Below are 72089 nucleotides of genomic sequence, written 5' to 3'. Positions count from 1 at the left end.
CATGTAGTCGACGTTCCCCTTAGTAGTTACCCACAGAATCATCTGAATCAGAACCTTCATAAGTAGGGCTGTGAAAGGAAGAAAGGAAATGTTAGGCAGAACTTTAACTTGGATGATGTATATGTTAGTAGTTCATATTCCATTATTTTGTAATTAAAACTTGATAGAATGTAACTCCGTTCAAGTAAATTCCCATTTATGAACTGCAGTAGTTTAAGCTCGTTGAAGTTCAATTCATTCCATTTAGCTATTTGGCATGTATAAATAGGGGAAAAAAGTATAAACTAATGATTTAACTTAATTATCCAAACGAACAAAAAAGCATAAACAAATTCACTACAAATTTCATCATAATTGACATAAAGAAAGGTAACCTTACGGAATGTGGGAATCTAGTGGTAATGCCCGCGCGTTGCCGACTTATTGCGGGTAAGTTGCATTACAATTCATTTCAACACTAAAGCGATGGGGTCGTATGCGTTCTCAAATCGAAAAAGCACATAACAAAACCAATGGTGTAAGTGTACTTGTTTATAGTTAGTCATAAAGAAATAAACATGATGTTTGTATCATATAATATTCACTTTAACATTATTAAGAAATGATGCTTTGGTTAAAGCTTAAAAACACAGCTACTATCAAGTATGCAAATTTTACATGTTCCATTTTGTATCCGGGCTCAAGAAAATTCATGTTCTGTATTAAAAAGATCAAATTAAGCAAGTAAAAATTCACATAAATAGATCAAAACATGTCTAATGAGAAGATAAAGAAGCCATAAACATCATACCTTGATAGGAGCATGTAAAAAGAAGATGAAAAAACATCTTCTGAATTCTCAATTTACTCTGATTGATAATATTTACATATCTAAACTTAAATACACACCCTAGTATTTGGTAAGATTCAATTTAAGTACAGAAAATTTGAAAGGCACACACATGGCTCCTACAAATATAAAAAAAACTAATCTATGTTACACTTTATAAAGTTAATCATATACGGTATGAATATATGTGCATCCTCTAAAGTTGTCTAGCAAACCATTGAACAATCCCTACTCCCATGCCCTACAACTCTTTGCATATGTAAAAACTTACCTATCTTAAATTGATCTAATACGTTAACACGTAGCGCACAACAGACACACAGAGGTGGTTCATGGAATTTGGTAAGTCAAAAGTATATATAGAAACTTACATGTACTTTCTGATTGTTTCTTTGAGCTTAACCGGTGTTGGTATTGTCATCACCCCTTTACCCTTCCTAGTCATGGGAGTAGGAGTGGTAGATCCAACGGATTCACAATTGGTTTCGTCCGGGAGCACACGCTTGCAGTTGAAGCTCTCAAAGGCCACATGATGGTAGTATGTGGATGTATCAACTTGGATGGTTCGGGTGGTGCCCACAAGTGAGTGTAAGCAGTTTGGGAGCGTTGAGATGCTACCGTCAGAGTTATGTATCATGACTGGAGTGAAGCTATCCTGGATGCTTTCGGAATAAACGGTGTAGATATGCAAGAGACCCGATTCCGCATTGAGTATAGACTGAGCAGTGGTGTTTGTTAGAATTTGTGCAGTGTCATCGAAGCACATGATGACCACATTTGCCGTGGAATCGAGCACATCAAGTTCAAGATGGAACCTGTTGAAAGTTTTTTTTTCAGGTGTGTAAGTGTATAAAGGCGTTTGCCAATGCACATAACTATAGAATACCAAAACCAAACCTTGCTTGTGGAAACATAACTGGGTTTTCACAGCCAGCACACCACAGTTCCCCGTGTTCACGCGATACACCTTTCATGCATTTTCCTCCTCCACACATAAGTCTGAACCACTCTTCGCTATTACGTACGCCTTTAATGACCACACGACAATTGAACTCAGCGTTCTGCATGGATTAGAAGAAACACATTTAATGTATGGATAATAATAATGTCGGGGGAAACAATCGAAATTATAGAAAGTTTTGATACCGTGTGTTTCTTATTTTCTCGACCATGGTGTAATATTTCTTCAAGAGTCGTCAAACTTTCTGAACAGTTAGCAACAACAGTGGTTTTCTTCATGTTGGCAGGCGTCTTCCGATCTTCAGCCACAGGTTGCATAATGAAAGGGAGGATGCTTGACTGTGGCTGTGTAATTATAGAGACATGATAAGTAGCCTCTTGGGATGACTTGTGGCAGTTTTCATTTTAACGAAAGTTTAAATGCAAAAATGTTATAGGATCTGAATATGAGCAGTCATCAGGTGTAAAGTTGCTCACACATCTAATTGCATTAATGATAACAAATAATAATAAGAATAAATGCTGATAACATATATTTTGATGTTATGGAATGTGAATATGAGAAGTCTATATATATATATATATATAAATCTATATTATTAAATAAATGGATGAGTCAATTGGTTAAAATATATTTGAAAATCGTTTGGTAATTCCTGGGAAAATGGGGAAAAAACCAATTTTAGCAAAATAAACAAAAACCATTTCATAATTTTTTTTTAAAATGTATGATAATATGAACTATGAAGGCTGAATAAGTACCAGGTACGCTCCGTCTTCTCTGGTATTGATGGTTGCGTGAAATACGACAGAACTTCGGTCAGCATATCTTCGGAGCTAATATTGGATGTCCATGTCGATTCCGAAACCGAAGAATGATTACCTGACCACAATAATTCCTAGAATTAACATCAGCTCCATTATCAAGTAGCAATGCAACAATCTAAAACCACAAAACACCCCAAAAAACAACATAACGACAATAATTCCTAGAATTAACATCAGCTCCATTATCAAGCAATAATGTCCAAGTAATACCAGGTTTCCAATCGCGTCCGTTACATAGAAAATGTTTACAGCCATACCCATTGTTGTAGATATCTCGGCCTGTGTTACGTTCATCGCGTTTTCTCTAAATGTTCGTGTCACTTGGGCCAACAGTCCGGGTTTGTCGGGTTTGAATAGCTCGAGACGCACACCCTCGGGTGCTCTTCTCTCAACCGCGGCTTTTAAACACATGATCACTCGTTGCTTTTCGGCTTCTGACCTAATCGGGCTTCCATCTATATGTTTGATATAAAATTCCTGAAAAAATGAAAAAAAAACCAATTTTAGCAAAATAAACAAAAACCATTTCATAATTTTTTTTAAAATGTATGATAATATGAACTATGAAGGCTGAATAAGTACCGGATACGCTCCGTCGTCTCCGGTATTGATGGTTGCGTGAAATACGACAGAACTTCGGTCAGCATATCTTCGGAGCTAATATTGGATGTCCATGTCGATTTCGAAACCGAAGAATGATTAGCTGACCACAATAATTCCTAGAATTAACATCAGCTCCATTATCAAGCAGCAATGCAACAATCTAAAACCACAAAACACCCAAAAAAACAACATAACCACAATAATTCCTAGAATTAACATCAGCTCCATTATCAAGCAATAATGTCCAAGTAATACCGGGTTTCCAATCGCGTCCGTTACATAGAAAATGTTTAGAGCCATACCCATTGTTGTAGATAACTCGGCCTGTGTTATGTTCATCGCGTTTTCTCTAAACGTTCGTGTCACTTGGGCCAACAGCCCGGGTTTGTCGGGTTTGCATAGCTCGAGACGCACACCCTCGGGTGCCCTTTTTTCAACCGCGGCTTTTAAACTCTGAAAAGAGGAACCATACACCGTTGGAATTCAGTAGCCTGTGTCGCCTCCAATACTTCTTCGAGTTCTCCAAGAAAAAACGTCTCCTTTTGACAGTTAGTAATCGGCCAATACTTAAGCAAACCCGTAATAACCGTATCTGCCAACTTGCTATCCTTTTCTACAAACTGAATGATACAGTACGAAAGCTGCTGATGATACATAGCAATTGATTTCGGTTTGTGAAGCGGTATAAGCACCCGCATAAGAAACAACTTATGTTCTTCTTTCAATGGTAACGCAAAACCGTTAATTATACTTCCAAGTATTTCCAACAACTCACCAATACCATTATGCCTTTGTGTTTCGTATATGAACCTGTAAAAGATGTTATTGATTGCTTTCCTAATAAATGGGCGATGCACCGTAAACTTCCTGTAAATTCGGTGTAAAATAGTTTTCAAATACTCACGTTCACGCGGGTCCTCAGAGTCAAACATATCCATCGGGCTTCTATCTATATGTCTGATATAAAATTCCTGAAAAAATGAAAAAAAAACAATTTTAGCAAAATAAACAAAAACCATTTCATAATTTTTTTTAAATGTATGCTAATATGAACTATGAAGGCTGAATAAGGACCAGATACGCTCCGTCTTATCCGGTGTTGATGGTTGCGTGAAATACGACAGAACTTTGGTCAACATATCTTCGGAGCTAATATTGGATGTCCATGTCGATTTCGAAACCGAAGAATGATTACCTGACCACAATAATTCCTAGAATTAACATCAACTTCGGCCTGCACATGATTCAAAACTAATCGTTTGATATTACACCAAAGTCCACTAAAACCAAGCACAATTTGAAGAGTTGAAGCAACAATAAGAGCTCCTTGAGTCCCTCTCACAATCCTCTCAAATTTCTATATAATCATCAACATGTGGGAGTGAATTGGATGTAATATTAAACGAAACACTATAAGTTTCATAAAAGGTTGATGTGTAAGTGTGTAACCACCTCTTGAGGATCCACGATGTCGCTATATTGACCAGCCAAAATGATTGAAATAGTAGTAGGCACGAAAGTGTATGACCCCCCCCCCCCCCCCAAACGACAGCTGGCAACCGTGTCCCAAAATGTGTTTGTGTCAATGTGTTCAAACCAGCAACAAACAGTAGTCTTTGAATCATCGTTGCTTTTTCTTCCTAAAATAGACAACTATACCAACCAACCCATGTATCTGAATTAAATAAACAAACAAAAAACTAAGAAATAAAAAGAATATGAGTTTTCAAAATTTAGCGAAAACTGGAAAGACTTACATTCCCAGCACCCGTGGTACATATATAGCTGCTGCGCTGTCGTTATTGGCAGACTACGTGGATAGTTGGTTGTCGGAGGGTAAACGCATAATACTCAACGTGGCACGTATATAGCTGTTGTGTTTGGGACGGAGCAAACAAAAATTGTGTTTAGGGCATGCATCAGTTATTATGTTGGATTAACGGCGATAAAGGCGATAAAAGTTTCTTTGTAGTCCAAAAATATACGGTAGGGCAAGTATTGTTTATTGCGTCCGATCTGATGTGGCCAAATTGTTAAACGTTTCTTTGTAAACGATGTTTCTGGTATGGTTCTTCATGCCACCGTTTCCATCCCCGACGATGACAATCTTTAAACCTTCAGGTGTCGTAACCCTTGAAAGAACGACATAAAGCTGGCCATGGCTAAACACAGGTTGGGGAAAATAGAGACCAACAACTTTTAATGATTGGCCTTGACTTTTATTAATGGTCATTGCATAGCATGGTTTCACTGGGAACTGGCGTCTTTTCATAATGAATGGCCATTTTGATTTCGTGGATGAAAGGGTTATCCTCGGTATTAATGCAGTATCTCCACGATTTGACCCAGTAAGTATCCTAGCCTTGATAACAAATTTCCCAAGGTCTGTGATAATAAGACGGGTGCCATTACATAAGCCTTGCGAGGGGTTCACATTTCTTAAAAGCATGATAGGGAGGCCTTCTTTTAAATGCAAAGCGTGCGGTGGCATACCTAACAATGTCAAATAATTAAAGAATTTAACTGGTCACAAATTTATTGTTTGTAACTAATATTTTAGTGCCGGGGGGAGGGGGTACCTGGGAATGTCAAAGAGTTCAGGAATTCAGACGGATAGAGTTGTTCCTATTCTAATACATCCGTGGATGCGTGACATATCTCGTCAGAGCTCTTGTAGGTCTTTGTGGTCCGTCTCAATTGTGCAAACATGTAATCATTGATTTCGTCCGCGTCTATATTGCGTGGGGTTAGTATTGCTCTTTCACACAAAAAATCGTCATCGTCCTGCCTTTCTGTAAACGACGGGAAGACAGCGTTAACAATCGAGGCCACAGGAAGACCACAACTATCAACGATGAACCTGGTGGGTATCTCGATCCAGGTTGACTCATCTTCACCTTCTTTGGCTTTTGAGGGAACGATTCCATCGCCGATTTCTAACAACCATTTGTTGAAACGTTGCCTATCCATGTCTATCACACCTGTTGAGGTGTATTCGTTGACACGCATACTACGGTGGAGAGTGAAGAGTTCACAACTTTTCCACATGTACGATTTATTTATGCATGCCTGAACAACATCTTCTCTTTTTCCCTTTGGGATGACGGGAAGGATTTGCCTGAAATCACCACCAAGCAAGATAGGCATGCCACCAAACACACGTTCCCTGTTTGCGTAGGTACAAAACCCCAAGATATCTCTAAGTGTTTTATCAAGTGCTTCAAAGGCATAATTTTGCATCATTGGTGCTTCGTCCCAGATGATTAACCTTACCTCTTGTAAAAGGTGTGCCAATTGGGTATTTTGTTTGATGGCACACGTGCTATTGTGAAGTAATTCTAAAGGGATAGCGAAGCGGCTATGAGCTGTCCAACCACCGGGTAATAGAAGGGACGCGATACCTGACGTGCGGGGATAGGTAAAGTGAGTAAAAATGGAGTTGCGTACGCAACCACATACATTATGTAGCACGAGAATAATTATACAACATTACAAAAAAAAAATTTTACCTGAAGATGCAACCGCAAGGGCAGTCAGGCCCATCGATCTTAAGCGTGACAGGATGGCTCTGTACAGGAAAGTCTTGCCTGTCCCACCCGGACCATACACGAAATAAAACCCTCCTTTTCGGGTGGTAACAGAATCAATGATTGTGTCGTATATGACTGTTTGTTCTGTGTTGAGTGATGCATATAATTGATCGTGTTCGTTCGTCAACTTTTTTTTATTGTAACTCAACTCTTCCCTGAATAGACGATTATCCATCTTATCGAGGAGCGACGTATCTGGTTGTGGCATATCTGTGAAATCCACCAACGATTTTCCATTTTTCTCCAATAGTTCATTTAGTTCAATCAGGCAGTAGTTCTTAAGCTGGTCGTCCGATAAATGTAATCCCGGAAACATGAAGAGCCTACGTTTCATGTACAAAATATCATCAGATAGTATCTCCCAATTCTGTGCCCACAGTTGTGCCGGGCGGTTCACTTCGCAAAACAACAATATGGTAACAAAAAATTCCCATAGCTGGGAACCGGACGCCCATAATTTAGCCTCTGAAAGAGCGTCATTCCACTCCTTGTCATCATTAAGCAAGCCGTACGCATAGCAGGCTTCTTTGAACGTTTCATACACGACTCCGTCGACCGTTTTTATTTCTTCGAAACTTCGGGGCCCTCTCACAATTCCCAACAACATCCTTAAATAATACTTTGGCCCAGCTGCTGGATTACAATACACAATCCGCCCAATGTCTGTCCGCTCCAACCGCGTTTTCCATACCTTGTTATCCTCTTGCCACACATACTTTGTTGGTATCTCGGCGTACGTAAACTTTCTTGCCGCTGCATCTCTGCTGTTCAGCGCAAACCATTGGGTGAACATTGTGTCTCGTATCCCGTCCCGGTTTAACAGGGCTGGCAAGCTGTCCGAATCACGTAACGTGAGTAGATGTTGGTTAGGTGTATGGAACGTTAGCTTCATGACGGATGGGAATGAGTAATGTATAGGAAATGCAAGCATTCTCCACACAGCTTCACACGGCGATAAGTACCGGCAATCCAAATAGTTTTTAATCTCATCGACCTTAACAATCTGTTGTGTACGCCTTTCACCATCATTGCCAATGTTTTCCTGAACAACCATTGTAGCCCTGTCTGGCCCCTTGTTTAAGTATTTAAACAGGTATTTTATTGCTCGGGACTGGTTGCACCATTCAACATTGATGTGCGATTCGTACTTTAAGAAGAGATAACGGTTGTATGGGATGACAAACCGGTTGTCAAGCTTCGTTTTACCCATCATAAAGAAAATCTTGGTATCTCGTCGTCGATAAACCGGGTAACCGTCTTCGTCAATTGTCGTTTCTCGATAAAATGGTTTCGGAAAGTGTTTCATGCATTTACCATCTGTTGTACATGGAGCACTGCGCGCATCATTCTCACATGGACCATGCAACATGTAATCTGTTACAGCCTTATAGCCGGATGGATCGTCAATTTTCGATGGGATCTCGGCTGAAATCAAATCATCTATACCAGCCGGCGTGCGAGACGCGGCAGAATGTTCGAGCCACAATAAAAGGTGCGCGTGTAGTAGGCCTCGTTTTTGAAACTTAATTGTGTAAACAACTGTATATAACCAGGGGGACAAAGATTCAAGACAGAGAGGGAAAAAAGGGGAAATTATAAAGATAAAAAAGGTTAGTATTTGTGGTAGAATTGATAGCAAAAGAAAGAGGCGGAGCATTACAAACTTTACCTGCTTTGCAGTTGCCAAAGATTTGTTTCTTCATAATATCTTCAATCAAGAAGGTTAGCTTTAGCTTAAAAACGCGTGATACAACATCTGCACGGTCGTGCGACTTCTGTCCTGATATGAGAGATACCATATCTTCGATTTCAGGCCATTTTGGGTTAGCTGTAAATGTTACAAACAGGTCGGGGTTCCCAAAAGCACGGCACAAAGCCATGGCATCTTGGTAATTTTGGATCATATATCTTGGACTGCCCGTAAAGGTTGCCGGCAAAACTATACGTTGTCCGATAGCCTCAGCATTTGTATTTCCACGCGTCACAGCGTCACAAACATTATGATAGAGTTCAACGCGCAGCTCATTTTGGTTATTCCTCATCCAGCGCAACCTTTGTTCTTCGATGGCCGCGTATGAGTCAACCAAATATTGTTGGAATAAACGACCGCCTCTTAATAGGGTGGTGCCTTCAGTGTTGCGATAATGGATTCTGTAGCAGTAGTATTCCCGCATCGTAACACATTGTCGTTTAGTCGCCCGACGTCCGGTGTTGTCATGGTAGCGTATTCGCTCGTGGAACCCGGTCTCTCCATACGGAAACAATAAAGGATACTGCAAAGGCATGTAAAGCTGATGTAATTCTGATATCCGTTGAAGCGCGCCGTTCTTTGTACTGACGATAACATCACGTGGCTCGGTGTTTTCCCCAAAGTCGTTTGTGATAAGAACAACAACTTCAGACACATTAGGGCGATTGTACTGTGGATTGTTTATTATTTGGCCTAGTAAGCGTAGCTGACAATTGTTGCTTTCATTCTGAGTGCACCAGTCGCGCGCCATTCGGAAGGCGTTAGCCAAAGAACTGTGGTTGTCTAACATTCTGATGAGGGACGCAACGTTTGCTTCATCACATGTGTTGTGACAATGGGTCTGGCCAAACAAAGCAGCTATACGGTTTTTGACTTCGTTTTGCGTGTCGTAGAAATATAGTTGAGCATATCTGGGTTGTTCACCTTCAACTGGCAACATGGTTCGTATTCGGTGGTAGTTCTGACCGCTTATTCGGAAGGTGTATAGGCTTCGACCACTGTTTATAGCATGATCAATCTTTCCCCCAAATGATGTGAAACAGAACATGCTATTGTACACTCTAATATGTTCTCTGAATCTAACTGTCTCCGGGTCGTTACAATCAAGTAATGATCTTAATGGTTCAGGAGCATCAAGAAGGCGAGGAAGCAAAACCTTTCCATCCTGGCAGCACGAAGAGAAAGTTGTCCCATCAGACGACTTTGTATTTTTATTCCTCTCTTCATACCACATGATCGCTGCACAATTATGGCATGTGAAGGTTGGACGGCCAAGGCTTTGGTACTTAACATGCGTACCTATAATATTTGTAGCAGGTAAACTTAGTACAACGTACGGATTGAGAGCAGCGTATCAAACAGCAGAGTAAAGTCAGATGCAAAAGGGAACAAAACGTGCATGGTAAGGAAATAGGGTTGGACAATACCTGTTGATGCAAACGCTGCCCTACGTGGGGTGCGAATACGAACACCTGGTAACATAATAAAATATGGCAATGTTATTCCTATGCTGGATGATAGACGGGTAAAAGCATAGTCGGGTACAGGGTAGGGATGTAGCTTTACCTTCTGTTTTTTTAGGGCGAGAAGGACGCAGACGCGATGGGCCCGCTACATTCTGATGAGAATTCTGTGGTGTGCAGGAAATATTGTCTGGGAAAAACGTAATAGTTACGGAAATGATAAAAGGATAGTAGTAAACATTGTAGATAATGGTGTAGACCTTGGGCAGATACGGAGGGAGAATATGTTGTTGGTGGACATAAAACAGGCCGCATCTGCACTGCATCGCTCCGCATGATGTTTTTACCTGTAACATATGTTAAGAGAACATCTATTATGTAGGGCTCGTAGTGGGATGAGGGATAATGTAAGTGTGCAACCCAAAAAGTATGAATAGGCGTACTGCATCCCAGAGGGACGTTGATGAGGAAATATGGGGACGACCTTTTATTGATTCTCCTGTGCCCACTCTAGCGGTAGGACCAGTGGCCACTGTAACAGCTGGCGGTTGTATTTGAGTGTCACCTGTAACAGACACAGAATATGCAGATAGAGTAAACACAACATAGTAGGTAGAGAACGTATAAATAACTAACTATGAAAGTAAATTCCAATCCATTGAGCGCGGCTTGATAACAGTGGCATCAAAATTGGAGGGCTTAAACTGTTTGCAGCCTAATTAGAGTTGTAATTTGTGCGTGAACGCATGTCGGTAAGCGAACATGATGGCTAAATGATTCCGTTTTCACGAACAGTATAGCTAACCTGCGTTGGGGACAGCAGAGGAAGCAGATGCATTTATGTTAGATAGGGTAGGCCCACAGTATGTCACGGCCTTCCCACCAAGGCCCACATAATTTCGACTTTGTATATGGATAGAATGTTTGCTACCCACGATGGTAGCATCGTTGCAGCTGTTAATCAATGTAAGACCGAAATATGTTTGTATCTTTCCGTCAGACAACGTATGGGAACAAAGGCGGGCTTGTATCGAATTACTAACCACACCAGGAGCAGCAGGCCATAACCTGCAAACCTCGTCTTTTATGAGGGAACAGGAAGGGGTAGAATTCAGTATTTAAAACTCCATATATTGGGTCGGGGGTAACACTGTAATTAAAAGTTTCATACCTTTGTTTGTTCCAGCCTGGTCAAGCAGTTTTAGCGCACAAACGTATTGGATCAACCCGTTAGGCATAACACGTGAATGTGTATGAAAGGCGAAAGAGGCTTTGAGCATCATGAAGGGGCGCACAGGCAGCTGCATGTTGCATACAATGTTACATAATACATCGTCCAAAATGAAGCATTCATACATGTCCCCGCGGGGGGGGGGGGGTGTATGTATTTAATGAATGCAAGTTAAAGCTGGTTTAAATAGTATATTTATTGTTGGGCACGCGCCTGTTTTTTTACCCAAATAACAGATACAGGTACAGTCAGATGGAAAAGGTCATATGTCGTAAGGTATTTGTTTAGCACAAGTTATAATTTGCTTATTTCATTGTTGTTTGTAATGCAGACTTCCAGGTAGGTGTTCACGAAGATTGTAGAATGACACGGTTATCGCTTGTACATTTGCATTCATCTATATGCTTTATTCAACACTTTAGATAAAAATTCATGTAGGTCTTATATGATTCCAAAACTTATTTTACATTGTTCATTGGTATTATTCTATTGGAGGATGCATCATTCTGAACAAACATTTATAGAACCCTTTTACGGTGATTGAAAGTTATATGTGAATTGAAAGATGTAACAAAAGGGTTGGTTAAACGTATTTGGAAACGTATGTTCGTAGGTGGCATATTATCATCCTATTTGGACTCTACCATTGTTTTGTTAGGCGGAGTATTTTCGTTCGTCGTAAATACGTGGCTGAATTGTTTTCATAAATCCAGAGAGACTGGCAAGGCGGAAAAATAACATATATCGCGCAATAGAAAAACATCACAGTTTTGGTGTGGGCACAAGTCATAGGTGTCGCCACATTATTTGAATCCATAAAAGAGAAAGTCACAAGAGCACAAACACTTAAAGAAGATAAAAAATGACCATCGCCATATCAGCGGGAACCCTTCTTAGCATCCCCACTATCGTCTACCACATCGGTAACATCCACACGGTCAACGGACACCCCATCATCATCGTCATCCGATTCTTCAACGTATCTGCAAAGAAATATGGGAATGCATGTATTGGCGCAAAGTTCCAATATGTAAACATTTAAAACAGGGGACAATTGGTAGGTGTAACTTACAACTTTCTAAATTTGCGTCCAGTTCCGGGGGTCGGGGGCGGGAGGTTCGAACCACGCTTTAGGGAGTCAGATGGTATTGTACCCAAATCCGATGCAACAACACTAACGCTCCCATCTGTATCATCCATTCCAGGGCGAACAATCTTCGCGCAATTGAAGCTCTCATATTCTCCATAACGGTAGTATGTATGGCTCTTAATCTCAAAAGTGTGTTTTGTTCCAATAAGGGCTTCGAGGGCGGAGGGTAGTATGGGAGCATCAATAGAAGTATCCTGCATACCAAATACAAACCAGAAAAGTTATCGTAGCAAATTCACATATGCTTCAAAACCACCTTGCAATGATTAGTGCGCATACCTTCAACTGTTCCTCTACCAAGGATTTTGCGGTCCTCTTAACCAACTGCTCAGCAACTTCATCAAAGAGGGTGACAACGGTCCTCATCGTTCCATCAGTTACATCCGCTTGAATCCGAAACCTAGCAGGGTATAGTAGATCAATAACAATGGTACAGCGGTGCCAAAATTCTTTGGCGGTGAAGGTAGAAGGGCACCAAATCACCCCGGACAACAAAGAATTATGGCATCATATGGGAAGGGGAACAAAGTAATGAATTTGTGCATGAGATGTTGAAGTCTATACCTCGTCCTTGGATAGTCAACCTTGGATTTGCACGCCTTGCAAATGAAGTAACCATCCTCTCTCGTTAGTCCCTTACGACACTGGCTACCGGAACACGCGGAAAGATACTAGCTATTCTTGGTTCTAATAGACGTAATCTCTACAACGTTCCGGAAAAGGATGGCCTACAACGAACAAAATACAAGGGCTAGTTCAGCGAGGCAAACAGGGTGTGGGAGGGGGGTGTATGTACGGTGTTTCCACACATAGTAGGCCCATAGGCAGGTTATGTCGGGGAGGGTAATCCTTATTTCCACATACTTGGTAGGTTAGACAGTTCTGTTTAGTAGGGGATCAATAAAAAATGAAGAACCTTAGATGTTTCTTGGGAAATATTTTTTTTTTTGATTAAAAGTTGAAGAAATGAGATTGGTGTGAGCCCAACAGTGGTGGTTCACAGTGGTGATGCGGTGGCGTCGGCGCCGACGGTGGTGGTGGTGGTGAATCTTGAAATTTAAAGTATATGCTAATTATGATCTTGTTTGTTTTGTACAGAATAATGGTTGTATTCACATACTCTGGTCATCTTCTGATACTTTAATTTAAGGCTGGTGAAGATGGAATGAGGTGTTAATTAACTTGAACAAACTAAAAAAAATAAAAAAGTTTTAAAAAAATAAAAGAGGCTATGATAGTTTATTAAATTATATTCTATAAAAAATGGAAGGAGATGAAGAGTTGTTCTTAAAATTCCTTTAATTCTATTATTTCAGTTATGTTATCTTTAATTATTGTAATTCTAATTTCTCCTTTAATTCCATTAATTTAGAGTTACGTTATCTTTAATTTTATTTTAAGTCTAACCAAAGGAGATGAAGAGTTGTTCTTAAAATTCCTTTAATTCTATTATTTACTTTGTCGACATTTTCAATAGATCAGTAATCATTTTCTTTAATAAAAATACATTTTATTTACTTTGAACGAAAAGCAAAAGAGAGATATATACTTGATTGTTGAATTAAATGTGATATAACAGTAAAAAATACTCTGGTCATCTTCTGATGCTTTAATTTAAGGTTGGTGAAGATGGAATGAGGTATTAATTAACTTGAACAAACTAAAAAAAATACAAAAGTTTAAAAAAAAATAAAAGAGGCTATGATAGTTTATTAAATTATATTCTATAAAAAATGGAAGGAGATGAAGAGTTGTTCTTAAAATTCCTTTAATTCTATTATTTCAGTTATGTTATCTTTAATTATTGTAATTCTAATTTCTCCTTTAATTCTATTAATTTAGAGTTACGTTATCTTTAATTTTATTTTAAGTCTAACAAAAGGAGATGAAGAGTTGTTCTTAAAATTCCTTTAATTCTATTATTTACTTTGTCGACATTTTCAATAGATCAGTAATCATTTTCTTTAATAAAAATACATTTTATTTACTTTGAACGAAAAGCAAAAGAGAGATATATACTTGATTGTTGAATTAAGTGTGATATAACACTAACAAATAGTGGGCCAAAAGTGTATGAAATTATTAGTTTCTTGTTAGCTGCTAAAGCCAGTTTTTTTTAGAAAAGGGATTGGTTATTGAATCGGTTAAAGTACTGGTTTACTGGTTAAATCGGATTAAAATGTTTTTGTTTGGTAGATACATGCTTTTTTCTATCTATTAAAGGTCTTGATTTCAAACAAAAAGATACGTCAGTTGGGATAAATACCTTCTATTTGGATTTGTCGGCACGAACCCTGTCTACAAGCCCTTGTAGAGTACCAACACAGACCACATCCTCGGTGACTGGAGCGCTAGTATCTCCAATACACAACTGGGAAGCATAGTTTCATATTCAGCCAGAGCAATAAACGTATTAAAACAGATAACTAAAGTGTGTGTGACAAAGGTTGCACCAGTACCTAACAGACGACTTAAAAGTTTGCAGTGCGGGTACCTCGGAGGAATCAATGAGCATAGTTGACGATGAACTGGACAAACCAAGGACGCCTGCATTGTGTTAAGTTAGGTAAAGAGTTTTTAAGTAGTACGCATAATAATTCACGTGTCGAAAAACAAACGTACCCAGGTAAAACTTTGCACTCATGGAAGTCAGGATTAGAGAATAGACAGCCAGGTTTTCGTCCTTTTTCTTAATCATAGTATCACCCAGATGACCCCACAGCGTGACTCTAACTCGGCGATTGCTGTGAGAATAAAAAAAAGCCTAAAAATTTAAAGACTTAAGTTAGGGAAAAAGAAAGACCAAACGGACAATAAGGATGAGGCACCTACCGTTCGTTGGTTAGGTTGAACTCAACCGCGCGAGCACCCGATGATTCCACAGACGGCGGCCCCACCTCAGTAACATATCCGATAACATCTGCAGTGAAACGAAAATTAGGCTGAATTAGAAATGTGTCTAATAGTCTAACCGAGCCAAATTTGAGCCAAATTCAACTGAATAAACTAATTTATTCGGTTCAGTTATCTGATCGAACCAGTTAATATCTGGTTTATTCGTTTTCATCCAGTTTGGTTATCCGAATAAGCAAGATTTGTGGAAACCAGATTCTGAATTTATATTCGGATACGGTTAGGGATCGAACTAAAAACCGAATTCACCATTCGTTCGGTTATTTCTCGTACGGATCTGGTTTGGTTTTTGGGTTTTCTGTTTCAATGGTTCGTGTGGAGGCGAATTTTTACTTGGAAGAATAATAACGTTTAAATGTTCCAACTTCTAAGAGAATTTTTAATGCACTTGAAGGTTGAAGGAAAAAGAACGTATCACCAGAAAGTAGCTGCTATTCTACACCAGATTGAAGCCGAGATTAGTGCTAACAATCTGCTTAAGGTGGCAGTTTTGTCCCGTATATCCGGTTTTGTTTGTGTGATGATGTGAACTTCTTGATAGATGGTCTCTGATAAACAAAGGACAGAATCGGCCCCACCTACAGTACCGTCCAGTCTTATGTCGGAAAAAACAAAGTACTTTTTTGGCCGAGGTAAACAAAGTACTTTTTGGACGAGGTAATTTCCCATTTCTCTAATCGATCCATTTCTTGTATGGGTGATGATTACCATTAATATGGACCAACGACTCAAGCTTTTTACCAATAAAAGCATAAAGCCTCATGCAAGGGACCGTTGCACAAATAGTAGACGCTGCAACTTTTGTTTTTTCATATGGAGTTGTGATGGTTTCAGGGCTTTTTAAGCCATCAATCTCCCCAGAAGCTGTTGTACTCAAAATATTAATATTTTTTTTTAATTTTTTTTGAAAGTAGACCTGGTTTGTACTCAAAATATTAGTAAAAACCTTGGTAGCAAGTTCTTGTATTTTGCGAGTATTATAGCTGATCAATATGTAAACTAAACGGTCATATGTCCGATTATGCAAATGGATTATGTTGTGTTTTGATGCAAGAAAATCAACTTCTAAGTTGTACCTACCATAGTTGTCTTTGTAACCAACTTTTATCATTGGAGACACATCAAGTAACTATCTGTGGTAACCCATAATTCCATAAATACATACATAGATGTTAGCCAGTATACTAATTATTATGAATAAAATGAACTCTCAAGCCCCAACTATCAATGGGGACTAAATAATAAGCTATCAATAGGCCCATAAAACAATGTAATAAGCCACTCATCTTTGTAAATGCTACTATTCAAAATTCAAATATAAACATGCAGGGAGTAATGGAATATGCAATTTACAAATATGACTGATTAGTTAGTAACCAATAAGTACTCTAACCTTTAGTAGACCATTTTTTTTATATAAGAAAAGCAAACAACCGTTACATCAGCATGAGGAGAGTAAACATACCTACAAAATACTTGCCCTCTGTTGGTTCGAGGTCCTCAAATGCCGTAAGTAAGAACGGGTAGCGCGTAAATGAACCACTGGCATCGTCAACCCTCTTAATAGTCGTGGAGCCAGTCAACCCGATAACAAAGGGGCTGTCTTTTAGAATCCGGTATTGATCGGTGCCCTGGACTATAAAACCCTTGAGTAAATATATCCCGCCCTCTTTGAGCTTGTCAAAGAAGTAGTGTGCAATGTTATTCCGGGCGGTACAATGCATCACACCTCCCTGTGCAAACCAAACAGCAGACTTTCAATAACGATGAAACTCGTAAAAAGGAAAGGGTGCGGGGGTTAAAAGGGTGAGAGTTACCTTTATATCACTGACGACATAGTCGGTGCTCATGTAGCGTCCATTAACACTTGTGACGTCCCACTTTCTGCAAACCATAACCGTGATGGGGCCGGTACTCCCTTCACGGAGGTCAGCAAGGACCATTTGGTTGCCAACACCAATTCCCGATGTATTCACACTAAGAGAGCTAGCCATGATAGTAGAGTAGCAAGTCTGAATATGGGCCTACAACAATAGGGAAGGTGGAGCTCATATAATAGAAACTCAGACCATTCACCTTCCCAGAAAGAAAACAGTTTTTAAACTTAATATCCAATTGTTGTATATTAGACTGTTAATATCCAAGTAATTAAGCTGTAATTAAGACCAGAAATCAACAATAGGGAAGGTGGAGCTCATATAATAGAAATTCAGACCATTCACCTTCCCAGAAAGAAAACAGTTTTTAAACTTAATGTCCAATATTCATTATTAGCTGTTTAATAATCCCATGTACTGTACTAAAAAGTTGCAGGAGACATATTCACATTCACCCGTTAGCCATTTACTTATTTTACATTATTACTTGTTAACAATTATATATAACACAACTTAACTATCTATGTCTTAATAAGTGAAATCTCATTTTAATACTATATATTTCCTTTTTACCAAGGATATGAAAGATTAAAAGTCAGTGAGTCAAACATAGACAGTAAGAAAAAAGAACCTTTATGCTGTAAAACTCAAATGACTTCAACTTAAACTGTTAAAACACTTGAATATGAACACTCACCATGCACTGCAGTCAGCTGATCATAAGATATCAAAATTCTCACTTTAAAATTGGATCTTGATTAATGACTCACTTTGGACTTTTTCGTTTGTAGTTAAAAATAATCCAACTTTCATATTTTGGCAAAATTTAATAGAGTAAACTGCCATTTTGGTCCCTGAGGTTTAGTTACTTTTGCCACTTTAGTCCAAAACTCAAACTTTTTGCATCTGGGTCCCTGTGGTTTCAGTTTTATTGCCATTTTGGTCCAAAAATGAAATCAGGTCATACTTGTCTTATAAAATCCTGCAATTTTGTCATTTTCCTCAGTGGCAAATCAGGTCATATTTGTCTTATAAAATATGGTATTTATTTATAAAAAAGAAATGATCATTTTGCCCCTACGGAAAATGACAAAATAACAGGATTTTATAAGACAAATATGACCTGATTTCATTTTTGGACCAAAATGGCAATAAAACTGAAACCACAGGGACTCAGATGCAAAAAGTTTGAGTTTTGGACTAAAATGGCAAAATTGACCAAACCACAGGGACCAAAATGGCAGTTTACTCAATTTAATATTACAACACAAACCACTACATAAACATCCAAATTAAATCTTTTTTCAAATACGAGGTTGTATATATATAACTTCTACAATCCAGATACATATATTAGCCAAAAAAAAAAACAGACCAGAAATTAACAGTTTTTCGGACAATAGAAATTCGTTCAATTTAGAATAATGACCAACTAATTAAACTGTTAATATCCAAGTAATTAAGCTGTAATTAAGCCAAGTAATTACGCTATTAATCTAACCTTTGGATTTATCGAGGAAGAACAGGGGATCGCTCGGAACTTCGGTGAGCATATCTTTGGAGCTATAAAAGAACAAAAAGGGCATACACCATTCCTGTTTCAATATCCAATTTCAACGTAATTTATATAAAATCCTTGTGTAAAAAACAAAAAAAGAACAAAAGATAGTGGATGCCCCCACCCACCATAACATTGTAGAACCCTCCCTTCTTAGGGGATAATTTGCCAAAATATTAATAACTTTTTTTCTATTTTAATTATCAATTTATCTTGTTACATGCTTTCATCTTTCAAAGTGAAATTCTTGCATGACAAACTAATACGAAATTCGTAAATTTTGGTTAGTCTACATATGTTCAGGTCAGTTTTGTGTAAAACTTACCAAAATGTTTTGCTAAATGAGTCGTGGTCAGTTTATTTAACGTGCCCGCATATTAACATGTTAACTCATTTATTTTTTAATAGGTTTTTCTAAAAATATGGTTTGTCATACTTGGTATAGATGAAGATAACTAAACATCCAGCTTTATAGCCTATACATAATTATTTTATAAAAAATCATATATATTTTTTTTCATTTGTAAATTTGTAACTTTCAAGTGCTAATATTCTGAAAAAAAAAATTAATAAAAAGAATTTTTTTGATTAAGCAGGTCGTATTCATGTCATGCATTGCTCATGTTCACATGCGCCATGATTTTTTGGTTCATGTTGTTTTGACCACCTACATACGATGTGACCCATTTAACGCCCCACTGCCAAGATTGTTCGCATTTGAAAAAATTCACACAGATTACGACCGCTTTTGCGCCTATAGCACAAATTTCTCTAAGTTTTGTTCCGGTGGCTGTACACCAAAAGATAAAGGCACCTTGCGCCAACGGACGCAAATACGCCAATACGGTCCATGTGTTCCTGATGGTTTCCATGCCATAGGAAAAAAGGAAAAAACAATATGATATGAAACATTTGAACCATGTAATATATAAAATTATTAAATCAGGAACCTTGACTTCAGTATTCAAATTTACATCAATAGGTTCGACATGAAACTAACACGAATATGTTTAGACTAAACCTAAAACCCACGAATTAAATGTTAGGCTAAGTCTCTCATAGTAATTGCTGTTAAGTCTCTCAGAAGTATATGTATAGAAGTATATGTATACCTGACACTTGGAGTAGAAACTTGTAAGCTTCTCTAATAAAACTCACACATCACATTTGGTTAAAAGATTTGTGCATGCCTCTTCGACAACCTGAAACGAAAAAAGGGTGTAAGCAAATTGGCAACTCTAGTATGATTACCCAAGTGTTGTGGCGGAGTGCGTTAAATGCATTACAGGTTCAAACCATTCAACTTAGCAACAACTAATACCCATATATAAACTTGTCTTTTTTGACCCGTTATGTGGCCGAGCCATTTTCCTTGCGCTCTATTAGGCCGCTATGAACAACAATCAACAATAAATGTAAACGGGTCAAACGAACCTAGTTAATATAAAGATATGGTTAAGTATGTAAAGAAAATCTATGAAACATATATTCATTTTTTAGCAATATAAACTAATCAATTTGGTTTAAGAAGTGCATAAACACCATATAAAAACCAATAAAAAAGAAGACAGATTTTGGCGTGGCTTATCCATAATAAGCTAAAACTATACATTATAAATTTATGTGTTTTTTAGAAAGCCAGCTTATGTATTTATACGTTAGTATATTAAAAACGACCAGTGCACAAGCCTATATCATAGGATGAGACATTGAACCTTTGATTACTGAACCTTATATCACGCGCCTCGGGGGGTTTCGACCCAAATCGGGTCTCGTTCTGTCGTTCTTTCTATTCACCAGACCCGAATTGTTCCACGTCTACTGTATTCTAGTTGGACTTGCCGTTCACCATCTGTCGCGCCTGCTGAAGAAGCGACAATACACGTCATAGATTTCAACCCTAACCTGCACACATATAAATGCGGGTCAACCCAACTTGACACAAACAACTTATGGAATGTCTCACTCGAGTGTGGTGATCGTGGTGTAGGTTTGTTGAACTGCTTTGCATATCCAATCTTTATAATCCTACCCAAAAGTTCCTGAAAGATATGTAACCCACAGTTGCTGAAAATATATTGACAATCTTTATTATGAATGATATTCATACATAAAATAAGTTATTGTATAGTATTAATCAACTTTATATATGAACAAAATGAGATAATTACTAATGAAATCTAAATAAATCATATCCCTTAATTATAGAAAGATAATTATAATAAACTGTATCAATTTGAAGACGAAATTTTGTGAAGATCGAAAGGAGTTCCCCATGTATCAAGACCTCTGTTAGCGAATTTTGTGAAAAATTGAAGACGAAATTTGGGGAGAAATTGGTGATTTCCGTGGAAATTCATCGAGAAGGGGTTTTGAGAAGGGGTTAGTTTGTGGATGATCGATACATGTAAAGCTCTTCAAAACCGGGGCCACTTGCGTTATGATTGTAAATCTCATGAATTGCATGCTCCACTGATCCGAAACCCAATAATGCACATAGATATGTAAAATTAGGGCCAAAAAGTCATCAAATAATGAATGGCCAACAATATACATAAACCGGTAACGTAAATCAACAAAATACATAACAATCTATGCAAAAACCCTTAAAACCTTACTCGTATATGTTACCGGTAGGCGTGAAATCAAACAGTTGACCAAGGATTTCCATAACATCAGCGATTTTGAGAGAAAAAGGCAATCAGCCTTGATGTACCATTCGATAACCCTAGCCCTTAACTCCTTCACTTGTTCCTAAACAGTCAACACCAAAAACAATCAGAGCATCTTCACCTAATTTTAAAACAGAAACACACCATACAAATGCTAAAAATTATAAATCAACATAAGAGCATAAAAATTATACATCTATATCATCTAAAACACAAACACATAATCCAAATATTTTATGAGATCAAACACCTCTGATTAAAGCTATAAAAACCCAAATCAATAAAACTTCAAATCCAAACAAAACAATATAGTTGAAAACGACACAGATAGGGTTCGTTGATTGTTACCTTAGCCGCCGGTATTTAACTCAGATCCGTGCGGTAGCAGGACCCTAGTGGTAGCCGCTACCACTTGAGCTCAAACCATGAGAACCCTTGATCCAATCTAACCGTAGTCGTCGGAATAATCATTTGTTAACTTTGATTGAACCAAAGGGATGAACTGTTAAACTTTTGAGTAACAATCTGGTTTCAGTCGTTGCCGGTGATGATGACTGTGTGCGGCAGAAGAGGTGTACAGCGACGATTGGGTACGGTTGTGGGTGACCGGCGACGGAGATGGATCGTCTGAGTGGCGGCGACAGCCGGCGCTTGATGAGGGTGGGTGACCGGCAAAGTGGAGGTGGTGTTTGGAGATGGAGGGCTCCTCAAGAACAGACGTACTATTATGGAGGTCATAATTGTCAAAAACCATATAACATGGATGTTTTAATTCTGCGATCTTATGATTTTGTCGGATTATGTTTAATCTATAACCAGTCATATGGGTCTATGATGATGGCTGGGCTATATGGGGAGACTATTCAAACGATGGTTATGTTAACAACTTGCAAATTGTGGCTCCGATGAGAATAAAATAAATATGGTTTTCTATACTTTTTTTTAACTTTTGAACTCACATATTTAAGAGGCTCATAAATAAGGTTGTAAAAAAGTTGATATAACGATATGAAACATAAACATAGACAAATGCGATACCGACAACTTATTTTTTTTAAATGCAGATACAACTTACAAACCAAAATCATGAATCAATATTCAGTCTACCGTTATATTAACGTAAAGCTCTTCATCCAATCGTCTAAATTCACCAAGAAGAAACCCATTCTCATCAACTATCATCCCTCCATATTTCTCAAACCAATCTTCATCCACCGATCCAAATTCACCACAAACATTCTCAACGACCACAGTGGACTCACGTGTCTTTTGCGATTTATTGGCTGATGTATCGGTCTTGGAACATGGAGATTCAACTTCATCATCATCGGATAGATTTATTACTTCAAGAATTGGATCATATGACCCAACTGAACTCATGCACTCTTGTTCGGGAATATGGATCTTGTTTGACCCGTTGGCTGGACCCGAAACCGGCGTTGTTAGAAGTCTTTTGTATTCTCTGTAGTTAGTAGAAGAAACCTCTGATAATGCTGCCTTCGACATTGCTTCAAAACAATTAAAATGTTGATGATCGAACTAAGATTTAGGCTAAAGAAAAATTGATTACGACTTGAAAAAAAACAAACGTATATTGTATAACAATATGTTTTTTTATATAAGATATTTTAGATAATCAATATTTTAACGTAAATTGTTAGTGTAGTTAACTAAAATTTAAATGTATAATGGGTCGGTTGTAAAAAATATGTAAACTAAAACTTAACCAGTAACTAGATATGTAAAAAGGTCACTTGTTTTATAAAATGGGTATGACCGTTTTTTTTTTCAAAGAAATATTTTAAAGATTTTATCACAACATATAGAGTATTGACTAGATTGATTTTGAAGTTAAGAGATAAGAAATTAAGAAAAAGGGTAAAAGGGTAATTTCATAAAGAAAGGGGGAAATATGTAATTGATTTTAAAGATTGGACAAATATGTAATAAGGGCTTTTAATAAGGGGATATATGTAAAAATTCCTTTTAAATGCACCAGCCTATAAGAATCCTATTAATTTCATTTAATTTACTTAATAATCACAAGTTACATTACTTTAATCATTTGGGTCAAAAACAATTCCAGTTTAATAATCACAAGTTACATTACTTTAATCATTTGTGTGAAAAATAATTCCACAAACCCTAGATCATCTCATAATAACAATAAGAAGAAAGCTCTGGCCGCACACAAATCTCTGGTATTCGACTGCGATTGCTTCGATTATTACACGAACTACTGGTTCCGGTGGGACACGTCTGTTAACCGAGAGCTAATTCATCAAGTAATTGAAGCTATTGAAGAAAAATTTACCAGTAGTGAACAGGTTAACTGTCGCGGCCGTAAACCTAACCAGAAGAAAGAGAAGGCGAGTCATTGGAGGTTCGCTGGAAAAGCTTTAAATCCTCCGCCAGAGGTTTCGGTTTCGCCTCCGTACGACATCTCATTAGTTGAAGAATGTGCAAAGGAAGAACATGAGGTAGTGGAGGAGTCGCCGGAGACGGATGCAACGGCGAGAAGAGGACTTCCGGAAGTGAAAGGGTTGTTTAACTTGCGTTTGTGGGGACTTTGGAGTCCGTGATACTCATCCTTCGCCTCTCAATATATGCTCTCCAATCCATAATTAACTTCTCCCTAATTGAAGATCTTCATAGATTAGGCACACAACTCTCAGACATATATCTTCGATTGATCTCCTGCACAGGCTCGCCATCAGGCTCTCCATCAGTCGGCAACTCAATTGGAATCGTAATTAACTTCTCCCCAATTGAAGATCTTCATAGATTTGGCACACAATTCTCAGACATATATCTTCGATTGATCTCCTGCACAGGCTTTCCATCAGGCTCTCCATCAGTCGGCAACTTCAGTTAGAATCAAAATGGGTCATTTACTTGCTCCTTTAATTATACATCATCCTCTGACTCTCCAGCAACCTTTAAGTGCAATATATATATTTCTAAGATGAAGATAATCTATGGTAATGAAGATTTGGAGCAGCAAGAGGTAAAAACAGCCCGAATTTTTCCTTTTATAAATTCGATTCGTGAGTGTTAGTGTGTGTGTTTATATTGATTAGGGTTTCATCAAATGCAATGTGAGGGTTTGCAATCGGTGTTTATACAAATAATATTGAACCCAATTTTTATATATGTGTATGCAGTGTGTAGTATGGGGTCTTGCTTACCTCATTCAAGGAATAACAATGAAAGACAGGGGTGATTGATTTCGAAAAACTCCGCCTCTTTGTTCGCCTTCTTCCTGATTTTAAGTTACAGTGAGTCAATTTCCTTTTTCTAATTCTAATGGATTAAGAACTATACGTGATTAACCAACGAATTGTGGTAGATTTTATGTTTCTATTGCAGTATTTGGATTGAATTGACTGTTGCAATTTAATGATCGTCAGTTATAGTTCGTTTTTTGAATATAGAGAAACACTGACTTATTTAAGGTGCTTGATTTGGGTGAATAGTAGCAATATAAACTGCTATTGTAATTTGGTGTGATATTCAATTTAGTATCAGCAACCTAATCAAATTGTGCCCTAAACATAGAGTAAATGTGTTCACCAGCAAGGTAATAATATGTACTAATTTTCAATTATCATTGACTTCTAATAAGGAAATATAGCTATTAGGTTATGTCAAGATAAGCATAGTTTATAAAGAATATGTTGCAGAATAAAGTTAATACAACATTTTAGTAATAAATAATTAGCTGATAGTCAATAATAATTTTAGTATGCTAATGTTGTTAGAGTTAATAATAAGGACTATCAATTGTTATTTAACAATTTTAGTAGAACTGATGCAACATTTTTGGTTAATAGAGCTATTAGTGACTCGGTTATTTATTACTAACTGCTTAATAGCCCATTAGCATACTAACTCTTGATTCAAAGTAATCTCCGAACAATTGATAGTCACTAACCGAGTCACTACCGTTGTTAAGGTACCTGCATTTTTGTTGTTCGTTAACTATTTGATTGTTTTGCTACCACATACTAATCACCCCTGCCAGGTGTGAAGGTGAATACTTTATTAACGTGACCGTTTTTATTGTCGGGTCGATTTTGAATCAATTTTGTTTACTTTTATCAGTTTTTGGTTTCGGTTTGGTTTTAGGTTGTTTTATTTTTTTGCATCGTTTTGGTTTTGATTTTTCCCAGCAATTGTTTTGTTTCGATCTAAGTTTTTTGAGTTCGTTTCGGTAAGATCTTTTACGTTTATTGTTCCGTTTTCAGTTTTTTTTAGTTTTGTGTAAATTTAGGCACCTACCGTTCGTTGGTTAGGTTGAACTCAACCGCGCGAGCACCCGATGATTTCACAGACGGCGGCCCCACCTCAGTAACATATCCGATAACATCTGCAGTGAAACGAAAATTAGGCTGAATTAGAAATGTGTCTAATAGTCTAACCGAGCCAAATTTGAGCCAAATTCAACTGAATAAACTAATTTATTCGGTTCAGTTATCTGATCGAACCAGTTAATATCTGGTTTATTCGTTTTCATCCAGTTTGGTTATCCGAATAAGCAAGATTTGTGGAACCCAGATTCTGAATTTATATTCGGATACGGTTAGGGATCGAACTAAAAACCGAATTCACCATTCGTTCGGTTATTTCTCGTACGGATCTGGTTTGGTTTTTGGGTTTTCTGTTTCAATGGTTCGTGTGGAGGCGAATTTTTACTTGGAAGAATAATAACGTTTAAATGTTCCAACTTCTAAGAGAATTTTTAATGCACTTGAAGGTTGAAGGAAAAAGAACGTATCACCAGAAAGTAGCTGCTATTCTACACCAGATTGAAGCCGAGATTAGTGCTAACAATCTGCTTGAGGTGGCAGTTTTGTCCCGTATATCCGGTTTTGTTTGTGTGATGATGTGAACTTCTTGATAGATGGTCTCTGATAAACAAAGGACAAAATCGGCCCCACCTTAGCGAATTTTGTGAAAAATTGAAGACGAAATTTGGGGAGAAATTGGTGATTTCCATGGAAATTCATCGAGAAGGGGTTTTGAGAAGGGGTTAGTTTGTGGATGATCGATACATGTAAAGCTCTTCAAAACCGGGGCCACTTGCGTTATGATTGTAAATCTCATGAATTGCATGCTCCACTGATCCGAAACCCAATAATGCATATAGATATGTAAAATTAGGGCCAAAAAGTCATCAAATAATGAATGGCCAACAATATACATAAACCGGTAACGTAAATCAACAAAATACATAACAATCGATGCAAAAACCCTTAAAACCTTACTCGTATTTGTTACCGGTAGGCGTGAAATCAAACAGTTGACCAAGGATTTCCATAACATCAGCGATTTTGAGAGAAAAAGGCAATCAGCCCTTGATGTACCATTCGATAACCCTAGCCCTTAACTCCTTCACTTGTTCCTAAACAGTCAACACCAAAAACAATCAGAGCATCTTCACCTAATTTTAAAACAGAAACACACCATACAAATGCTAAAAATTATAAATTAACATAAGAGCATAAAAATTATACATCTATATCATCCAAAACACAAACACATAATCCAAATATTTTATGAGATCAAACACCTCTGATTAAAGCTATAAAAACTCAAATCAATAAAACTTCAAATCCAAACAAAAAAATATAGTTGAAAACGACACAGATAGGGTTCGTTGATTGTTACCTTAGCCGCCGGTATTTAACTCAGATCCGTTCGGTAGCAGGACCCTAGTGGTAGCCGCTGCCACTTGAGCTCAAACCATGAGAACCCTTGATCCAATCTAACCGTAGTCGTCGGAATCATCATTTGTTAACTTTGATTGAACCAGAGGGATTAACTGTTAAACTTTTGAGTAACAATCTGGTTTCAGTCGTTGCCGGTGATGATGACTGTGTGCGGCAGAAGAGGTGTACAACGACGATTGGGTACGGTTGTGGGTGACCGGCGACGGAGATGGATCGTCTGAGTGGCGGAACAGCCGGCGCTTGATGAGGGTGGGTGACCGGCAAAGTGGAGGTGGTGTTTGGAGATGGAGGGCTCCTCAAGAACAGACGTACTATTATGGAGGTCATAATTGTCAAAAACCATATAACATGGATGTTTTAATTCTGCGATCTTATGATTTTGTCGGATTATGTTTAATCTATAACCAGTCATATGGGTCTATGATGATGGCTGGGCTATATGGGGAGACTATTCAAACGATGGTTATGTTAACAACTTGCAAATTGTGGCTCCGATGAGAATAAAATAAATACGGTTTTCTATACTTTTTTTTTAACTTTTGAACTCACATATTTAAGAGGCTCATAAATAAGGTTGTAAAAAAGTTCATATAACGATATGAAACATAAACATAGACATATGCGATACCGACAACTTATTTTTTTTAAATGCAGATACAACTTACAAACCAAAATCATGAATCAATACTCAGTCTACCGTTATATTAACGTAAAGCTCTTCATCCAATCGTCTAAATTCACCAAGAAGAAACCCATTCTCATCAACTATCATCCCTCCATATTTCTCAAACCAATCTTCATCCACCGATCCAAATTCACCACAAACATTCTCAACAACCACAGTGGACTCACGTGTCTTTTGCGATTTATTGGCCGATGTATCGGTCTTGGAACATGGAGATTCAACTTCATCATCATCGGATAGATTTATTACTTCAAGAATTGGATCATATGACCCAACTGAACTCGTGCACTCTTGTTCGGGAATATGGATCTTGTTTGACCCGTTGGCTGGACCCGAAACCGGCGTTGTTAGAAGTCTTTTGTATTCTTTGTAGTTAGTAGAAGAAACCTCTGATAATGCTGCCTTCGACATTGTTTTGTTTGTTGTTGATTGTAGAAACGCATCGAATGGGAAGAAAATATTGAGACTTGGGGTCAATGGAAGGAGATGAAGAGTTGTTCTTAAAATGCCTTTAATTCTATTATTTCAGTTATGTTATCTTTAATTATTGTAATTCTAATTTCTCCTTTAATTCCATTAATTTAGAGTTAATGGAAGGAGATGAAGAGTTGTTATTAAAATCCCTTTAATTCTATTCTTTAATTCCATTAATTCAGTTACGTTAATGAAGTTTGTAAAATAGTTAATATAACTAAATTTCTAAGTATTTATTGTAATCAATATTATTTTAAGTATTGCATTTAAAACTTCATAAATGTTGATTTTAAAATAGAACATGCAACTAAATCTATTATCTATATTAAAACAAAACAAACTTATGCCACATGGCATTTGTTTAGGCCACTTGATGCCACGTGGCATCCTAATACTCCCTAATGAAAAGAATTGAGCGCTAAAACTAGAAGTGTCCTCCGCTCTTTTTCTTCGCCAGCAACACAATCAATTGCATTGATTTGGAGTTTCCTTTTTGATTCTCCCATTTATTGAAAGTTGCTACAATCACGAACCCTAATTCCAGAATTAACACACACCTTTCTTTTCATCCTTTGCCTCCTTACAGTTTTCTCTATTTGAAAAACACTAGATCTCATCTCTTTACAATCAAAAGTAACCTGGTAAGTTTGTTTTGATTTGTAATCTGTAACCTGATTCATATAATTTTCGGCCGTATGGGGTTCCATACGGTGCAACTTGGTTGTAATTGATTGTTTTTTGTTGAGGCTTGATCTAGGGCTCGATAGATGATTCTTTTTTCTTCGTTCGATCAAAACAGGAGATTTTCGGTAAGTTTACATCATCCTCTTTGATTAATTTTGATTTCGATTAGTTGAAATTACAGAAAACTTCAAACGGAGCTCGCCGGAGAGTTGGCCGGAGGAGTGACGGTGGTGGTCGGAGTAAAGCTAGATGAGCAGAGCAGGGTGAGGAACTTGAAAGCATTGCAGACTTTGGTTCCAAATTCTAACAGGGTTAGGGTTAAACTCAAAGTAGATGGATCTGAATTTTTTCTTGGATTCACTATTAGGTTTTATGATTATATTTATTTATTTGGAACAATGTTTCTTATGCTTAATGTTTATTATTACTCAGTTTACATAAAACTAAGTATATGGATTGTATTTGTGATTGCAAGTCATGAATTTTGAATTGCAGATTCAGTAAGATGTATTTTTTTTATTTGGAAATTTAGGTTTAATAAGGTGAAAATAGCAATAAGAGCTTTGACATAACTACACTGGTTTCATCATGTGCCTTTTTTTAAGATACAGAAGGTAGCGTATGACACAAGCACGAGTGATGGTGACTTTGGCAGTGGTGGGGGGCAGGGTACTGAGAAAGTCTTGGTTCATAACCTTTAGGTACTACTGATTACCTTTAGCATCATTAAACAATTATAATTTAAATAAGGAACTAAATACTTATTTCATTTCATTTGATGTTTTTATTCATCAGCAGGCATGTCTGACTCCAATGGTTCATTGAAGCTGGATTGCATTTTTTAACATGAAGGATCTGAATTTTCTTTTGTAGATTCAACTATATGAACAATATCAATATAAAGTGTCTTCCCAATTATTGAATTTTAGTTGTCTGGTTCTGTAACTTCATTTGTCTTCTTCAGATCAACAAGTAAGTCCTTTATGCTTTTAACCTTTTTCTTTGAAACTGAGTCGCTTTGTTTCGAAACAGTAGTTTGAATCGACCGACTAAGATCAATTGAAATCTCAGGTTCCCTAAAGCTTATTTCTTTTTTCTTTGCACTTGAATTGCTTTGTAGAAAGTTAAATGTGGAATAGTGTATGCAGTGGCGGATCTTGACCTAAAAACTCAGCATAGGCCGATGTTTTTTGGAGATAAAATCAGCCTGGGCCGAACCAATACACATTTAAAAATATTCTCGAAAACCTGAAATTTAACACTACTGGGAGAAAAAACCGCACGGGCCGAGGCGCGGTCCGGCCTCCTCTAAGTTGCACCACTGTATGTATGTGTAGAAACTAGAAAGATGAATAGTGTTTTTTGCAGTTTAGCTGTATAGTAGGTTGATTTGAAGATCAATGTGTGTTTTTTGTAATGAGGTTAGGTGATTATCTTTCCTAAATTTTTAAGCTTGAGCTATATGGAATTGTGATGCCTGTGTGTTGATGATGCAAGGTTAATAGTTGTCTTAAGTTACTATCATATTTAGCTTCATTTTAATTCTCCCTGCTCCTACACCGATGACTTTTAGTCATTTTGGATAACTTTCAAGTTGTTTGAGTGTCTGTGCAGGCTAATATAGACATATAGTTTTAGTTGTTTTCGAGGTGTTATGGTAGAAATCACCGAATCTCAATATCTAGGGTTTTTTATTTCGCGAGCTGGTGATTTGAGATTGATTTGGATATGAAGTTTTGTGTGATTTAGAAACATCTGATTTAAGCAATTTGGAATGTTAACAGTTAATCTTATGTGATTTATCATAACTGAAACTATGTTTTTTTTTTTTTTTTGAAAACCTAGGTTGAATAGCTTGGATTTGTGAATTTGACTGGTTAAATTAGTGTGATAACGATATTGGTGGACTGAAACTTTGTCGGTTTGTGTTTTAGATTGTGCATTAGTCTTTTATAATGTGACTTGCGAGAAAACTTAGTGATCTACTCTGCATAGCTCAGCGGTAAGTCGGTTCGTGTGCTATGTACGTGTAGTAGGTTTAGAAAGATTAATAGTGTTTCGTGCAGTTTAGCTGTATAGAAGGATGATCAATGTATGTTTTTTGTAATGAGGTTAGGTGATTATCTTTCTTGACTTTTTTAAGCTTGAGGCCTCGAGCTATATGTAATTGTGATGCCTGTAATCCATGACCTAGGGGTCTAATGGTATGGTGTTTGGCTGTTTGCCCCCTACAAAAGTGGTGTGGGTTCAAATCCGTGCAAATGAAAATTTAGGTGGTATATAGGTGTAAAAAATGCTGTTAAAAGAAGAAAAGAAAATTTGTGATGCGTGTATGTTGATGACGCAAGTTTAATAGCTTTCTCAAGTTACAATCGTATTCTGTTGTTTTTATCTTTAATCTGCCCTTACAGTCATGTCATACACTGCAGTTTTTTTTAATGATTTTTTAGTTATTTTGAATAACTTTTAAGTTGTTTGAGCGTCTGTGCAGGCTAATATATGACAATGAACACAATTGTTTTGGGAAAATTTTGATTTTCTGAAGTTATAAAGGATAGTGAGCAAAATATTTAGTATGTGTTTGATAATTTCTTAGGGATATATGAGAGTATAGTGCTCAATATATTGATACCAAATGGGTTTTTATCCATGGTGGCATGGTGTACAATTTATCATAAGAATCACATTATTTCATCCAGCTAATGAGAAATCGTCATACATTTTGTATCACAGATTTATCGCATTAAGTTGTTTATGTGTATTGTTGTGAAGCCATGATAAAGGAAAATGATGGTTCTGTCCCCGTTACACACACGGGACGAGCCCGGCGCCGTAGAGGTTCAAATGAGGTAACCGTTAATGAAATATCTCTTACAATCATTATAAAATATATTACAAATATTCAGTTATGTACTTATGTTTTTCTTCCGAGTATTAGGTTCCAGCTGATGTGGACCAATCAAATGGAACGAAGTTGCTACCAAATGATCAAAATAAGTATAAATCAATGTTGGTGCGTGCGTATTCAACTATCTGGATGATCGGTGGTTTTATATTTGTCGTCTACATGGGGCATCTTTATATATGGGCCATGATCGTCATAATACAAATCTTCATGGCGAAAGAGCTTTTTAATCTGTTAAGAAAAGCACATGAAGACAAACAGCTCCCTGGTTTCAGGCTATTAAATTGGTAAGCTTAATATGCTGGCTATTAAATATGTCAATATGCTGGTATTCATCTTAATAATTAAGTTTTAATCAATGGCATTGATTTCAGGCATATCTTCTTCACGGCGATGCTGTTTGTATATGGTCGGATTCAGTAGAGTTAACGTTTGTTCTTACTTTGCTTTTCCAGTTTAATCCTATGACAGTTGTAATTTTCTATTAATATTATTTTGTTTTCTTTTGACATTATGATTCTGTTTGTCATCTATTAATTTTCTATTATGATTCTGTAGTGGTTTTGAATAGTGTATTAAAGATGGATGACATATCGCCTATGTGGATGGTCATAGTGGTCACGAGGATCATAACCACACACTTATTGGAATTTGGAACCTTTCCTATATATATGTTGCTGTAATACTAGGGTCTTAGTTTGATCATGCTAAAGCCAATATCAGCAGCCCTTATGCATTTTCCACAAATTTAGTGCTTAGTAGTTAAGTTTGTAGTATCAAATTAAAAAAAAAATGGTAATCATAGGTGGCAAAATGGTGATGTTGATTTTGAGTTAAAATGGGTAACTTATTTTATGGGTCATAATGGGTTGGGGATCTATTAAAACTTGGATCAATTAGTGACCACAAAGTGTAGGACAAAAAATGTTGTAATTTTTATGAGATTTTTTAACGGAAGTTATTGCAATTTTTAAAGGGGTTGGGATTGATTATTACTTGGATCAGTTTAATATGTTTTGGATCAACAATGGAGATTAACATGTAAATTTGCAGGGCGTATATAAAAACCTATTTGTAGGTGAGGTTTGGCATGATATATATATATATATATATATATACTGAAAATACCAGCTTCCTAATAATCACCATTGATCCGTCACGCCGTTCTGACTTGATTCGTACATTAAAAATCCTACGATAATTACATTTCGCTCATTTCAAAATTTTATGTAAAGACTTAAAAATAATATATTTGAATTAAGTAAGGGAATATTTCTTTCATTTCAGATTTTATGTTAATATTGTTCAATATTATATAATTAACTTTGAATAACCCGTGTAACACACGGGTACTTAAACTAGTTTTAGATTATATATAGATACTTTGTTTTCCTCAACAGCTTTTATTCCTTTTTATTTAATATTAGGTTTCTTTATTTAATCCCTAATATTTACCGGGTTAATTTCACCACTATCGGTATTTTACCCGTTCATGAATAACGTGGTTTGATTACCAAACCCGTTTTCGGGGTGTTACAGAGTCATTGCGTCTCTCAGCTTTTATTTAACGCGGCTTATAACAAATCCATTGTGTACACATATTAGTAAGAATAACTATTCGTGGCATAGTATTCTACATATCATCTAGAAGCCGAAAAATGTGGCCGAAATATGTGGTGCCAGTTGACAGTAAACATGCCAAACGACAACTATTTTGTCAAACCTGGTGCCAATGTGGTGTCGATTATAACAAATCCATTGTGTACACACATTATTTTGTCGAACCTTTAAAATAACCTTCAAACCAATTGTCAAATGACCATAAATCTCATCAATTTAACCAAAACCCTTTGAATCTTTCAACTTCAATAATCGTACACGAACTCATTAAATCGAATTTAAAAATAAACAAAAAAAAATTAGCATACTTTTGTACAATTATCATTAGAACCCCTCGATCGAGCCACAATTGTTATACCGCAACCTAACCGTCTCCATTTTGCGAGTATTCGGCCCTTCACTACTTAACCCAGATGGGTGCAATATGTATTCACTCATGGGCCGACTGTACTCACTGTTGGCCTAGTCTTGTTTGCCCAAAGCCATTTTTCTGAATTTGATCACGGTCGTGTCATAGTGTGAGCTCCCATTGTAGAACGACCAGTGTCCTATTTTGATCTCATTATCAAGATCAGACAATGATGCGGAGGCGAGCAGAGTGGCAGACACACACAGCTCACAGCTGCACATGACAATGTCCTGCTCCTCCCATCTTGTATTTCTTCCGAGACACCGGGCCTTGTGGCCAAGGTGGACTACTCGACTGCCGCCAGCCCCTTGGCTCTCCTAGATGTGCGGAAACTCGACCTCCACTCGCCCGAAGGCACGACAATGGATTAATCGGTAAAATCTCGCCTCCCATCCAAGTCGAACCGGCGCCACCCGTATTTGCTCTTCACTTGGATGCCGCAGAAAATGAGGAGAATGGGAATCGAACCTGAGTCACAAAGAACACCAATTCTTTCTCCACTCACTCCACTCATTGGCAATATTTATTGGGTAATTAAAATTAAGTAGACATATTTATTTAATTATAATTACATAAATATTTTCTAAAATATACAGTTATATGTTGAATTTTATAATTCTTTGTTTTACTTTTTATTTATTATTAATTACATATTTGGATCAAACAAATATTAGAGAAATAATAGATTATATATATATTTATTAATAATGCACTTCATTTTCTAATTTATAAACATTTAAAACCATATAATTCAATTTTTTTTTTTTGAAAATCACCCAAAGCTAAGGGTGAGAGGGGCACTCCCCTCTTAGGGGAGTCCCCTCTCTTACGCACACCCAATTACTTGATGCCACGTCAACTCCCCTCTTAAACTCTCCTCACACCCTAAATTGGTGGCGGCACTCCCCGCTTAGGTGACTTGTTTTTTATTTTTTTTTGTTTTTTTATTTGTTGTAATTATGCATCTTTATAAAAAAATATTAATAAAAATTAAATAAAATTTAACAAAAGATATTTCGAAGTAGAAAATAAAAATAAAAATTAAATTCAAACTAGAAAATTAAAATTACATTCAAACTAGAAAATAAAAATTACATTAAAACTAGAAAATAAAAATTACATTAAAACTAGAAAATAAAAATTTTAGAAATCGCACGGCCACTCGTACTTATTAGCGATGTCGCGCTTTCGGGCGAGGATGAACAACAACATATTTGGCGGAGCATCGTCGTGCGGCTTGAGGAATGTTTTCATATCTCGATCGTAATTGTAGTTTTTCATCGTCCCGCGTTGTTCCGATATGAGCTCGCGAGCCTCCGACTCTCTTTTTTTCCTCAATTCAATCACCTCCAATTCCATCGCGTGCTTCGCTTCTTTCATGGCGGTGTACTCTTTGAATTGTGCCGCCAACTCGGCCGAGCTTCCCTCGGACGATGTCGCTTGACGCTTGTCTCGCCGTTGTGGTCTTTGTGGCGAGGGGTCTTCGTTCATATCGGGTATGGAAGTGTCCACGTCAACGGGCTTTCTTTTTTGTGCCGAACCTTCCCCTTCCTCACCCAACAATGGGACTTGGGCCCATTTGTCGTGTTTTCGAACGACCTCCCACGCCTTGACATGTTGAAAACCGTTCGGATATCTCTCTTTAAATTCCTTTAAAGAGACTTTCATCACGTCGAGATCCTTACACCCGCTTCCTCGTGTGCGATCCTACATATTATAAAATAATAAGTGTTAAAAAAATATGAACTTAGTAACGAAAATTAAAAAATATACAATGTTAAAAAATATAATTTTTACCGCTTGTGGGTATAGGCCGTTGAAAAGTTTATTTTCGTCATCATCGGGTTCCATTTAGACCGTACTTGATGCACGGTCCGGTTACTTCCACCAACGGTGGCGTTAAAATGATCTAAAATCTTACGCCAAAAACTATCGCGGTTTTGTTGATTGCCCTTCTTTTTGTTGGTAGAGCAATGTACCCACGCCTTCGCCAACGCCTCTTCTTGGACCTTTGTCCATTTTTCGCTCGCCATTTTTCCCTTTTTATCCCGGGCGTCATCTTCTTCGTTGCCGGCGTCTTCATCCACATTATATTCATCGTCGCCGGTGTCATCTTCATCGTCGCCCAAATTTTGAGTTTCGGGCACTACTTCCTCGTCCTCGTCGTCGTAAATAGGTAGAGGACGTTCAACATTTCCTCGTGTAGATGGAACTTGTGGGGAACGAAAACCATATGGGTCGAAGGTGGGGGATTGAGGAGGAGCATCCATTGATAACAAATTTTGAAAATAGCCGAAATTGGGTTGAAGGTTGGGTGGTTGGGTGTTGTAAATGGAGGGGTGTGAAAGTTGTTGGAAAAAAACGGGGGTTGTGAAGTATATCCGAAAGGGGGTTGTGGTTGTGCACTTGCATCGCTCGAACCACCACGAGACGGTTGCGAGCCCCGTCCCTTAGTTTTTTTCTTGGCTTCGCGGGGTTGGTTCTCCATTGCTCGGTTTGAAGTGGGTGTGGTTTGAGAGTATAAAAAATTAGTGAAGTGGGTGTGGTTTGAGAGTATAAAAAATTAGTGGTGGGTGTGGTTATTTATATTTGTTTAAAAAGGGATTTTTTTTTTTAAATTCGACCGTTGCAAAATTCGACCGTTCCTCAAACCTCGTGCCAATTCAACGCGGTGAACTCATGCCGAAGACCCTCCCCGAATCGGGTCCCCTCGGTGATGACGGCGGTGTTCCCGATCGGGGAATGGGGTCACCGCACCCTCTCCCGAGAGTGCCCCGGATACCCTAAGAGTACAACCAACTAAGCTCAAACTTGTTGTTTATTTATAATGGTTAAATTTATTTAAAGGTTAACTACAATAATGCTCTAAAGTACATCTTATATATCATTTTGAGCTAATTGCAAAATTTTCCTCCTCGGTTCATCGCAACCTATCTTTGCACATACAGTTAGCAGTGATCTCAGGAATCATTTTTTTCTAGATTCTAATTTATAGCCTTTAAACTTTCATAATTATATATATTTATGGAACCCATTAAGTCTAACCACTTTTTAAATCAATATTCACCGTTGGATCATGCTGAGATCAGCCGTTTAAACTCAAAAAATAATCGCTCTAATGGCGGTTCCCGGAGGTTATGGTCGGTTTTTGCAGCTGGTGGTTACCTCCACCTTTTGTTGCCCACTATCTCCACTCCATGACTTAACCGCCTAAAATATTACCTTTAACCGTTTTAAGTATTACATATTCTAATGTTGCATATTAATTATATATATATATATATATATATTAAACCAATTAAGTATAACCATCTTTCAAATCTATCTTCACCGTCGGATCATGCTGAGATTAAATCTCAGCCGTTTAAACTCACAAAAATAACCGCTATAATAGCGGTTCAGGGCGGTTTCTTTAGTTGGTGGTTTTTCCTAATTTTCCTCTCATTATTTCCACATCTTGGGGATTACCTTCTAATAAACTACTAACCGTTTTTCAAATCATTCTCTACCATTAGATTTTGCTGAGATGAAATCTTGGCGGTTAAAACTCACTCAATTAACTGATTCTAGAGTAGTTATAAGCAGTTAACCTGCAGTTTAAAGTAGTTCACCAAATAACTCCCCACTCCTACCTCTCTGTCCGTATTTCAAGGTTATCTATCCTACAGTTTTAGGTACGTTATAAACGGTTTCTTGCTTCCAACCCACGTCCCACCTCTCTCCTCTAATTATAATAACCGTTTTTGGGATAACATGACTGTCCAAATCAAGCGGTGAATCCTGACCGTAATAAGTATGTGGTTATTCCAAAAATTTGACAGTTGTATTTTTTCCTCATCGGTTACCTCTGTACCAATTTTATCGCTTCCACTATGCCCAGTTGTATCATGTACTGTAATACTGGGACGTGCCTAGAATTCAAAAGAGCAGTTTTGCGGTCAGCAGCCCCATCCCCACTCCCCCGTGATTCCAGGCTTCTATTATATTTAGGCTATTAGAACCACCTAAATATCCATTTTTTCCCTTTCATTGATCTGAATTTGATCACCGGAGCAGAACATCATGCCGAGTTGAACGAAGACTGCTGGTAATGGAATAGATGTCGCTCCAATCGTGTATGGTTGAGGGTTGTATCTGGGAAATCAATTTGGGAATGAATATCACTTCTCTTCACTGCGCAAGCCTGCGGTTCAAGTAATTCGTTCTACTTTATCAAATTTTCTTTCGATTTGATCAAATTTGACCTAATTATTACATCTGATGTTGCAGATTTTCTGATATTGTCTTCTGTTTACTTGAGACTCATTCATCCTCCTCTCTTCCTTTTCTCAAGAGTCTAGGGTTCCTTGGTGGGATTTTTGATTGTCAAGGAACGAAATCAAGAGAGAAGAAGGCGTGTATCAGGAAGCACACTCATTTGAAGTCATTCTCTGTCAATTTGGTAAGAACCACAACCCAAAATCATTCAAAGGTTGATTTGTAGTAGAAAATGGTCATAATCTTTTTTGTGAAGGGTTTTTGCTGTTGATCAGGGTGGTTCTTTGTGTAAAAGAATGTGAAGTGTCATCTCAAATATATAATAAGACACAATTCTGTAAGAATCGTCCACTGGTAAGGGAAAATTTACTCTTAAGACACAATGTTTATCTGATCTCTAAGTAATATAGTTTTTATTTAGAGTGTTAATGTATAATCTTAGTTGAAAAGGAGAAGAAAAGAAGTAAGAAGTCTTAGCAGGAGCAGTTTTCAACAAGTCTTCTTTTTGGTAAGTCTTTAGCCTTAATTTAGATTAAATAAATTTGTAGACTTTCTGTATCATCTGTCTTTTATGCCTACCAGGTAATCAGGTTGCTATTAAGATGCTTTTTCCTTTATCATCTCAAGTGGAAACTAAAGGAATGCATATCATTAATCCATAATTCTTTCTTGATGCATAGCTAAAATCGTTTATATGTTTCCCATTCGCAGATGGTGCTAGATCGACTTTCTCTTGTGGAGCTTAATGTATGATGGAAATCACTTCTTGATGTCGGTAGTAGAGTCGCCTGGGTTGTAACCCGCTTATGACCCGGTAATAATAGGCATGCATTTGTATGGTGATGCTATTACCACATTAAAGTACCCATCCACCAGAGGGTAAAAAGCTAGTGTCTATTTTTCTTGGTGGCTTTATTTTGAAAATATGACTGTATTTATCTATCTAATGTATGACTTAAAGATTAGTTTTTAGTTCATAACAGATGGTAAGTTTTGACTTCAAATTTCATGTGTAACTAAGTTAATTTACAATAATTTATGTAATACTATTACTTTATTTTCTCCTCACATGGTTATAGATTAAGAATCTTTTCAAATAGCAAACCAGACTAAAAGCCTTGTGTTTGAATTATGTTGGTTTCTAAAAAGCATTCATTTGGTACACTCTGATGATACTTACAAAAGTTGCGCTATCTTCTCCGTTCAGGTGCTTAAAGTTGTACCATGGCCCAATGTCTCCTCATTCTTATTTTATTTGAAATCATTTCTTATGATTTTATTTTTCATTTTGTTAACATTAACTAGCCAAGTTACTGTAAATATCAATTAGGATCTCCAACTTTTCAACCTTAAAAATATTTACATACTTACTATTTGAGATTTGTTGCAGTCGAGTTGTGTTATGTAACTACTTCTAATTTATTCATGTGCCTTCTGGCATCCTTTATTTTGTAAGTATGATCAAATTACAACATCTTTTATTTTGTAAGTTTGATCAAATTAGTGATGACCATTAGATGTTAGGTTGTATTACAGTTTTTTTTTTTTTTTTTTTTTTTTTTGTATATTCTTTCTTTAACTTTTGTCTACCATAATGTTATTTATATACCAATTTTCTTTTTATTTTGTAGGGTGATCATGTGCAGGGCGATCCAACCATTTTAGGGGCCCAAACGAAGTGAAAAATTGAGGCCTGCTTAAAATTTCAAGTTTTGAGCATAGAAAAGAATGATTTAGGGCCATTACCTCCGTTTATTTTACTCGGAGAACCCTGCTCAGTAATCCAGGTAGTTGATCATGTTAAAGTAATTATTTTTAAGCTTATTGGTTCTAAATTTTACTAATTACTACTAAAAATGGAACTGGGAGTTGATATAGCTCAATTCTGCTCAGTTTTTTATTAGTTCTTCAACTTTAGTATGAAGATTGAAAACATTGAAGCTATCTTTTGTATGGTCCAGCTTCTTTTCCTTTTCATGTGCATTAATCAAGATGTCTCGGATATTGTTCTTCATTTAAATAATTATTCATATACAAATACCATTGTGAAACTTTTTTTTTTTTTTGAGAATTAGTGTTACATATGAAAAATAATAAAAACTAGAAAGGTTTGTCTTTGTGTCATGCTTTATCAGTCTTTTTAGCTTCTATAAATTTTTTTTCTTTTCTTTTTTCAGGAAAAGTTAACTGAAGAGAGAACAACTAACAAGAATAACACAACGACTAGGATTAATAATTTAATATCATGGGAAAGCGACTCACCAGGTAGTTTCTTTTATATTTGTGTGTGTAAATATATGGTCTTTATTATGACCATATGCAATCCATTTATGAGGTATGATCTTAATTCCATTTAAATTCTGGATTGTAGTGTTATCGTCTTCATCATCAAATTCAGATTCTTTGCCTAAACCCGTTCTTTCGGTTTCGGTTTATTCTTCTTCTGCAAAGCTTGATCCGTTGCTTGCCGAATGGAATCCATTTCTATTTTGTATGCTTGAACGTTCTCTACGTAATTGGGTCGCATGAGGTATCTTCACCATCAGCCTCGCAGGTTCAAGAGCAATTTCAGAGGTGTCACTTGGTTTTAAAAAGGTACAACAAGGCGCACACCCTGGGGATTTTTCGCTTTTTCGCTTAGCGTCTAGAGTAATTACAAGAAGCACTAAAAGGCGTGCAGGCGCGCTTTATTGGGATTTTCAGGGCTTTTTTGGCCTGAGGCGCGTGCCTCTGGTACCTAAGACATATTTATGCATCTAACTGGTTTTTTTTGGCTTATACATGCCGCTTAAATTATACAAAAAAACTATAGGATATAGCGCCTCAGCTACGAAAAGCCTGCTGCTTTTGCGCTTCGCACCTCGGTTTTAGACCCTATTTTATTTCTTTGTGTTTATAGGTCTGTTCATATTGTTACTATATAATGCATCACTGTAACCCGTCCATCGGACGGGTATTAAACTAGTTATACCATGGGTTATGGTTAATATTTGTGAAAGGCACGCCACATAAGCGTCAGTTAAGAAGAGGTTATCATATTTATATCACACGAGGGGTTTAGTGTTCATGTAAATGTGAGTCCTAGGTGGCACTTTCTCTATTCACTACCACGTACCATAACACATTGTCTTAGGGTGTACGGGGCGCATTCGGGGAGTGGTTCGGTGAGGAGTTTCTCCGATCGGGAACACCGCCGCCATCACCGCGGGGTCCCGAATCGGGGAGGGTTTTGGGTGTGGCTTTACCGATTGATTTTGCACGTTGAACGAGATTTGACCGTTGTTAAACGGTCGAATTTAAAAAAAAAAAAATCAATTTTTTTTAAACAATATATACTAACCAATCTAATTCATTTTTTTTTACCACATTCACAACTCTCAAACCCACATCAAAACTCTCAAACTCAAATCTTTCAAACACAAAATGGATTCCAAGCTTCCGTTTCTTTCTACCCTACCCGACTTTCCCGACGATGGAGATGCATCGTCAAGCGATAGTAGCTTAATTTTCTTCCAAAATCTCATCCAACAAGCGGAGCTACTAGACACGGCATCGTCTAGTAAAAAAAATTATGTCCGTCGAGATCGTGTGGGGGGCCACGAGACACTCATGGCCGATTATTTTGATGAAAATCCAAAATTTAATGAAGATACTTTTCGTCACAGGTTTCGTATGTCCAAGTCTTTGTTCCTAAAAATTGTTAGTGACGTGGAAGCGTATGACGAGTGGTTTCAAGAAGGCTTAGACGGGAGAATGAAGAAAAGCTTTACACCGTTGCAAAAGGTTACTTCGGCAATTAAACAACTTGCAACCGGTAACCCACCAGACGAGGGGGACGAGTATTTAAATATGTCTGAAAGGACCTCTCGTGAGTGCCTTGAATATTTCTGCGAGACGGTATGTAAAAGGTATGGCGGTGAATTCCTACGTAGACCAACGAGCCACGACGTCGCGCTATTGTATCAGGCTCATGAGGATAGGCATCACCTACCTGGTATGTTAGGGAGTCTGGATTGTACACACTTCGTCTGGAGAATGTGTCCCACAGAATTGCGTGGACAATACATGAGAGGCGATCATCAATACCCGACGGTTATGTTAGAAGCGGTAGCGTCTCAAGATTTGTGGATTTGGCATGCTTTTTGTGGGCCAGCGGGTTCACAAAACGGCATCAACGTGCTGCAACAATCTCCGTTATTTTACACAACATGATTATAAAAGACGACGGAAGGGCGATAGCACCGGTTCATATTCAAGATCCTCCAGTCGAACCCGTCTTCGATGATACAGCCTATACGGAGCTCATTGACGAAGACACGCATTGGAGGCTAAAACACGATCTCGTTGAGCATCTCGGAAGTTTAGATTTGCCTCACCTTGAAGTTGATTCGGACGAGGAGTAGTTTGTTTTTATATTTTTCTAGGTTGAATGTATTTTTTTTTCTAGTTCGAATGTTTTTTTTTTAATTTAATGAAATGTCTTTTATTTAATTTTTATTTTTATTAATCTTTTTTTAATTTGTAAACATGCATTATTTTAGAAAAAAAAAAAAAAAACCAACTCCCCTAATAGGGGAGTGCCGCCATCAAAAAGGGGTATTAGGGGAGTGTATTAGGGGAGTTGACGTGGCTTATTCTAGTTGGTTACGTGTAAGATGGGGGACTCACCTATTAGGTGAGCACCCCTTACACCCTTATATGTTTTGTAAAAAAGAAAATTGCTTAAGCCTCCGTGATGACCTTAGAATGTCATGCCTATTAAGTTAATTTTACGGTTATTAGTATGTGACTATAAAGATTATCTCCAATTCTCCATCCATAATGGCTAAAAACACTCACATCGGATATTTACTAACCTTTACAAATTCTTACTATTCTACTTTATCAACATTTTTTTAGTTTATATTTCATAATTAAATTTTATTTTATATCGAATCAAAGTTTTATATAATTTATTATAAACACAAATGCCTTATTAGTAAACAACTTATAAAATTTGTAATATTATGGGTATGTTTGGCATGAAGCTTTTAGGAGTTTCTAGCTTTAAGTTTTTAAGAAAAAACTCATACTCAATAAAAAGTCTTGTTTGGTTAAAGGAGTTTGAAGCTTTTGGTTGAACACTCCTACTAGTAGCGTTTAGAATGAGCTACAACCTTTAGGAAAAAACTGACTATTTTAACCTCTAAAGATAATGAACTTTTTAGTTATGTCCATTTTGATTATTTTATACATTTTATTAAAAGCTCTAGCTATTCTGCAAAACACCTAAATATATCTAAAAAGCTACAGTCACCAGCAACTTTTGACAAACATACCCTATATTAAAGAGTGTAAATTACTATTTTCCTCCATCTGCTTGCTCATTGTAATTATTTTAGTCAAATAATTTAAATCTTGCCAATTTGGTACCAAAACTTTCTTTTTCGTTTCAATTAACTCCATCCAAAACCCTAGTTAGCTACATCAGCATGCCCCTCAGAGGGGCAACTTGATCCTTTTATTTTTACACAACTTCAAGTTGTCTGTTTGAAACCATGGAAACCCATAAATCTTCGGAAAAAACCTCTTCACTATGTTCCCGAGTTTAATAAAGAAAAGAAGAGAAAACGAGTTAAGGAGAAAAAAAATAAAATGAATGGAAAGAAAAAAATTTAATTAAATATTGTGTTCCCGAGTTCGAGAGAAATGAAAAAAAAAACTAAAGATTTTAAGTGTTAAAAATGTTTTCCTTTTAAATCTCTTCAATTTGGAATGTAAAATGAAGGAAAATTACTTAAGTTTTCCTTCCATTTTTTTTCATTTCCTTCCTTAAAAAAATTCTGAAACACAACTTTTTTCTAAAAATCCATCCAAATTCTTTCTTTTCCTTCGTTAAATGAAACTCAGGAACAGAGCGTTAGTTCTCACCCAAGTCACTTTCCCCCTCCATAAACCATCAAGTAGCAATTTAAAACTCTTCTCATTATGGCTCTTAGTCTTGGGTGGCTTTGTGAACCGGACAAGGAGTTTGATCCTATATGGTGAGTTTTTTAGACAACCATTTTTTTTAATTTTAGGTACGATCATTGTTTGATAGAAACTAGGGCTGTAAACGAACCGAACATTCAGCAAACAGTTCGTGAACTGTGCGACGGAAAGTTCGTTTATGTTCGTTCGTTTAATAAACGAACGAACATGAACAAGGAATTTCGTTCGATTAGTTAAATGAACGAACATGAACAAAGGTCTCGTTTGTTCAATTGTGTTCGTGAACGTTCGGTAAGGTGTTCGTGAACATTTGTTCATTTGCGTTCGTTTATGTTCGCATGTTTGTTTTTTAATGAAAGATTTTTGTACTTTCATATATTTTATCTATACTTTTTATATAATTAAATTTATATTTATTTTATTACCCTAAGAATAAAACTAGAAAACTCTATTTCACCTTGTTTATGTAGCATTTCCTTTTCATTTCTAATTATTTATTTCAACGAATACGATCGACCTCCGTTTCACTATAAGGAATTCAAATTCTAGTGCTACTCTCTGAGCCATCTACCTTTATCCTTCATCGCATTCGTCAAATTTATTTGTGTTGGTGAACCGTTCGTAAACACGCTAATGTCCTTAATGAACGAACACGAACATAAAATCTCGTTCGATAAGTGTTCATGAACTGTTCGTGAACACATTTATTTCCTTAACGAACGAACACGAACATCGTGTTCGTTCGGTTCGTTTACAACCCTAATAGAAACTAAAGGCACTCATTGTAGGCTCTTTATCTCCAACCTTATAATTTAACTCAAAATCATGTTTTTCTAAATTTAACTGTAATTTTAAAAAAACTCATTCATATCTCTATATTCTTTTTTTATAATTTCTTTCTCTTTCTTCCGGATAGAGTTTATAAGAATGTAGTCATATTCTATAAATTTAAATACGCCATTATGTCGTGTTTGTTTTTATCTATGTTTTGATATATAATTTATAAGAATCTAAACTGTATTCTATAAATATTTTAAAAACCAAATATGACTTACTTTTTTATAAAAAGTATATTGAATAAGAGATAAAATAAGATGTACATATATATAGCAAACACATATATGGGGTACCTTTTAAAAAAGTTATTCCCTCTAAATTTTGAGGGTAAAAGTGTGGGGTTCCTTATGTGAATGCTCTAAATCATGTTATTTAACATTTATGCAAATCTTTGACACATTGGGGGATTAACCCAACCAACAAAACCACAATTCCTTCCTTCCATAGGTTTTGTAAAAAAAATAGACAAAAATCAACCAAAATGCTTGAATGAGGAACAAAGAACGAATCACTGTTATGGTGCCACAGTTTAATCTGCTTCCAGGGTTTGAAATGTCCTTGAGGTGCAAATTTCTTTAGTTGAACCACACAAACAAATAACCATTTGATTGTTAAGAGTGTGATGATCTGGTTCAGTATTGTTCATTATCCCTCAGTTTTCCCATTCGTCTTGATCGAGAATTAATTTAGAGTTTTAAAAGAACGAGCATGGATGGAGTGTATAAAGGAAATGACAAAATTGCCCCTCATGTGAGTTTATGTAACTAAGTGTGGTGTTTGATGGAGTTAGTGGTGGTGGAGTTAATTGAAACGAAAGTGCAAATTGTGGTATCGTAAGATTTGAATAACTGGATTAAATAATTATTTTGAGCAAATTGTGAAGACGGAATAGTAATTTACTTAAAAAAAGTTAATAATTTAAATATCTTTTCATTTCATTTCATTTCATTAAGAGCACATTTATCAGTAAATCGTATTAGGGTTGTTAAATTAGTGGAAAGACCTATTAAAAATTCTTAATATTTTAAAGATATATATATATATATATATATATATATATCATACTAGTCATTTTTTATATTAATCTTACTATCACTCATATGGTTTAATTATTTAATTCAAACAAGCTTACAAATTAAATGTCATACAACTATCGGTGGTGTAGTGCGACATTGACATCAAATGAGGAACATCTTTAAGGACGATATTTGCTATTTAGTATCTAATACTTATATTTTAGAGCATTCACGTTCCATTCCTTATCAAAATCTTTATAATTTAACCAAAAATCATAACTCTCTAAATTAATTTATAGTCATATTTTAAAAACAATCCCACCTCCCATTCAATTCCCCAACCCTAAAAAAATGGAAATTCGTTTCAACTTTTCCCAAATATGAGGATTTAATTTAATTCTCTTTCAAAATATGGGGCTAGGTTTTGGGGCTGGAGAATAGGACGAAGTGATCTTTTTAGGTGCTTACCTTATATTTTAAATATGAGGATGGAGAATGAGTTGGAAATGCTCTTATATGATGCATACATATATAAAGTTAAAGTGACATTTATTAACAAATCAGTTTTTTTAATTGTCTTTGTTGCATACTCCTGATCATTTGGCCTCACTGAGGTACATGAACCGACACATCATATAAGGGTAGTTATATTTTTAGAAGACCCATTGACCTAATATTTTGAAAGTACATACAGTTATTTTTCTATTAGTCATTTTATATTTTGATTTCACCATCAATCTATCACTCATATAGTAAATTATTTAATTTAAACAGCCTATCAGTTGGCTTTATTGGTAACTTTCCTCATGACAAACTTTGAGTCAAAATTTGCTAGTAAAAGTTAAGGGTCAATTCCAAGAAATATATAACACCCTATCTTTTAAGTTTTCACACGTCCCAAATTGAAAATCATTAATAAAATATTTAACCTTTGTAAAAAGTTCTACTTATAATAACATTTTTTTTGGATAGTTATGTTTTACTTAACCATTGCCTTAAATTAATCTATATATAAATCTAGTCATTCTTTTGTGATTTTCAAACGTCATGAATAATATAAAGGGGTAACTTCGTAGAAATGTAACCAACTTTGACAAGTGTTCCAATTAAGTCATTGAAACTTTTTTTGTCTCTATAAAATAACTCAAGTTTCATTTGATGTTCTAATACTATGTAATTATCAGGTTACCAGGTTAGTCATGATGATGTGTCAGGTTTTATTATTTTTCTAATTTTTAATATGATTTGGAAAATAAAATTAATGACATGGATTTTTTTCTAAAAAAATTGAAAATCAGTTTTTATTCTAAATTAATAAATTAATAAAATATTACTGTGTAGAATACTAATATTAAAAAACTGGATGCAGAATCGATATACTCAGATAGGTTTAAGCATGTAACTTATAGGTTTAAGCATGTACTAATATTACCGAAGGGCCAATCTATCCGGACACCCACTGCGCCTAAATCCACACTTTTGCAAACCTAGACGCCTCGTATAGACCTATACGAGGCGTCCATGCACTGAATTCGATGGGTGTACAGGGGGTGTCAGGCACGTTGTTTAAGGAACCCTATACGCGGGGTCTTGGTCTATACGAGGCGTCTCCGTTTGGAAGTTTTTTTTGGCTGAAATGAGGGGTGTTTTGGTGGGTTTTGGGTTGGTTTTTTGGATGGTTTTTGAAGATTTGTTTTTTTGATGAAATTTTTTTAGGTTTTAAAAAAAGTTTTTTTTTCTTTTTTACACTATAAAAAGTTGTTGTTTTTTAAAAATTAACTATTTGCCTTTAAAAATCGTTTTTTTTTTATTTTTAAAAAAGTTTTGTTTTTTTTTTGTTTTTTACAATATAAAAAGTTTAAAAAAAATTTTTGTTTCAGCGTCGATTAAATCAACTATTTTAAAAATCGGCTCTTTAAATATATTATATTGTTTTTAACATTTTACTTTTTTAAATATTATTCTTTCGATTAAAATTTTATTTCTTTCAAATATTGTTTCCGTATTATATTCAGGGGTTATATTGTTTCCGTATTATCTAAATTTAAGAGAACAATCATTGAGTAACCGAATAACTGAAAACAAACATAAATATGACATATATAAGATAACTGTTTACATCCATAACAAAAATATAGAAGATAAGTTTGTACATCCACAATAACAATAAAAACAACAACAGGTCTATGCATCAAAATCCGAATCTGAATCCTGATGCTGCTGCTGCGGCTGGTGCTGCTGCTGCGGCTGCTGCTGCTGATGTGGTGCTCGAACCGGTGGAAGCGGTATCGGGGGTAATCCCTCTCTCTCTCGTCTATCCTGCTCCGCCCGTACCAACCAACCTACCAAATCGTCGAGCCTGTCAAGCCTGGCTCGTACATCCGGATGTAGTGCAGCTCCTGGGGCACCACCTCGAATAGCGTGACGTGGAAACTGAGGTGCCCCGGCAGGTGGCGGTGGCTGTGGCCCCGCTGCACCGTCTAGATCCTCCGGAGGGTCCTCCACGGGCACTACATCAGCAGGATCTGCAGGAGGATGAACGTCCTCGAAATGCTCTGGTAGGTCCTCCTCTCTCCATACGCCCCCCTCGCGGTTTTTAAACCGCGGGCCAACCGGGAACCTCTTGATAACCCTCATCCCCCATAGCGACGGCATACCCATCCGCGTCGGCATGATGGCCGGCGTCCGTAGATGTGGGTCCTGATGTGGTACGAGGCCAAATGAACGGGCAATGACGGTCACGTACGCCCCGCCATACAAAAATCCGCGCTCCTGCCGGTGATGGCCGGAGGCGAAGTACTGGGCTAGACCGTGTGCTAGCGCGCACGGCCTCCTATACAACAAACAATATAGGAAAAAAAGATCTGTGGTCGTACACCACTCACGGCTGTAGCCGCGCGCTGATATAGAAGTGGCGAGCAAATGGTGCAGATACCTGCAGATAGTGTTAGCGAAATACAAAAACAGAGATTAATAAACAGTGCATATAATCACAATAATTGCAATAATAAACGTACATACCTGTATAGTGGGTCGCTAACAAACGACACCCTCCCCTTCGACTTGTCATGCTCCCAATGATCCGCCCCCGCAATCACCTGCCAAAACCCAACAAGAGTGGGTTTTTCAACCACCACTAGCCCCGCTGTGTAGATCTCAGTCTCGATCTCCTCCTGCATGTATAAACCAGAGCGCACCGCAAACTCTGCTAGCGTCATCGAACGCTGAACGCCAGCAAGCCTGAAAGAAACCTCAGGCGGAGGGGGAGCACCTGGGTACGGAATCATAAATAAAACAATATAATAATAAATAATAAATAATAAATAATAATAATAATATTAATAACAATAACAATAATTAATAATAATAATAATAATAATAATATAAAGAAATAAATAAATAAATAAATAAATAAATAAATAATATTAATAAATAAATAAATAAATATCAATAACATTCACCTGGGTACGGAATCGGCACTGGCTCCCCAGGAGGGTGAAATGTGAATGACGAAATGAACTCGACCAGCAGCTCCCTGTAGGTCGGCGTGTGCGCCAAATCAAAAAGACGATGCCACGGGGAATCGATAGGTATAAACCGACGCACTCTCGGCGTCTCAGCAATCTCCTCCATCGCATCCCAGTCGATCGATGCATGCGATCCAACGTGCATCCTCCTAAGCTTCTGGCAATGACGGGCGGCGTCAGTGCCGTCGGGAAACTCTAGATAGGGATGCCCCTGCAACGTATCCACAGGCGGTCGCTGTCTCCGTCGTGGACCCTGCTGAACCGGCTCTATGTGCATGTCATCGCCCGGCATCAGATCGTCCTCCATAATAAATACTGTATACGTATACAATAATAATAATATTAATAAATAATAAATAATAAATAATAAATAATAAATAATAATATTAATAACAATAACAATAATTAATAATTAATAATAATAAATAATAAATAATAAATAATAATATTAATAACAATAACAATAATTAATAATAATAAATAATAAATAATAAATAATAATATTAATAACAATAACAATAATTAATAATAATAATAATATAAATAAATAAATAATAAATAATAAATAATAATATTAATAACAATAACAATAATTAATAATAATAATAATATAAATAAATAAATAAATAAATAAATAATAATAATATTAATAATAATGTTTTTAATAATAATAATTAATAAATAATAATAATAATAATAATATTTAATAATATAATTAATAAATAATAATAATATTTAATAATAATTAATAAATAATAATAATAATATAATTAATAAAAAAAAAAAAAAAAAAAAAACAGACCCTCGTATAGCCCTCGTATAGGGCTATACTCAGCGTCCTGTTCCACAAGTTCTTCATCATCATCAACATCAAACCCCCAAAACCCAACCAAATTCAACTTTTAGGGCAAACCTACGGTCTAAAGGCATAAACGAGACAAAAATACTTAACTACGGGATGAAATACGTACCGGTGATGCTTCGATTCTTCAAAAATACGGTTGAAATACGTACGAGGCGTATAGATCCGAATGCACCGTATATGTGTGTGTTTTTGTTTGTGTGTGTGATCTGTGTCGTCTAGGCCCCCCCCTGTGTTATATGAAGCCTAGACGCCTCGTATAGAGCTATACGAGGCGTCTATGCTTTTTGCTAAATGACATTTTTGCCCCTGTTTTACCCTTAGTATAGCCTTTTATCAGGGGCAAAATGGTAATTAACCATTCCAAAAAGATATTTCTGGAATGGTTAATTACCATTTTGCCCCTGAAAAAAGGCTATACTAAGGGGTAAACAGGGGCATAATGGTAATTTAATAATACATTTTATTAATTAAAAAAAGAAATGGCAAAAAGTAACCGCCTCAACTGTACTCCTCGTACAGGTCTGTACGAGTCGTACAATTTTGAAATTACCTTTTAGCCCCTGCTAAGTGGCTATACTGGGGGCATATCAGGGGTAAAATAGTAATTAACTAAAATGATTTTCAAAATTCAAATTCAAAATTCAAATTTAAACCGCTCAAAGAGACGCCCCGTACAGGTCTGTACGAAGCGTCTACTTTCAAAAAATTCAAATTTTGAATTTCAGATATTCAAAAATTGAATTTTCAAAATCCCGCTCAACTGTACTCCTCGTACAGGTCTGTACGAGGCGTCTGGTTGGTGTAAAATTACCTTTGAGCCCCTGGAATAAGCCTCTATTGGGGGCCTATCAGGGGCTAAATGGTCTTTTGTGCAATATGATACGAGGAGTCTAGTTCTATACGAAGCGTATAGTTTTTTTTTTGTAGAAAAATTTAAAAAAATACTATTAATTCCAAAAAAATATTATTCATTACAAAAAAAATACTATTAATTACAAAGTTACACTATTAATTCCAAAAAAAATACTATTAATTACAAAAAAAATACTAATAATTATAAAAAAATACTAATAATTACAAAAAAATTCTATTAATTACAAAAAAAATACTAATAATTACAAAAAAATTCTATTAATTCCAAAAAAATACTATTAATTACAAAAATCATTCTTCCGTGTAACTATCTATGTAATTAAGACTGGGGTTTGATCTTGGTCGAGGATTCATTATCGATGTATACCATTCTAGACGTGGCAAGTACATATCTTCCCATTGTTCTGTGTGGGGTCTTCGGTGGGTCAACCATAGCCCGTGTGCTGGTGGCATAGGATAATCCCCTTCCAGCTTAACATGTATGAAGTGGTTCTCGTTAACATGTGTAAGCGTTATGAATAATGGTTGTTGATTAGCCGGAGGACTTAGTATTGGGAAGTAAGTGGAACTCGCACCCATGGTTGTCGTTAACAGGTGCACCCCGATACCGTACGTTTGTGCAATAAGAAGTCCTGCAAAGGGGAAGTCCATCCAGTGATTCTCCCCACAACCGGCCACTGAATCCCAAATTAGGCCCTGACGATGCGTGTAAAAATAACCTGCAGCCCATGCTTCAAATATTGGGAACCAGATCGATTCGTTCTGATCCATTTCTTGGACAAGGTCCCTTCTAATACGCCCCCATGAACTCTGATCCATCCCTAAGCCCACAGCCACAGACCGAAACCCACAATGACCGTCCGGCATCACATCTCGTATGCACGAGACGTACGGATGGAACACTGGCGGAATGTCAGACTTAAACCGTTCGATGATTCCCACGTACTCGTCCCCAATGATTAAAGGAAAACCGTGATCATCTCGTGTCTCTTTCTTCTTAGAACTCTTTGAACGGCTTAGGGTCGCTTTGGGTTTTTGGGACCTTATAACCGACTGTTGTGAGGCTTGAGACGGAACGTACGAGCTGTGGCGAGGTTTATCGTACTTACTTTGTCGTGAACCTTCAAAGCACGTGTTTGCATCACCGAAGGAGCTTCTCCTCAATTCTTCATCTATACGAGAGGCCTCGTCCAACCTTTCTTGTACCTGCTTTGTTGTTGGTCGGCCACGAGTATTTTGTTGGACAACCGGTGGTTTCTTGGTAGATTTCGTTGGAGTCAACACCGCTTTAATCTTTGAAAGCAGGCTTTTTTGCTGAGCTGGAGGGTGCGACTGTAATTGTTGTCTAACAACATCTAGCTCTTCGACCACGTCAAGGGAGTCGTCTATCAATTTACAACTTTGGAAGTTAAGTTTCCGCCAGAAGACGTCTATGTCTTCGAGTTGAATCGGATGCTCTGCACGGTTAAAAACAATATTGTTTAGGTAAAATGAAGGAAAGGAAATATATCACACAAGTGTTGTACGACGTTCAATAATTATTACCTTCACGCATGTACTTTTCTATCCTACAAGCACAGGGCAACCCACAGCTGTGCCACATTTGGCAACCACATGATGAATTAAAGCGCTCCAAGACATCTAGCCTCCTAATTGCCTCTCCATGCAACAAGTCAAGGGCTTTGTGGGATACTTTTCCAAGTAGGTGTTGAAACATCGGGTGTTTGTGGTGTTTCATTGTTTTTTCGATGCTTTCTCGAAAAGTCTTCCTTATTTCACCGAACTGTGTCTCAACTATATCCCGGACACAACCAACTATACGGTCCAGCGAGCTCCTATCTTCGACGTATCTCTTTAAGTTGGCATGTTGGCTCTCAACTCTGTTTGTAGTACGATTACCAAAGTTGCGCCTCTTATCAGTCCACGCAAAGACAAACATCTCCTTGTAGTCTTTTAGCCAGTTATCGTACACGTATTTGAAGACTCCTAAAAAGTAAAAATAATTTAATAAAATTTGCATAGGTGAGTCGTATGTTATTAGAAAAACTTACTAGAACGTTTGCACTCCACAAGTCGCTTTCGCATGTTGCGCAAGTGGTAGTCGTAGATGGGTATGGATGGAGACTCAATCAATGAACCCCAGAATGACAAAAATGTCTTCCAGTCGTCGTCTGTGAAGGCACCCTTGCAGTGCTTCATAACATTCTGTTGTATGTGCCACCTGCAAAGAAGCCTGGAGGCGTCTGGAAATACTTTAGCACACGCGCCCATAAGGGCTAGGTCTCTATCCGTTAAAATCACACGTGGCTCCATACATTCATCCAACATTGCCTTAACCCTCTCAAGCACCCACACAAAGTTATCACCCCGTTCTTTACTAACAACGGCATGCGCGATAATAAACGATTTGTTGGTAGGCGTCATACCAACAATCTGGATAAAGGGCATATTGTATATGTTTGTCTTGTACGTTGCATCGATCATCATGACGTGGGGGAATGCACGCCACAAGACTCTCGAGTCCCGATGAAGAAAGAAGATCTCTGTTACGATCTCTGTTCCGGGTTCTTCCCGGATCTCGTAAATAAAGTCGTTCTTCATCAGCACATTTTCTAGTGACTGCATGGGAGTCAATCCTTGTCTTTGTTCGGCTCTAATCTTCGCTACAACGTTTTGAACGTCTTTCTGAACATGAAACCTGTCGGGGTCCTGCTTCCTTATCGTTTGAAATATTTTGCGCGGCTCCATGTTTTGAGCTGTCAGCTGCTCGATCAGTTTCATTTCGCTTGGAGTAAACCTTCGCACAAACGCGTGGGCCGACAGGTCCTCACAAAGTTCGTGGTTATGTTCAATTGTTCCGTCTTTTATCTCCCAGGTTTCATACGGGTGGTTTCGGACAGCCAGCAGGTAAAACGGGCAACCGGTTTTTTTGCTTCCAGCTTTTCTAAGTGTTGCTGTACTCTGGTGCTCACCACCACGATCACATTCAAGCCATACCCTCCCGGTTCTTCCCCCGATTTTCTTTGATCGACGGGTGACAATAACGAAACCATCCGCATTTGCTATTTCTTGTATCCGTTTCTTTAGTTCATCTAAGGAGTTGAAAACCTGTAACATCGACAATAATAATAATAATAATAATAATAATAATAATAATAATAATATAATAATAATAATAATATAATAAAAATAATAATAATAAAATTAATAATAATAAAATATTAATAATAAAATAGTAATTTATACCGTCTTTTTTAAGTACAGACTGTCCAGAATGGGAGGTGCTTCACTACCATATCTACCATATCCACCATAACCACCATATCCTCCAACGTCCGAATTGTTTTGATGAACATAAGGAGTGCCCGGGGAAATGAATTGCTGATGATCACCGTCTCCTCCGTATCCACCGTATCCCCCGTATCCACCGTATCCACCATATCCACCGTCCCCTCCGTATCCACCGTCTCCTCCGTATCCACCGTCTCCTCCGTATCCACGGTCTCCTCCGTATCCACCGTCTCCTCCGTATCCACCGTCTCCTCCGTATCCACGGTCTCCTCCGTATCCACGGTCTCCTCCGTATCCACCGTCTCCTCCGTATCCACCGTGTCCTCCGTATCCACCGTCTCCTCCGTATCCACCGTCTCCTCCGTATCCACTAGCAGGGTATGAGTCATCTACAGGGGCTGTTTCATCAACAGGAGGATGCTTGTTCAAATCTAGAAACGGGCTGTTTTGTTTTCCTTGTATACTAGACACAACCTCCTCTTGCTCATTAGAATCGGGAATGCCAGACTCCTCCAAAATAGACAACCGTATCATCATTAGTAAATAATAAACGAAAACAACAAGTAATTATAACATTTACGCTAATAACTGTTACCGGAACGCTTTCGTGCCCCCAGTTTTCGCTAGAATATTGCCCGAAGATATAGTTGCCGTTCCAATATGATGACATTTCAACACTCCGGGATGATAATAACGCAAACACAAATAAAAAAACAAACAGAATGTGAGTGGTTTTTTGTTGAAACCTCGGATGTGGACCAAGAACGCACTGTAGGTTGCATTTTATGGGAGCTAAAGACGCCTCGTATAGGTCTTTACTCCCCGTATGCCTTTAAGTCATGTCAGACATAGTCCCTTCATAGTCAAATCGGTCAGTCCAAGACGCCTCGTATAGGTCTATACGAGGCGTCTAAGGGCCTTCGTATTGGCCCCTCGTACAGGCCTAGACTCCCCGTATAAGTTGACTGATGTGACGTTGTACGAGGTGCAGAAGTTGGTCGGGAAAAGCAACCCTATACGCTTCGTATAGCCCTATACGAAGCGTATAGAAGGGTGTGGATTTAGGGAACAAGGTGTCTGAATATGTACACCCTTACCGAATGCAAGCCACCTCAAAATTTTATATATTAAAAAACATGATGATAGAAAATGTATAATCATGAAGGGGTCTGCCCTTGAATTGATACAGATCATCTTTTTTGAGTTCCACCGTAATATATCATAGAGAGAACAATGAATTGATACAGGTCGTCTCCGGGTCGTCATCGAAACAATATATATCATTGCTATGAAACAAAAACGAAAGAAACAATCGTACCTGACGAATCACGAACCTGATCATCAAATGTTGAAGGTCGGTCATCGTTGCCGCTGTTCATGTCGCCTAGGGTTTTGGGAGGATATTGCTTTTTTATGAATAGAAAATAAAAAAATTTGTGTTAATTATGAATATTCGTTTTGCAAAATAACGATCATCAAAGGTTTTAATATTTTTTTTATTTTATAATTCCACCTAACATAAATAATATCCACATAAGCATTAAAAAGAAAATAAAAAATAAAAGAAAAACATGGTAACCTGATGACCTGGTAATTACATAGTATTAGAACACAAAATTAAAGTTTAGTGACTTTAGAGAGACAAAAAAAGGTTGGATGACTTAATTGAGACACTTGACAAACTTAGTTACATTTTAGTGGCATTTTCCCTAATATAAAATCATTTTACATTTGACGATGCTTGATGAAAAATGTTGTTATATTAACCCTTGATATTTGGTAGGCCTGTAAACGAATCGAACGAACACGAACATATGCATGTTCGTGTTCGTTCATTTAACTTTAACCCGAAAACGAACATGAACATATAATTATCGAACTCATTTTTTTGTTCGTGTTCGTTCATTAAGAAATCAGGCATGTTCGTGTTCGTTTATGTTCGTTCGTTTAAAGCCTAAATGAATAGTTCACGAACATAAATGAACATAAACAAAAAAAAATAACTGAACATATTTGAATAAAAATAAACAAACATAAATTAACATGATTGAACAAACATAAACGAATACAAAAGAACGTCATTGAACAAATATAAACTAATATAATTTAACATTAGTGAACACAAACAAACAAGTCTAATATATTACAATTCCTTCGAAAACACATCTAAATTAGGGTTCATGGATACTGAAATTAAGTAGTTTTTATATAAATATTAAGTGATCAGTTACGCTATAAGAAAAATTTTTAAATTTGATTTTTTATTACTAGAAAACTCAATTACTAGTTAGTTATATTTACATAATTAGTTAGAAAACCTAATATTTATAGAAATATAACTACTTATGTATTTCCTAAAATTTAAGTGAACATAAATTAATGTTCACGAACATAAACGAACGAACACAAGGTGTGTTCATGTTTGTTCATTTAATTAAACGAACAAAAATTTTTGTTCGTGTTCGTTCGTTTATTAAATAAACGAACTTTCCGTCAAACAAGTTCATGAACGTTTGGTTCTTTTACGGGCTAATATTTGGTATATATGTCATGCACTCATGCGCTTTAAACTAATTATTTTTTTAAAGGCTAGGAATAGCTATTCTTTCCTGCTGGAGTATTTGGAAGGCTAGGAGTAATTTGATTTTTTCCAGAAAGCATTTTAACATCAATGAGGTGTTTAGTGAGGTTAGATCTTTGGGTTTTGTTTGGTATAAAAATAGGTCGAAAAATAGAAGTATAGTTTGGGGTGATTGGTGTAAATTTGTAAATATGTAATCGGGGGTTGCCGCTCGGTTTCGAGTGGCCCGTTTTTGTGAATGAAGTTTTCTTTTCAAGAAAAAAAATACTAATTATTTTTTTATTGATATTCAAAACAGCCGACATTATTGTTCCTTTCTTTAATATCTATTAGCTAGGTAAAATATTATAAGACTACGTATTAACTGCAATTAAATTCATGCATTACTAATGATAAATATAAAGAAGTTTTGATGCAAATTGCAAATTATAAAATAACTTTTACCGCTCGTGTACAACTTTAAAGTCAACAATGTTTCTCTGCCACTATAATATTACTTTATCATCATCCCTTTGTTTCCTGTTTACATTTCGGTCGACAAATTTGACTATTAAGTAAACTTATCCCCTTGTCCACTCTTCATAATATCTAAAAGACAAGGAGAGTTGTTGCCGATGGAGGTTATATTTGTTATAGACCAAAATAACTAGGGGTCGTTTGTTTACCTCTTTAATTGTTCAGACTTCTTAGTGGTTCAACACTTAATGGTTCAGATTGTTTGTTTCATGAGCAGATGTCTGAATGATTGAGATATTTGCCTCTGAATCATTAAGCATTATACATAGTCTAAATGGTTAAGACATCTAATCTGAATTGGTCAGACATTTGCCTCTGAACGGTTAGACATTATACAGGCTCTTAATGGTTCAGACCTCTTCCTAGTTCAGCAATTAATGGTTCAGACCTCTTACTGGTTCAGCACTTAATGGTTCAAGTCTCTTACTGGTTTAGCACTTAACCATTCAGATGTTGGCAAACAGCCCCTTAGTGTTGATAGAGTAAAGTTACTACTGATGATGGTTACTAGTACTAGCACACTACATGTAATAAAAGAAGTCCTAGATAGATTTTGCAGTTCATTTTCATTTGTAATTTCTCCCTAATTGCATAATTAGTTCAATATATAAAGTTAGTCCTTGCTGATTGATTATGTATGATTCAAGTTTTCGATTCTTCATACGATGTTCTTTGATGTTAGTGTTAACTACCGTGGAATCCCCAAGAATTGTTGTGCGAGGAGGGCACGGCCAAGGGAGAAGAAAAAAAGATTAGGGTTTGTGACTTGATACCATGTTAATTATTGTGGAATCCCTCCTTATCAAGGGTTTAAGCATTGCATTCATCAGTATATATACATAGTTACATATAGTACATAAGTTAGGGTTACATAACTAAATATACCATTTTATACTAATAAACATTATAAATAACCAACGCCTTATTTTATATTTTACAGGTTGTTTCAGGTTAGAGGGGAATCAACATCGTGATTCATTTCCAACATATAACAATATATCAAATGCTTTTAAACTATTCTTTATGGATATTCGAAAGAGCCGACATTATTGATTATTTCTTTTATTTATTGTCACTTAAGTATATTATTATAAGCCTACGGATTAACTTCCATTAAAAATATAATTATTAGTGATAAATTTAAAGAAGTTTGGATGCAAATTATAATAGGGTTCTAACTTTTAACCGATCGTGTACAACTTTAAAGTCTAAACATTGTTTAGGCACTATAATATTTAATTCATCATAACCCCTAGTGTTCTTTTTCATTATTACCATTTCGGTCGACCACTTTGACTACAAGTAAACTTATCCCCTTAAATATCCACTCTTCATAATTATAAATGTTATGATAATTTGTATAAAGAACAAATAATATTCATAAATTGTGTATGTTAGTTTAGTATCCTAACATTCCCATGCAAGATAAACAACGGTATCAACGTAAAGTTCAGATCGCCGATGGTGAAACTGGGATGACGTCTATATCCGCAAGCTAGTTAGTAATTAAGACTATGTGTAGTGGGGTGCCACCACCAAGTCACGTCACCACCTCCATTTCTTTAACCAATTACACCATCATGGGATGCCAAACTTCAATGCTCCCTTCTTCGTTTATTATTTTAATCAATAACGAGCGTAAGAGATAACGGAAGTGAGGCTAATTGCAAACCAACCAATCACATACTTCTTTTTTTTTAAATTTTAGTTAAAATTACCACTACAACCATATTATGAAAGGGTGGTTTAGTTAAAGGCTCACGCCTACGTGATATTGATGTGACATTTTATAACCGGTGTGCAGTTAAAACCACTATGTAAGATCTAGTAAAAATACCTAAAAAATGAGAATCTATGTCGAGATCATATCTTCATGATGTTTAATGTGCTGATAAAACATGGGATGGAAAACTAAGCATGTAGCTCCGAAGCTCTCACACTACACTATAAAAGACATTGATGAAGGAAGATAATATAAATGGATGCATGATAGACATGATCCAACAAAGTTCGACATTAACATGTGCTAGACCCTACATTCAACTTCGATACGAGCCATGCAATTTAGTCAATCAATTGTAGTTGTTAACTTTTGACTAAGATATCTACGTACGTCAGAAAATACCTTTTTCTAAAGTTAATCATAAATGTTATTATTTATGTTTTAACAAGTATAATAGTTGTTTTACACCAAAAATACGTACAACTACAATTGTTAGAATTAAAGTCCACTTTCTCATCTTTTACATTTGTGGCAATTCTTCTCCTCTTGTGAACATATTGAACCAAAAGTCCATGTCATCGTGCATATTTGACTCATACCCACATCCACTTTGAAGTTGACCAATGCTTTCATGGAACCCAGTCAACTCGCCGGAGCTCTCACCGGAGAAAACCTCCGACCAAAACTCATCATCCATCTCCGGGAAGTTCTCTAAAACCATGTCATCCATGCACAAGTTATGATCATTTGTACTTGTGGTCATTGAAGACACATCAGTGCACGAAGGTTGTGGCGAATCAATTTGATTATAACTCGCTTGACTACTTGAATTCGTTTCTAATAGCGATAATCCAGCGCCTTGTTCTTTAGATTCTTCAGTTTTTTGTTGAAATTCTGAGGTGTTAGCATCATTAGGGTTAGGGTTTTGTTTTACTCTCTTTTTTAAGTGTGTGTGCCACACATTTTTTATCTCGTTATCTGTTCGTCCAGGTAATCTTGCAGCAATAGCTGACCATCTGCAATTCACATCACCATAACAAGATCAGTAATTAAAAAGAAATATGAGATCTATAAAACTTAAAAAAAAAAAAAAAAAACAGAAAAGGGTACTTGCTAAACGTAAACCACCCCTTTAAATTTTTATTTAACTCCCCCTTATGCTATTAAATAAAGATGTTTTTTTTTGTATATAAGCATGAAAAATGAACCATTACTAGTATAACGCTTTGAAGTAGGGGGTGCGGCTAAGACCATGTGTAGTGGGGCATTATGGGGCATTATGGGGCATTATAGGGCAAAAAAAATGCCCCCTTCTCCATTACATAGGGCATTATAGGGCAAAGAAAAATGGGTTTGGCGTTTTAATGAAAACGCCTAAATGAATTGTGGAAGGTTTGAATGGGTTTGACTAGCCAATGAGAAAATAGTTTTTTTTTTTTTTTTTTTTTTGTTTAATGATAGGTAGGGCATTATAGGGCATTATGCCCACTACACCACTTTTGTTATAATGCCCAAGTGTGACTAGGATGCCACATGTCATATAATGCCCCATGGTGGGGGCATTATAAATTGCTACCACTACACATGGTCTAAGACTGGTACGTTAGGTACGTTTAGCAAAACCCTAAAAAAATAAATAAATGAATATGACTAATAGTTAAAAACATGCACACACCTATTTCCAATTTCTTTGTGTAATTGCATGATGGTTTCTTCTTCTTCTTTACTAAAGTTTCCCCTTTTAATATCCGGTCGTAAATAGTTAGTCCATCTAAGCCTGCAACTCTTCCCGCACCTCATTAACCCTAATCATAAGATCATCACAATTATGAAAAAGATTAGATACCGAAAACAAAAAAGACCGGTTCTTTAGAGTTATCGAATTGGGTTCTAGTGATTACCGGCGAGTTTAGGAAGAACACGCCAATTCGGGTGACCGTGGAGGGTAACATAATCCATGAGGATTCGATCTTCTTGGTGACTCCATGGGCCCTTTTTTACACTCGTCTTTTCACAGCATGGAGCTCTTCCCATCTTATGTTCAAGTATTTGTGTGTTAATGGAGTTTTTGAAGGTTTTGAAAGGGTGATGAAATGTGAAAAGATGAAAGGGTTTATATATATAGAGGGTAGAGGAAGACGACGAAAAGGGAAAGTGGAGTGTGGGCCCAGGCGCAGCCAAAGTAGTAAGCCAGCCAAGTTGACCACAACCTATTACTGACTCAATAATTTAATATTTCATATACATGGATCAACTTGATATTTTCGTGGTTAAGTTCAAAGTTGATCGATATTTATTAATGTTACTTGTATTTAACTATGAATACAATGATATATTAAATCATGGGTCAAGTTATTCTACAAAGTCTTCTAATTGTAAGAAGTGTAAGAAGGATTTATAGAGTGACAAGTGTCTAATAACCTAAAACTAAACCCACTACATCACCACCAAAAACCTAAACACCCCCCCCTCCCCCCCCCCCCCCGGGCAAAAAAAAAAAAAAACTATACCTCACAAAAAAACCCCCAAAAAACCTAAACCCCCCCCCACACCCCCAAAAAACCTAAAAAAAACCTAACAACCCCCCCCCCCCCTCGGCAAAAAAAAAAATTTTTTTTTTTTTTTAGGGTGGGTGATGGGGGGGGGTGGGGGTTTAGGTTTTTGGTGGTGGTGGATGTTTAAGGGTTTTTTTTTTTTTGTAGTGGGTTTTTTTGTGTAGTGGGTTTTTTTAGGTTATTGGACACTTGTCACTCTATAAATCCTTCTTACACTTCTTACAATTAGGATCCTTTGTATTTGATCCTAATCCATTAAATCATTAATGACTTCGATTCACTAGTGATAATCAGTCTTCTTGTTGCTAGTCCCACTGATGTTAAGTTTTATTGTACTAACCTTTTTTTTTTTTTTTGTATTGTAAGAAATCCGCTAATTGTAGACAAGAAATGCTCGGTTAAGGTAGTGTTTCGTTGAGTAACACCATTTGTATGATCTCATATTTGTTAAGGGTGTAGGGAGTGGTTAAACATGTGAAAGTGGTAAACTTTAAAATGGACCAATCAGAGAGTGCCACGTCAGAGAGGAGAAAAAGTTTAAACTTTGCTGTAAAGTGTTGGCAATGGTTAGACACTTGGTAAAGTGGTAAACTTTTTATAAAAAAAAAAAGAAAAAAGGTTTGATTGGTTAAAAATGGCATGGACCCCACTCCCCCACACACACTCTCTTCTTTCTCGCTTCGGTAATGGCTCACCGCCTTTAATGTTTTGCCGCAACCAAACTTGGTTGGCGGCGGTGTTTGCCGCGCGGCAAAAGGCTTTGCCGCCTTGAAACCGCTACCACACCGTATCCCCTAAGGACCAACAGCACATACTTTTGTGCCTGACACTAAGACTAAGAAATGGTAAGACATGCCCCTTTACCAATCCCTAGGTATATATGTGCATTTGTGACTGTAGAACATGATTAAAAAAAACCAAATCATTAGTTACTGGAAGAGATCATTGGAGCATTGCTATCAAAGAAGATCACTGGAGTATTGCTATCAAGAATGGTAGATTCCTAGAGAAAGTAGCAAAAAATGAAAGAAATAAAACATTAAATTTTGCGACCGCAAGATGGTGGTTGCAAGTTTGTGAATGCCAAGAGGTCGCAAAACAGTCACGAAAACAAAGGATGAGGCGGTCGCAAAACGGTTGCGACAAAAGGAAAGATGCTATAAAATCAAGACAGTCGCAAAGTTTGCAACTGCTTTTATGGTTACAAAATTGGTCGCAAAAAATGTAGTAGCGGTCGCAACTAGGTTGCAATAGGGCAATTGCGACGTGTGTTTTTCCGACCACATTTCCAGTCGCAACAAGGCAATTGCAACTATTTTGCGACCGTAAATGCAGTCGGTAATACCCAGTTTTCTAGTAGTGCAATCTTGTGTTATGTTAATTATACACCCAAGTACCCTAAAACCATTAAAACACTGGCGGTGTCTACTCACACGTACTCGAGAACCATGGACCCCACCTTTCACCCACCAATCACACACACCCTCAAACCACTCTCTCTCTCTCTCCAAACAATCACGGCAAAGGTTTGCCATGTCAAGTACCATAAGCCGAACCCTAGAGTTGTGGCGGCGGTGTTGTTGCATGGTTTCGAACCCTGAATGGGTTTGCGGCATGACGTCACCCCCCCCCCCCCCCCCCCCGCGGCCGCGGAACCACTCACATCAACCCGTAAAAAATACGCATGATTTTTTTAAAGTTTCGGATTAAACGCAACCCGTTTATCGAATTCCTCATCTTCAGAACCAAAAGTCATTTAGTAATATTACAAGCTAAATAATCTTAAAAGAAATCCAATTTATGTGTTTGTTTGTCCTCTTTAGTGAAAAAGACTCAAACCCACGATGCATTATTTAAGAGAAGCACGTTTAGAGTATATTTATTCTTTATTTAGGAATTTATGTTTTTGTTTATGATAATAACGAGGGAACGAATGACGATGGTTCCTAGTGAGAGTGTAAAACATAATTTGCTAGCAGCAAAGCCATGTTGACCACTTTGAGTCAAACACACACACCCTCGTGCAATGTCCTATTTTTTGTACTCAAGCTATAAAACCGGCTCTCAAGACCCCACAAAGAAAAGAGTATGGTAAACGATCGACAAAATTTGAGCACGAACTCCTTCAATTTAAAATAATAAATTCAAGTTTAAACTCGGCTCGTTTTGATTTACATGCCTAAAGTTTGAGTCTGACAGGATTTGAACTCTATACATAAAGTTCGAGTTCACCTTCTTTCAAACTTTATGTCTATAGTTTGAGTTTGTCTCATTTGAAACTGCGTCTGAATCTCAAGTTCAGCTAATACGCGAGATTTTTATTTTGAGCTTGGTTCATTTATTATTTATTATTTCTACAATTGTTTTATACCTTTGCATAAATTATTATCATCTGTACTATATTATAATACATTTAAAAATGACAAAAAGTAATTTAGCATAATTCTAAGAGTTTAAATATTTACAATATTTAAAACATATGGTACCATCATTTATAACATATTGTTGACTTTAAACTAACCTCTCAACATGATTATTATTAGACAATAACAATTTCATACGTTAATATTGATTTCAAAAAATTACACCATACAAACAAACGGGTATTTTATTCTCTTTAATGGGTTTGATATTGTTATATCTTTTTAATAAAAAAAAATAACATGCATGTTACATGATTATCATCATGTATTTTCCCCACCACATCCCGAGGGCACCCCTCTAGTAACAATATATATAGAGAGTGAGATAGAGAGTAAGGTTATTGTACAAATGAGCTTAAGATACTAGCTAAACGTGAGAAGTGAAGAAGAGATTTTTTTTCTTTTTTCTATCTTAGCAAGTGTGTATTTTAGTCTCAAAATCTAAAAAAATTAATTTATTTACACTACTAAAATAATTATACATAATTACTCTACTGGAGTAAATACACGAAAGAGTTTCTTAAGTTTTCAATCAAAGTAATAGTTAGATAGAGTTTCTAAAAAAAAATAATTTATTTACACTATTAATTTTTTCTTTTTTCTATCTTGTCAAGTGTGTATTTTAAGGTTTAGGGATTAGGGTTTAGTAATAGTTAGATAGAGTTTCTTAAGTTTTCAAACAAAGTAGAATTTTCTAATGATCCATATATATATATATATATATATATGTATATATATATATATATATATATATATATATATATATATATATATATATAGGGTTAGGTTCATTTGTGAACCTTTCCCTATTTGTGAACAAAAACGAACTCATCCTGGCCATTGATCTTGTTTAAAAATTAGAAGGGTAGGATTGTCATTAGACATTTAAACATTATTTTTTGTATAAATTTAATACAGTTTTGTTTTTGAATAATCTTAATCGGTTACCAGATATATCTAACCACCCTACAATCTTGCGATCTAAACATCAGATCATAAAAAGTCTTTTAACGATCATTCTTTTCTTCATTGATGCAATCGATTACACATCCTTTTATATCTCATACATATACCCTTCATTAAACTCAATTGAATCAAGAATAAAAAAACTGAACAAAAAGTTCGAAACTGAACAAAAAGTTTGATCCATTTTTTTCTCTTCTCCATATAAGAATTAGAAGCATACATCATCAGTTGAATCAGAATCGGTTTTTAATCACAATATCGATTAGATCAGAAGCGCACATCCATAGTGGAATCCTCTGAATCAGAAGGGAATAACCATTAACACGTAAGATTGAAACCATCTATTAATTTCCTATATTTTTGAATTTTATACGAATTTGTATAACTATGATGTTGATTTAAAAGCAAGGGTTATAGTTGGTGTTCATTAAATAACTTTTCTTATTTATAAAAATTATTTTTAGTAGCTTGTGATTGATTTTTGTCGATTCAGCCAATCGGACGTTTTATTAGTTAGGTTACGTCTATTAGTCTAGAATAATGTGTTCTTAAACCTTTTGTTTCTGTAACGAAGTGTGTAAAGAAATCGATTTGTAGTTAGGTTTTGTGACGGGGATGGGTTTAAGTTAGGGTTCATACACATATGTATTTTGTGTTGTTGTGGTCATTCGATTATACTCTGTTGTTGAACTTGGCTGTATACACACAATGATTGTAGAATATGTTATTGTACACATATGTATTAGTACCGGAGAGTTGTTTGCTTTAAATGTATGCTTAAATTGGTAGTTTGTTTTAAATGTATGCTTAAAATGGTATTAGTACATATATGTATAATAGTTTACTATGTTTGGTTGTCCATTGATTATGTTCATTTTACTATTCTACATACATGTACAATAGATTATTTTGTTTATTGATTATGCATTCTACATATATGTGGAGTCTTACCAACGACATGGCTACATATGTTTAGTATAAGCGAAACTGTTTACTTTTGTAATAATTACACATATGTACATTGGAAATATACATATATGTATAATCATAATATACATATATGGATAAGCTATGCCACATTCTAGACATGATATAACTTCAGTGTAACATTCTTATTAATTTATAGCTTTGTAGACCTTATAGGAACATTATATTTTAATTATATCACATTCTAGCAAAAACCTATAAATACATCAAATAATACACATGTATATCTAACTAAATAAACATATCGATGATAAAAAAGAAAAACCACAGTACACTTATTATGGAACATCGATTTAAACAAAAAAAAATTAATTAACTACAAACCCAAATGTGTAATATGTTTCCAAAAATAAAAACCATACATTAGATAAGCAAAAGCATAACAAGTTCTTAACTATTATGATAAACCAAATTGGATAGATATAATTATAAAAACAAAAGACTTCTTCGCTTTTTCATGTTCATTCGCTTCTTTCAAGATTCTTCACGGTGTATGTTTGCCGCACCGCATATATTTTCCGTAAAAGAGTCAGTTTGACTTTCTTTTTCGTTTTTGTTAGAGGAAACCCATTGTCATTTTTCCTTTGTTACTCCCATCCACATTTCCATGTACCTGCGGATGCATTATATAATTTAAGGATTAGACGATTTATAAGTGTGTTTTTACAAGCATGTTATACACACAGGTACAACTGCTTATAATACACATATGTACAAATGAGTTCTACATATGTGTATACACTAGCATTTTGTTTCAGAGTATTCAGTTTAGATACTAGTATACATATACGTTCAGTTTAGATACTAGTATACATATATGTTCAGAAAACTTGAATATATGAAGATTGCTCATATACAAACGAATTGTACACATATGTACAACTGCATTATACATAAGTGTATTAAATTATATGAAGATTGCTTCACTTCATTTTAGTATAAATTATACATTACAAAAGATACACATATAATTATAAAAATCCTAAACTACACACATCGGCTAGCAAATCAAATAAAATACCAAAATTTGAATCTTCAACCACAAAATAAACAATCTTTATTGACCAAAACAAGCATTTTAGAGGATGATTCTACTTAAACCCTAACTTTCAATGATGGGATTATACAATGGAGGATAAAGTAAAAGAGGAAAAATTTAATTAAAACCTAAATTATTACCTTCAATAACTCGCTGGAATGCTTGAGAATACCGTTTTAAAGATGCTTGCCGGAATGATCGTCGAAAAACGTCGACGAGGAAACGACCGTCGGAAAGGGAACGTGAGCGAGATTTTGGGTTCCGGAGAGATGATGTCGTTTGTATATAGATATGAAGAAACTGATTTTTGCTAGTTTTGAGGAATCATAATTCAAAATGGAAGTGACAGTTTCCCAAAATAAGAATATTATAGACCCAAAATTACACATATACCCCCATTTTAATTAGTTATATTCTCTAAATACATAATATAATTACAATTTTGCCATTAATTAAAATATGAAGATCTACAAAATCAATGGTACAGATTTGTTCATTTTGTTCACAAAAACACTATGGTTCACTCTAGAACCCTACCCTCAACATTCAATACAAAAAATTCTGAGATATCACAAAAACAGACGATATACACATGTGTACATCTCATTAAAAAGAGGGCAAAATTAGAATACACATGTGTACATCACATTTAAACAAATAATTATTTTATTAGTTGAATTAAGTTACATCTTTCCTAATCCTTGATTCGATTTGTGAGAGATTTATGCAATCAATTTAAGAGGATAATTGATTACTTGATTTGTGAGAGATTTATGCAATCAATTTAAGATTGAAATTACACATATACCCTTTTTGTATTTAATTAAATGGAAAAAATTAACCAAATAATTACCATCATGCCACTCACATTAATCTCAAGATCATAAAAATTAAGGGCCCAAATCAGTTCACGCAGTTCACTCTTGGGATTTTGTTCACGTTTGAACCTAATCCTGAATATTGATGTACACTTGTGAATTACTGTACACATATGTACGATGATGAGTACACATGTGTACTATTCTATTTATATCCAATTACACATGTGTATACCGTTGAAATATGAAGGTTACGTGGATCTTAAAAATCAAAATTTGAATTCTGATGATGAAATCTGAAATAAAAATTAAAATTGAAATCTAGTGATTTGTAGTTTGTTTTGATAATTATCTTACTAATAAATAAACATAATGTGGATAATGAATTTAAATTAGGAAAGATGTAACTTAATTCAATTATTAAAATAATGATTTAAATCTAATTTTTTATATAATTACAATCCTACCCTTAACAACTAAAAAGGAAATCAAGGGTCCATATCTGTTCATGCAGTTCACTCTTGGGAGGTTGTTCACGCTGGAACCCTACCCTATATATATATATATATATATATATATATATATATATATATATATATATATGAAATTATCAAAAATGACATATTGTTCTTTATAAAATGCAAGTTATATTTGTCATATATGTTTATTGAGAATTTTTATTTCTTCGTTAACGTTTGATGACTTTGCACTACAACTCTTTAAAAAAAATATTCGACAACGTGCGTAAAAAAAGTTTTGACAACATGTTAAAAAAGTTTTGACAACGTGCGTAAAAAAAAGTTTTGACAACGTGTGTAAAAAAATTTAACAACGTGCGTAAACATTTACACGAACTGAGTATGAGAACACCACTATGTAAAAAATAAATAAAAAAATGTTTTGACAACAAGCGTAAAAAAAGTTCTTTTACGCCCCTGGTCGCCGATAGGCCTGTAAACGAACCGAACGAACACGAACATAGGCATGTTCGTGTTCGTTCATTTAACTTTACACGAACACGAACACGAACATATAATCGAACACATTTTTTGTTCGTGTTCGTTCATTAAGAAATCGGGCATGTTCGTTTATGTTCGTTCGTTTAAAGCCTAAACGAACAGTTCACGAACATAAACGAACACAAATGAACATAAATAAAAATAAACTGAACATATTTAAATAAACATAAATTAACATGATTGAAGAAACAAGTCTAATACATTACATTTCATCCGAAAACACATCTAAATAAGGGTTCATAGATATACTAATTAGTTATGTTTATATAACTAGTTAGAAAACCTAATATTTATATAAATATAAGAGTAAATTGCCATTTTAGTCCTTGTGGTTCGGTCACTTTTGCCACTTTAGGTCAAAACTCAAAATTTTTGCATCTGGGTCCCTGTGGTTTCAGTTTTATTGCCATTTTGGTCCAAAAATGAAATCAGATCATATTTGTCTTATAAAATCCTGCAATTCTGTCATTTTCCTCAGAGGCAAATCATGTCATATTTGTCTTATAAAATATGATATTTATTTATAAAAAGAAATGATCATTTTGCCCTGCGGAAAATGACAAAATTTGCAGGATTTTATAGGACAAATATGACATGATTTCATTTTTGGACCAAAATGGCAATAAAACTGAAACCACAGGGACCCAGATGCAAAAAGTTTGAGTTTTGGACTAAAGTGGCAAAAGTGACCAAACCACAGGGACCAAAATGGCAGTTTACTCTAAATATATCTATTTACGTTTTTATTAAAATTTAAACGAACAAAAACGAACGTAAATAAACGAACGTTCACAAACATAAACGAACGAACATAAAAGAATGTTCACGAACATAAATGAACGAACACAAGGTGTGTTCATGCTCGTTCATTTAATTAAACGAACAAATTTTTTTATTCGTGTTCGTTCGTTTATTAAATAAAAGAACATAAACGAACATTCCGCCGAACAAGTTCATGAACGTTCGGTTAGTTTACAGGCCTAATTAATCGCCGACCCGAGCTCCTCTAAACATCACGCGTAAATCTAATTTTCAAACGTATGTAAAAAAGGAAGGCGTAAAATAATTTTTACGTACGTTTGAAAAATGTTTTTACGTAAGTTGTCGAATGTAAAATATTTTTTGCGCACGGTATCAAATGAAAAAAAAAATGTTTTTTACGCCTTGATCGTTGGTCCGAGCTCCTCTAAACGTCACGCGTAAGTCTATTTTTCAAACGTATGTAAAAACGGCACGAGTAAATGTTTAGTTTTTACATACGTATGAAAAATTGTTTCTCGTACATTGTCGAATGTAAAAAGAATTTCGCGCACAGTGTCGAATTTAAAAAAATGTTTTTTTATTACACATGATAAAAAACTGTTTTTTACGCACTTGATCGTTGGCCTGAGCTCCTCTAAACGTTTGTGGAATGTAAACGCTATGTTTTTTTCTTTGGTTTTCGTAGGTGTTGGGGCTTTTACGTTCAAACGACGAGGATAACTAACAAAAAATGAAGATCAAGGTCAGAGATTGAAGAAGTTTTCTTTTTATACATGTAGTGTAATTTTTTATAAAAAAACAAGTGTTATAATTAATTCTTTTTTTAAATAGATAAACGTAATTAACGTTAAAATGAAAAGTGATGTAGTCTATGATGTTTGATTGTCAGTTTGACAAGTTGACATTAATGGTACACAAGTCAAATTTTCCAAAATACCCTTCTTGTACTATTTATTCTTTTTAATCAATAAAATCACTACAAGACGAATCAAACTTAAACAATTCAATCCCAACCATTCATACATGAGAGATCTAGGGTGGATAATGGTTCCTACGGTTCTCGCATCTAAAGGTGGTTCCTATTTTACCCCATCCTATATATATATATATCTATATTAATGTATTAATAATTAATACTATATGTAAGTAATACTCTTGTTTTGACTCAGGAGCCATATTACGATCTCAATGTATGAAATTGCCTTCATACTGATTATAGACGCACTCCTTTCTCTACATATCACGGGAGTTTCACTCAGGGGCGGACCTGTGTGGTAGTGAGGGGTAGCCCGGGATACCCCTCAACTTTTTTGGCGGAGTGTAATTTTTTTTTTTTTTCTAAATCTTCGTTTTATTTATCAGGGATACCCCTAAGCATATGTTAGGATACCCCTAAGTATTGGTGAATATTAGGTGAAATGAAATTTTACCAGGAAAACGAAAATTTCCGGTACACAGAACTTGCAGAGGGACACCATTGAATGAAGAAGATGAAGTTATTTTAAGATGAAATAATATTATAGGAGCATTGGGGGAACGAAGGAAAAGTAAACAGGTGTTCCAAATGTCAGAAGTAATATTTAATCATTTGGTTAAATACTTATTTAATTTAATTAACTTATTGTAACCCTTACTTTTTTGTCTGTTTTTCACTGTATTTATTTACCATTTTATCTATACATAAGTTACTTGAAAATAACATGCACTCACAAAACACAATTTCCACAAAATCACATGCACTTTGTTTTTTTTTTTTTAAAACGGTGAAAATAATATATGGAAAATGTAAATAGTTCTTTTCAAATTTTTATTAGAGAGTAACTAACAAAGTATGGATTAAGAAAGATTGATTAACAATTCTGCATTTTAAAAATAGTTTCACAACACGCGTCTGTAACCTAGTAATTATATATACACACGCTAGTCGCACATGGCCCCTAAGGGTTCTCGAATAATCAAAGATGAGTCTAAGTAAAAGAAAATTTAAGGGCCTATTTTTACTAGCTGCACAGGGCCCTTTTGAGGTCCTCGAATTCTCAGGGATGGGATACCCCTGAATATTTTTTCTAGTTCCGCCACTGGTTTCACTTGCAGCAAGATGCTTTGTTAAGCTGTAGGTGAAAGGTGTACA

The 72089-nt window shown here is 36.0% G+C and overlaps 4 protein-coding genes across 6 annotated transcripts; 2 read left to right on the top strand and 2 right to left on the bottom strand.

Annotated features, from left to right (window-relative positions):
- The first annotated feature begins 29578 nt into the window (after positions 1 to 29578).
- Positions 29579 to 32396, top strand: LOC110910405 (phosphatidate cytidylyltransferase 1). Of its 2 annotated transcripts, XM_035984131.1 has the most exons (5): positions 29579 to 29700; positions 29795 to 29971; positions 31733 to 31848; positions 31938 to 32191; positions 32279 to 32396. In XM_035984131.1, the coding sequence occupies exons 3-5, from the start codon at positions 31774 to 31776 to the stop codon at positions 32325 to 32327; spliced, it is 378 nt and encodes a 125-aa protein (XP_035840024.1). In that variant the 5' UTR covers positions 29579 to 29700; positions 29795 to 29971; positions 31733 to 31773; the 3' UTR covers positions 32328 to 32396. The 2 variants fall into 2 exon arrangements, with proteins under 2 accessions (XP_035840024.1, XP_022010754.1); XM_022155062.2 differs by lacking the exons at positions 29579 to 29700; positions 29795 to 29971 and adding an exon at positions 30884 to 31001.
- An 8167-nt stretch (positions 32397 to 40563) lies between these two features.
- On the top strand, positions 40564 to 42697 carry LOC110910407. Its single transcript, XM_035984130.1, has 2 exons — positions 40564 to 40785; positions 41856 to 42697. The coding sequence occupies exon 2, from the start codon at positions 41863 to 41865 to the stop codon at positions 42400 to 42402; it is 540 nt and encodes a 179-aa protein (XP_035840023.1). The 5' UTR covers positions 40564 to 40785; positions 41856 to 41862; the 3' UTR covers positions 42403 to 42697.
- Positions 42698 to 47964: 5267 nt separating this feature from the next.
- On the bottom strand, positions 47965 to 55658 carry LOC110913217. Of its 2 annotated transcripts, XM_035984129.1 has the most exons (6): positions 55165 to 55658; positions 54525 to 55076; positions 53330 to 54386; positions 49475 to 49855; positions 49035 to 49284; positions 47965 to 48948 (listed from the first exon to the last, which is right to left on the bottom strand). In XM_035984129.1, the coding sequence occupies exons 1-6, from the start codon at positions 55237 to 55239 to the stop codon at positions 48198 to 48200; spliced, it is 3066 nt and encodes a 1021-aa protein (XP_035840022.1). In that variant the 5' UTR covers positions 55240 to 55658; the 3' UTR covers positions 47965 to 48197. The 2 variants fall into 2 exon arrangements, with proteins under 2 accessions (XP_035840022.1, XP_022010755.2); XM_022155063.2 differs by lacking the exons at positions 47965 to 48948; positions 49035 to 49284; positions 49475 to 49855 and adding exons at positions 51521 to 52735; positions 52824 to 53264.
- Positions 55659 to 59783: 4125 nt separating this feature from the next.
- On the bottom strand, positions 59784 to 61463 carry LOC110914726 (transcription factor MYB14). The gene is made up of 3 exons (XM_022159483.2): positions 61291 to 61463; positions 61065 to 61194; positions 59784 to 60405 (listed from the first exon to the last, which is right to left on the bottom strand). The coding sequence occupies exons 1-3, from the start codon at positions 61421 to 61423 to the stop codon at positions 59910 to 59912; spliced, it is 759 nt and encodes a 252-aa protein (XP_022015175.1). The 5' UTR covers positions 61424 to 61463; the 3' UTR covers positions 59784 to 59909.
- Positions 61464 to 72089: the final 10626 nt, after the last annotated feature.

Source organism: Helianthus annuus, chromosome 15 (genome assembly GCF_002127325.2).
Source record: "Helianthus annuus cultivar XRQ/B chromosome 15, HanXRQr2.0-SUNRISE, whole genome shotgun sequence".
NCBI lineage: Eukaryota > Viridiplantae > Streptophyta > Magnoliopsida > Asterales > Asteraceae > Helianthus > Helianthus annuus.
The sequence above is the reverse complement of the archived record's forward strand: the minus strand, read 5'-3'. Positions and strand labels throughout refer to the sequence as shown.

Excerpts from the sequence above, each read along its gene's own strand:
- LOC110910405 (XM_035984131.1), top strand. The coding sequence starts at position 31,774 with ATGATAAAGGAAAATGATGGTTCTGTCCCCGTTACACACACGGGACGA. Across the intron at positions 31,849-31,937 it reads GCCGTAGAGGTTCAAATGAG|GTTCCAGCTGATGTGGACCA; the intron begins GTAACCGTTAAT and ends TCCGAGTATTAG. Across the intron at positions 32,192-32,278 it reads GGTTTCAGGCTATTAAATTG|GCATATCTTCTTCACGGCGA; the intron begins GTAAGCTTAATA and ends CATTGATTTCAG.
- LOC110910407 (XM_035984130.1), top strand. The coding sequence starts at position 41,863 with ATGTCCAAGTCTTTGTTCCTAAAAATTGTTAGTGACGTGGAAGCGTAT.
- LOC110913217 (XM_022155063.2), bottom strand. The coding sequence starts at position 55,239 with ATGTCATCATATTGGAACGGCAACTATATCTTCGGGCAATATTCTAGC. Across the intron at positions 55,077-55,164 it reads GGGGGCACGAAAGCGTTCCG|TCTGGCATTCCCGATTCTAA; the intron begins GTAACAGTTATT and ends ATTTTGGAGGAG. Across the intron at positions 53,265-53,329 it reads TGTGGAGTGCAAACGTTCTA|GAGTCTTCAAATACGTGTAC; the intron begins GTAAGTTTTTCT and ends TTTACTTTTTAG.
- LOC110914726 (XM_022159483.2), bottom strand. The coding sequence starts at position 61,423 with ATGGGAAGAGCTCCATGCTGTGAAAAGACGAGTGTAAAAAAGGGCCCA. Across the intron at positions 61,195-61,290 it reads TGTTCTTCCTAAACTCGCCG|GGTTAATGAGGTGCGGGAAG; the intron begins GTAATCACTAGA and ends TCTTATGATTAG. Across the intron at positions 60,406-61,064 it reads CACAAAGAAATTGGAAATAG|ATGGTCAGCTATTGCTGCAA; the intron begins GTGTGTGCATGT and ends TGTGAATTGCAG.